General features: G+C 38.9%; 1 protein-coding gene across 1 annotated transcript; it reads right to left on the reverse strand.

Moving 5' to 3' along the window:
- Positions 1 to 29,734: 29,734 nt before the first annotated feature.
- kcnj19a (potassium inwardly rectifying channel subfamily J member 19a) lies at positions 29,735 to 57,621 on the reverse strand. The gene is made up of 3 exons (XM_023278713.3): positions 56,592 to 57,621; positions 36,971 to 37,187; positions 29,735 to 30,779 (listed from the first exon to the last, which is right to left on the reverse strand). The coding sequence occupies exons 1-3, from the start codon at positions 57,255 to 57,257 to the stop codon at positions 30,115 to 30,117; spliced, it is 1,548 nt and encodes a 515-aa protein (XP_023134481.1). The 5' UTR covers positions 57,258 to 57,621; the 3' UTR covers positions 29,735 to 30,114.
- Between the last annotated feature and the right edge of the window lie 3,327 nt (positions 57,622 to 60,948).

A 60,948-nucleotide genomic window follows, 5' to 3' on the forward strand; every position in this document is an offset into this window, starting at 1 on the left:
TTGTGCCACTGCCACAGTTTGACATCAATATTTTCTTTTACCCTTGGAAAATAAGACTTTGTTGTTCCACCTTTCACAGCTACAGTCAGCCTTTGCCAGTCTTACCTGTCAGAGCCACATATACTGTATGGGGCTATTATAGTTATTTTATTTGACTCGGGCAGCTTCAAGTTGGAAAACATTAGCTCATCAGTCATGAATGCATCAGGTTTCTGCCAAACTGTAAAGTTTAAAGTTAGTGCACTGAAGATGATATTGGCTTTTCCATTATCTTGGCTTGAATCTGTTGGAATATTGTTGCAATATATGGGGGAGGGAAACGCATTTTTGTGCACTTTAATAACAAAATTGGGCCTTTTAAATCTGCAATAACAGATTTTTTTGGGAAAGAAGCTGTGCACACAGTACTGATACACCATATCAAGAATCTTTTAAAGTCGTCTATAAAAGACTGAAAACGGTTGCCTGCAGCAGCAGAATACAGCGATATGAGAACTCTGTGCGACTAAAGTTAATTTGTGTGCCGAAAAGCCAAAACAATGAAATGAAAGTCACTATAAAACCCTTAGAGCTGCAGAGTTGTGTAATCAATTTCTGTGGGTTCATCGGTTCACACTACACATAGCATGTAAAGAAGATCTGCAGTTATTATAAAAACAGTGATTGCGGCCTCTTTAATGGTCCCATGCTTTTGATTTTCTCGTGTGCACCCCAAAGTAAAGCACCAATTATCCTGCACTTTGAGATGAGAACCAAAGTGCATCTCATAAAATTTGATCACAGACTTTGGGGCCAGTGCCTTTGATCCTCTAAAAGGATCCTCTAAAGTAGATTAAAGGTGTGTGCTTTAGTTTTGAACAGCTATCTCTGAAGCCACTGTCAGCTTTCGCCACCATCGAAGACAGAGATGGCCTGGATACTAAGATGAAAAGATGACCTTTCTCCTCAACATCCTCCACAAGTGTGGATGATTTAAAGTGAGTGATCTTCAGTCCTCTTGTCATCTGGTTGCGACTGTACAGGATGTGTTTTTGTGTACTCTGAGAAGGCTTTCAATCATGTGCTGGGGTCATCTGATCCATGTACAACCAAAGTTAGAGCTGTGTTCGCATACTCGGGATGTTTCTGGTGGGTGTTTGATGCCGCCAGGATGGCCCCTTGTCTTTGCGTCCGATCCTGTTTGCAATGGCATGGATGGGAGCCAGGGTAAGAAGCGTGTCCAGTTTTAAAACCTCAGAGTTGTGTCTTTACTTTATGGAGATGATGTGGCTTTTTGCTTCAAGCCTCAACCTTCAGTGCGTACTGGGGTAGTTTTGCTTGAGAGTCAGCACCTCTGAGTCTGAGGACATGGTTCTGTGCTGGAAACTGGCCGATTGCTTCCTTTGAGTTGGGGTGATTTGCTGCCCCAAGTGAAGGAGTTTATGTAGCTTAAAACTTGTTCACAAATGGCAGAAAAATGCAGTGTGAAGTGGGAAGATGGATTGGTGCAGTGTCAGCAGTGTTTTCGGGGGTTGTACAGAACAAGAAAACTGGAAAAGATTTCCCAGTTTTCCGGCCTATGTTCCACCCCTCACCTATGAGCTCTGAATACTAACTGAAAGAATGAGATTGCAGATACAAGCAGCCAGAATGCGTTTCCTCTATAGGATGGCTGGGCTGAGCTTTAGAGATATAGTATATAGAGCATAGAAGTCGGATGTATGGAGGGAGCTTGGAGTTGCTGATTTTTTACTCAATAGGAACCAGCTGAGATGGTTCAGGTATGTAATTAAGATGCTTCCTTTGGACATGTCCCACTGGAAGAAGACTCAGGGGTACACCCAGGACTTGTTTTAGGGATTACATAGTTCATCTGAATTAGAAAGGAATTGGGATCATCCAAGAGGAACTGGAAAATAAAAATATCCTATATTTAATAGCTTTTGCCTGCTCAGCTTAAATTCATGCTTAAACTCCTAACTTTCTTCTTCCTTATCACATTCTCTTTATGTGTCCTGAACTGTGAGAAGTGCCTAAGTGCCTTATACACCCTCATTTGTATCTGTCAAACTTTAATGAATGCTTATTCCATGAATGTTGCATGACTTTAAGAGTTAGTGTAGCATCCGGAACTGTATGATTTATTAGATTTCATTGCAACCCTGACCGGTGTATCCTTATGTTCTCTGGTGAATATAGGGTTGTATCACACAAAACCGTGTGATACAACCAGTGCTAAAGAACATTTAAATGCTCTGAGTGGAATAAACAAACAAGCTGATGACAGTATATCTGGCTAATTGGTCTTTACACTGTTGTGTCCAGGCAGCTCCCACATCTGAGGCGATAAACAAATGATGGCTGATACAGTCAGCACCGGGGGAAGGTGTTGACACGCTGTGTACTAACAGTGTTTGACAGGGCTAAATGCAGCAGACCTGCGGTTCAGTCTCTCTCCACATTGACCTGTCAGCATCATTTGGAAACCAACTCCGGTTTGCAGCAGAGGCACCTTGTCAGATACTCAAACGCTGCATTTGGCTGCTGCTCCCAAAGGAAGGATTCTGCCAAATTATGTTTTTTTTAAAAGAAGCAGTAACTGAATAGTTTGTTTACTTTAATCAGACTCTGGCTTGTATACTGAACAGAGTCACACAATGGCAGAGAGGGCTTGTTATCTGAGACAGAGTTGACTTTCACTTCGCTAAATAGATCTGATTAGAACTGGCCTTGTGATGTTTTATAATCTACTTAAAGGGAACAAATTGGACTGGTGCATAGTTCCTTCCCTTTAGACTCCCGTCTATCAGTGCAGAAAGAAGATTTCAGTCTCATTATTCTCTAATGAGACTGAGATATTCACAGTGGTGCCTCCCTGAGATAGAATAGCAAACACATAGTTTCCTGCCCGATGTCAAGACCCTTAGACCCCTTTGAAACATGCTCTCCATTCAGCTCAGAGTATCCTCCAGTGTGCACTCATCAAACCCTGTAAAGACGTTCAGTAAACAGAATATTACTGTGCCATTTCTGTTTTCTTCAGGGCAATTAGAGATTTTCACACATTAATACTTGTTTTTGTTGTTATTTTGGCGTTAAATTGCTTCAAAACCCGTGAACTTGTTGAAACTTAACAGCAGATGTGATGAGATGCCAACAAGACAAGTAATTTCACTTCACCTTTCAGATTACGCTCATGTCTACTTCAAAATAAAGGTTCTCTTATGCGAAACACACCACCAAAGTAAAGTACAGATGCATACACCTTCATAGAAAAACTAACAGAAAGTGTCTCAGTAAGATGTTGGGCTTTGATGTGCCACCAGAACAGCTTTAGTGCTCCTTGTCATTGAATCTCCATGTCTGTGGAACTCTACTGGAAGGACAAAGCCAAATTTTAACAAAATACATTCCCTTATTTGGTGTTTTGATGATGGTGGTGGACAGTGCTGTCTAACGCTTTGGTCCAAAGTCTCGCATAGGTGTTCAGCTAGGTTGAGATGATGGTGAAGGACGAAGACTCGCATAATTTTTATGGTCAACAACTCGGTGATCCCTCATACCCTGTGGAGCATTGTCATCCTGGAAGAGATCACTGACTTTGGAATAAAAATATTTCATCATAGGATAAAGGTAATCACTCTGAACAATTTCATATTTATTTGCTGTGATGTTTCCCCCAGCAAAAAGCCCCAGATAGCGTCATTGTAGGGGTCAAGAGTTCAGGCTTCTCCTGTTCTATTGGTCGACACATCAGGTGGTAGAGAGGGTTGTCCACCAATCAGCTGGGCAAGACACTGAACCTGAAGTTGCTCCGGATTGCAGGAAAGTGTGTTGAGTGAATGGGTGACAGAGTACCACTTTGAGTATCACTAAGGTGGAAAAGTGCTCTATAAGTGCAGACCATTTACATGCACTTATACATACAAACTCACCTGACTTGACTCGCCCACTTGAAAGTAGTGAAGAATAACATCTTTTTTTCCACATCTCAGTGGTTTTTGCACCACTGAACTCTGAAAAGTGCTCTTGAAAATCCTGAAACTCTAAAATACTTCCAACACGCAAAGCCCTGAATGGTCAAGCTCCATTCTTATCGCCTGTTACCACCTCAAAACTTTCAGCTATCAAGCTTCTTTGTTATGGAACCAGCTTTTTAGTTTGGGCTCAGCAGGTTCATTTGTCATAGTTTATAGTTGATGCTGGCTAAATCGACCCTTAACCATTCTTTAGTTTTGTTGCTCTAGATCTAGGCTGCTGGGGGACTTCCCATGATGCACTGAATATCTCTCAACAATTATATGTTATGATAGCATGTCATTGTGAACTGGCGCTATATAAATAAAACTAAATTTCACTGTAAAACTTGCTGAGGAATGCCAAGTTATCCCTCTCTGTGTAGTTTTTGCTTTACTGTTCTTGTTGTCAGTCGGATTACGTCCTGCATTGACATTTACCTGAGGAAGAGTTCTGTTATTTTTTTTTTTTTTTTTTTTTTTTACTATCGACAACAATTTCTGATCCTGCTTACATATTTCTTTCCAATAGGTGTAAATACAGATGTCAGTTTATTCATTGTTCCTATTGAACCCAGTTGGACAGTCTTCGTGACTGAAGGTCTTGCTATCTAGGCCCCAGCAATGAACTGTCTTTTAAAGTCACTTGGATGTTTTCCTCTTGTAGCCTTAAAACAAACTGATATCCAGCTGTGCCTGGTCAACATTTTCAGAAATACCACAGAGCATGATTGGATGTTAATGTCTTAATTGTACCGTGCAGTGCACCTGTGTGAAAGCTTTTGCATTAGTTGTGTTTCTCAACTTATTTACTCTGATTTTCCCCTCAATTTGTCACCTGTCTCTGACATTAAAGCTGCACTCACTTGGGAAACAAGGATGCATTTAAGGGAGCCTTTGAATTCAGCTTTAGGGGGATGCAGCCCATTAATTGGGCATATAGTATGTGTGCAATGCAGAACATTTTTGCACTCAAAATGTTCTACAAACATTTGATTTAGACCTTAGTTTATATGCTTTAATTTTCCAAACATTTCTATTTATCCATCTTGTACTGTAGTGTAAATTTAAAAAAAAAAAAAGAAAAGAAAAGACAAGTTATCAAAATGCAATCTATTTATTTGGAAATGCACCCTAAATGTTCTGCATCTTGGACAGACAACATCTTTCTGCCATTTTCTGCACATTCGAGACAATATAAGACGATTTTTCACAATACATATATACACATACTGATTTCTTTCATTGTTATTCATCTAAATTGGCTGAAGCTTCCATATTTTTGAGTAACAACCAGAACTATGAAATTTAAATTCAGGTCCGTGGTATTGAATTTGACATTTCTCTGACTGCAACTTCAGCAAATTTTACAAATGTAAGAGTCTTTGCTGTGCTGTGAAGTAGAAACCCAGAATTTCAAATGAATCTTTGTTTCAGCTGCAGTTTGCTGCTCAGCTCTGCTCACAGAAGCATCTCTAAAGTGTTCACAAAACGCGCCACAATGAATTAACTTCCACAAATGTGAGCTGACAGCAGTCATATTCGTTCATTATTAATTATTTATCACAAATTAGTCTGTCAACTCATCAGTGGCAAAGATTACCACTAATACACATAAATCGGTTCTGACTGCCCTCCAGCTTCCTGCAGGGAAGTTTATTAACCCTGATGGGACTTTCTTTCCAAACAATGTTCCCATTTACACTGTTCAAGTGGTGACCAAATGGTTTGCTGACATACTAGTCAAACTCGTGTTCTAATTGTCTCCATCACGAAATGGGTATAAAGAAAATTAATCATCTTTAGCCTCAGACACTGAGCATAAAGCAGCAAACTGAGAAAATGAGTCGAGAGCAGAACTTCAATTTCCACATTCAGCTTTTTCCTGCCTTTATTATTATTATTTTTTTTTTTTTTGCACCAGAGTTTCACAAAGGCACGTTTGAAGTTGAGTTTTAAAAGAATATAGAGATCCGGTTACCATCATATCCTCCGGCAGTCCATTACAAAGCCACAAGAGCTCAATCACGCCTCTGCCACATTTTTTTATTTTTTTTGTCACATCGCTTTCTGAACTGTTTCCATTTTCTTAACGGGAACACTCAGTTTTATTTGGGAGGGAGAAAGAAATCAGCTTTCTCAGCACATACTGCAGCTCCACATTAGTTTGTTGCTTCGGTCCGACCGTACTGCAGCAATCTCATCATTTATTTATTAGGATATTTATTTATTTATCAGGATGTTATCTGCAATCAACAGTCTAAGGAAAGTTTGCTTCACTTTTTCATGTTTTTTTCTCTGCATTATTCTTCCAGGGCCTCATTATATACTAAGACAGGTGTGTGTTTGTGCATATCGGTGTGCGCTCCATTAAATGTGTGTTCGTGTCCCTGCTGGTAAACGTCAGTCATGACTGGCAGAGAAAAATTAATCATCTGGAGAGCCATCTGTCCGTCTGTCAGGCAGCAAATGTTTCCTGCCTGTGTAAAATGCCAAAATAATCAAAAGACTACATTTCAGGGCCAAGAGAGGTCAGATCCCACCAGCATGCATCCCAGGTTTCTGCTTCATTTTTCTTTAAAGAAGTACTTTCTAATTTAACGTGGAACCAACAAGTAAGAAGATTAAACTGACTTAGATGTTCTGCTTTTTTGTTCTTTCTTGACGTCTCGCTTCAGGCGTGAGGATTTAATCAAGACGTGTTTCGTCCAACTCCTCAGCATTTTCTCATTTTATCTCAGAGACAATAAACCATGAATCTGAAAGAGAAACATTTCATCTTTGTCTACAAACTGTGTTTATCCTCAAGCGCATTTTTTGAAGTTTCTCCTTTTTGATTAACATGCAAAGATGTTCTATTATGTACTTCGTGAATCAGGCAGCATCTGTGTAAATGGAAAAGTTCCACATTTTAGGAAGCACCGCTTTCATATCTACTAAATGTGAAGCTACAGCCAGGAGTGAATGTGTGCAGTAAAAAGGGGGAAAAACATTCAGTCTGTTTAAAATATGAACCATTTTGCTGATTCGTGTGAAATTTATTTATTTGGAATAACCCCTTGAGGTGTGTCACCTCGTTTTCAAGGGGGTCCGGACAGTCAACAATACAGCAATATAACAACACAATACAATACACCACACAAACACATTCACACACAAACACAAGTACAGAGGGTATTCAACCAAACTACCATAAGACAGTCTTTATCTACAGTGACTCAAATCAAGTGATTCAAATCTGTTTTTTAATGGTGAGGACACTCATGATTTTAGCATGATGACTAAGTTGGAGCCGATTGGTTCCAGTCGGGGTCAGCTGGTGTTCATCACATAGCGTGTAATTTGAAGATTAAAATCTTTACATCCAGTCGCTGCCAGCTTTTAAACATGTTTGATACTTGAAATTGAGGATTTCAGCCAAACTTTTTCTGCCTGTTTTTGATCTCTTTGCATATAACCACTGCAAACTGCTGCTGTTCTCCAGCTTTGTTTTCAAACAACTAGATGCAGTAATTGCTGGGATTTAGTGTGCTTTGCAGTTTGTATTTTCTCAGTTGTGATGTTTAAGCTCTTTACGGACAATCAAAAACTAAAATATTGGTGGAAACATTCCTCATTTGTGGTTTTTCCTGTTTTTGTAGGTTGAAGCAAAGTCTTCAGATGTGTCCCAAGCTAAAGCTGAACATCACCATTTAAAGGCATCTACAACAGTAAGTTAACACATTTCACCCTCTGAGCATTAAAACCCACCAGCAGCTTTGAAAGGCACTCATTGAAATATTTTGAAATTCCAAATTTCAATCCTAGAGTGTTATTGGAAGACATAATAAGACTTCTTTACTTTTGTGACTTTTCAAAATTTTAAATTTTCACGTGAAATTCAAGGTCAATGAAGTTATCATACATGGTTCCTTGCCTGTTAGTGGTAAAAAAAAAAAAAAAAAAAAACATTCCAAGAAATGTGTATGTCATCACTTAGCTCAAGTACTCACTGTAAAATGTGAGTTTCGTCAACTAACCAGGGTTAGTTTTGATGTTTCGACCACAAATATGGAAGAACCGCAAGTCTGTCTTTTTCCAGCTTCGGAGAAAAGAGAAAGTTTGATACGTTCCAGGCCTCTGCTGATTGGTCAAATGCCATGATGTAGTGTGCTGTAACGTAGAGTGATCTTCACTGATTGGCTGGGTGAAAACCACATGCTTCTCAACCTCACTGAGAGGCGGGAGCAATGTAATGTGTGCAGAAGTTACCAAATATGATCACTTGCCTGATGAAGGGTTAAAAAATGTGAAAAAAATTATACAATTTATTAGCGCAAGAAACTGTAAAAACAGATGGAATTGTCAGACTTTCAAACTTTCCAATGTTCTGTGGACAAATGATGTGTTTTTTAATGTGTGGTTATATTTTATCAGAAGGGCTTTTTAAAAAAAATATACTTCTCGTTTAAAAATGTGCTGAAAAATAAATGGTTTGCCCTAAATACATTCAGTAAAAGATGAAAAATTCTGTGCTTCTTGGCGCCACTGAGACGCTATTGGTGAGTCAGCTGAAACCAATAATCAAATGACAACAAAATGGTAGACTTTTTCGCTTGAACTGCAGGTTGTGTTAAAACAGGGAAAATCATTTAATAAAATAGGGAGATCAAACCAAAGTAAAACATGCAGCATGGCTCAAAAAGTGTCTGTAAGTTGTAAGATACATTCAACATGGTGAAATATCTTTCTAGAGTTGGTATCCAGAGTGGAGTGAAAAATGCATGTACATGTCAGTTCCAGGTTTTGTCAGATTTTGTGGTAAATCTTTAATTTCTTGGGTATTTCTAACCAGGGTTGTGCTGTTTTCATAGAGGTGAATGACTTTATATATTCATGGAAAACTGTATGTGAAGCATGTAGTTAATTTAAATTGCTTCCAGTATGAAACCTGCATGTAAAATCAATTTTTAGATGATTAATAATTCAGCAGTCAATCAGTTCGATTTCCCTGGTCTTAAATTACAAGCCTGGGTCCCTGAAGTTTCATTTCATATCAAGTTTTATTATGATCTTGTTGACAGGCAGCTTATTTTGAATGAAGTGCTGCATGAATGTGTTGCACCAGAATCTCCAGGAGGTTATTGGGGTGGATGACGGTTTTACAAAGCACCTGACTCTCAGTCCAAGATTGTTGTTTTAGTTCACTGAAAATAATAGACATGCTGTGTCTGAATTTACTGCAGATTTTGCGAGTGTCTGTGAGCCGACTTCAATCACGTGTTACAATAACATTAAAGATGCATCGTGTGTGATCATCCTGCCAACTGTGTTCAACAAGTTCTCTCATGATGATAATAGAAAATCTGCTCGCAATTCCAAATGCTTCGAAAACATATTTGCTGTTGTGAATTAGCTGTAAATAAACATAATTTTGAAGAGAGTCGGCTCTTAACAAAAAGGTGTGAATCACAGCCGAGCAGACAAAGGAGCTCTCAGCCACCAAGGATGAGCTGCACTGATAACATCTACTTATTCATTCAGTGACAACCGTGATTCATGCAGTTCATGTGAAGAATCAGTGTTGTCTGTGCATAGACTGTTCCTTTCATTGTGTTATCTTTAGAGAGCCAGGCTTGTTGATTCTCCATGGTTTCAGTTTTAGCACAAAAACAAGACTATTTCCTAAAATGTTTAACAATTTTAAGGTGGGGTTTTTACAAGCAAACTTTAAGGCAGCAGTTGGACATTTTGAGAAATAATTTCTTAATCACTCTCTTACTGAGTGAGAATGAATGTGAGTGAATGTAGTAGTTTGAGACGGATCATTGCTTGGGTTAAAATGTACCCTTTCAACGGCAATATCCAGATGTTACAAGTCAAACTTAATATGCGTGAAAAGAAGCAACGGTGACTGATGTTGGCTCATTTTTGTAGATCTGTAGAACTACCCTGCATTTTGAAAGTTTTGATTTGACACCGGGAGGTCCTGCCAAAGTGGCTTTACCTTTTCCTTTAGCATTACCTCAGGACCAACTGTGATTTGTAATAATTGTGGAGGGTGTCTGTGATCTTAATCCAATGCAAATGCGCCATGTCTGTAATTACCCACCAATCTCAGTGATTGGGAGGTATTTCAGTTGTTTTTTTGTTTGTTTTTTTATTGCGCGCCTTTTTCTACCTCTTTCCCGATTGAATTATGGAGGTTGCGCTGGAAATTACTGACAGCATTTTAGGAGCAAATGCAGGGGTCGGCCGATACACAACAGGCCTATGGACCATTTGCAGAAACAGCAAAATCAGGTCAACAAGAAGATGGAAATTTCGGAGGTTATTGAGAAGGATGACATGCGTAGCAGCATGCGGTAAGAAACGTTTTTCTATACTTATCTTTCAACAGGCTTAATACAAACGCACTGACGGCCCGTTATCCCGACAACGCTGCCCACTGTTTTCAAGTCACTTGCTGTTTTGACATATTTACTGTTGCCATGACGATTACATATAACACCACCACCGGATGTTGCGGCATGCACAGATTTGACATCATATCCGGACTGTAATGTCGGTAAATTCGAGTAAAATACAGACTTTGCTTATCCCGAGTGAATGCACTGCAAAAAACACAGATGTTGGGGGGTAATTCACAAATTAGCAGAGATCCCCGGGTAATATGAATCCCATGTGAATAGTACATAAGACTGGGCCCGTATTTGTCTCCTTGCCCAAAAATCTCTATATCGCTTCCATTTTTGACATTTTAGAGTTATAATAACTTCTGTTGTGATGAAACTGAGTATTTGAAACAAACTTAAGATTCAGATCCATGGCAAAAAGTTTTCTATTTTTCATTTGAATCTTTTGTCATGACTTTAAATCAAAGCTATTTAATCATTCCATCTAAAACCATCAAGGGCCTTCTGTTCAACCATGAAATTTTTCATCATGAATATTCTAAATGGTTTCTGTTACAAAACTTAGAGTGATGTCTCTAGTACTTTACAAGATTTTCTCTTAAATAAATGACCCACTTTTAGCCCTTTTTAAAAAAAAATATTTTAAAAGTAGATGAAATAATCTGAGTTTTAAAAAAAAAATTAAGCTGTCATGAAAAGTCTAATTTTTGAACACACATTAACAAAACAACAAAAAGATTTTGAAACTCCTGAATCTGTTCTAGTTGAACTAAGCTATTTTTGTGCTTAATTAGTTATAAAAGTTGAACAAAAATAATAAATATTTCATTTTATTAAGTATTTTATATGCTCTGGTTTGTATTGTGACATTCAGCTACATATGGTTTAGAAAATGGGACTTGCCATTGACAGCTTTAAGTGTTTTTCATATTTCAACTCACCCACATTCAGATACTACTTGTTCTATTTCAGGATTTATTCTGGATCAATGACATGATGAGAAATAACAGCAAAATTTTCAGGCTTTTATCTTGAATAGTTCCTGAAATATTGGTGTTCAAACAGCCTCATGAGTTAATGTGCAAAAAACAGGCTGAAAGTGGGTTGACAGGCAATTTGTTTACCAAAAAATCCTAAAGTGCTTAGTATATCAACAAAACAAATTCCCCGATTACTTTGTAAATATTCCTATTTGTTGTTTTTTTTTCTGGCAAATCAGAGAGAAAAAAATTATATATTATCCACCTTTGATTGTATAAAATAAAACTGTTGCCAAGAGATTTGTATCAGTTTCAGTCCCATTATTTTCATTTGGAATAATCACAGGTTGGAGTGTGGGAAAAATAATTACCATCAGGCCTTGTATTGTCCTGTTCCACTTTGTGTAATCACATCTCATTCATTTTGCTGCCACTAATAAGAAAAAGCAGGAATGTGTGCAGAGACTTTTTGTTTCCACCTCCAAGCTGTGTCTAACATGCTACTGAGATGAAAGCAGAGTAGATAATAAAAAGGTGTGCATATAGAAGGAACAATGCAGAGTATGATGTGCTGCATTTCTTCTGTAGTTTGCAATGATGCCGGTGACGGGAAGCCACAGCGTATAAGAGGAGGATAATTAGAGATTATCTGACATCACGCTGTGTGTCACCGAGCAGGGCGACGTATTTTACTGACATGCTGCTGACATATTTTGTCAGAGGTGTCAAACATACAGAGAAGAAAGATTACAATGCAGACGGATGACGAGAGAAGGCGGTTGAGCTCTTGTATCAGTTGTCCTTCTTTTGTTTTTGTCATGTTTGTGGTTGATCTGACAGGTTTTTTAAAGGCTGAGGCAGCGAGATTACAGGTCTCTGAATCACAGAACTACAATTCTGAAGCCTCTTGAGTGTGATTCTAAATCATGACACTTCACAGCAGTGACTTTTTTTTCATAGAACTTGCATAGCCAATAAATTATATCCTGTTCAGTAATGGCCTCTTGTACAGCCAACCCCCTTTAGATACCATAAAGGCTCCAGCAGTAAATCTGCCATGCATCGCCCCTGGATTATTTTCGTGATAGTGCGGTTTTCTTTAAAAATACGGAAACTGCTAAGCATTATCTACCACTACAGTATGTACATTACAAGTTCACAAGCCCAAAATTGCCCATACAAATAACTAAATATTGATTTAAATAAGATGTATATATCACCAGTAGGTTTCTTCTGCTATAAATGACATTAAACAAGTTACAAAAGGCAATAAAACATTGTGCTAGAGAAGCTGTTTGTAGTTTTTACTAAAAATACCATATTCCACTATTATCCATACCCTTTGAAATTGTCACAAATGTTTGAGCAAATGCAGCGACCGTCACATTCCAAATCCTCCTGGTACTCTCTACCATATTCTAAGGCATTTTAAGACACTTTAAATTGAGAACAACTGATGTAGCTGTTTGCTAGTTAGTAGTCGATTTCAAGTCATGATTAAAGCTAAATGGTGCTCTGAGTTTGCTGAGTCCATCTATGAAAGAAAATTTCGCATTGTGGCTCCTGGCAAGATTCTTAAAAGCTATAAAACAAGAACCAAGTGTTTACAAGTGTCAGTGGCCAAGCTTCATCAAAAAGTACAAGGAGTTCCACCCTGTGAAAGATCTCAAAAAGCTGGTAGGAGGCCTCAAATTTTCGCTCTTATTTCTTATCATGTCTGTGCATGAAAGAGACTAGTGAGGGAGGCCACCAAGACATCGATGATTCCTTCTGAAGGAGCTTGAGCAGCTGAGATGGTAGAGACTGTTCATATAACAACTGCTGCTGCACTGGCAAGAATGGTAGAGACCAAGAAGGATCCTTGGATCAACACCGTCCAGATGAATCTGAGCAGTTCTGGTACCGACGTGTTGGACGCTGACCAAAGAGGATTTTAGTTCTCCATGACGGATGCACAAAAGCTCGACTGGACAATGAAGTGACCAGTTCTGTGGTCAGATGAGATGAAAATGTTTGGATGCAAACATTTGGAGACTCATTCAACCCCAAGAACACCATCCTCACGGGAATGTGATGCTTTGGAGGTGTTTTTTAGTCGATGGACCAGACTGTTATGGAGGAATCGCATAATAGGACCCAAGTGCAGAGACGGCAGGCAGGTTGCACCCAAAAGAAATTTTAATCATGCAAACTTTCTTACAGTAGGTCTGGAGCAAACACAAGATGGATAGAGAATCCAGGGAAAACACAAGGTCCAGGCTCCATAGCTGAGGAAAATAATCCAAAAAAGATGCAAATACACAAAGAACACAAGGAAGAAGTCAGCCAGGAAACACAAGCAGGTGAACATGTGGTATTCAAACGGATGGTAAACAACGTAGGTATAACAGACAAATGGGCAAAGGAGGAAGAGGCAAAACAATGTTATGAACAGAACTAACTGGGGAAACAAGACAGAGGTTAAGCGAGTGAAGGCAAACAAAAGAGGAGGGAAAACAGACAAAAAGAAGACGTAAACAACGAGCGGCGCACACAGACTGGGATATTTTCAAACTAAAACAAGAAATAAACTAAGAACTAAATCAGAGACCATGATACAGACAACCATGGCAAAGTGAACAGCATCACAAGAAAAGATGTTGAGATTGTGGAGGAAAACATCAGGCAGTCCTTGGGAATCACTGGACCTTCCAACATGATAGAGATCTGAAACAAACTGTCAAAAAAATGAAGAAATGTTCACCAGAAAACAAAAACATGCTGAACTCAAGATCTGAATTCCATCGAGAATCTGTGGAACAGAAATAGTTAAAATCTACGATTACCATCTCTAACACAATGTTTTTCTGTCTTTTGTCACCTGTTAATGTCATTTCCAGTCAGAATAAACCTACCAGTCATGTAAAAATTCACTATAAATCAAAATTTAGCATGAATATAAATCGTTTTGGCCTTAACTATTGGTCATTTTTCATGGTGCTACCATTCTGTGACAGCTAAAATGTTTAATAACAAATATGAATCTGCAATGGCTTCCCATTAAAACGTCCTTTCTGCCTGATTTTGAATCTACTAGAGTCTGGCTTCTCTTAATCATCGCAATAAAACTGCAAACTGTGTTAGGTTCTTGCTTAGATTCAAACATTTTGGAAGAAACAATGACATTACCTCAACTAGTTAGGAGTCCTAATTCTTCTTATAATGTTATCTAATTTGTCTAAAAGCTTAAATACAGTCTTTTTAGCAATAGACTCATATTATAATAGAAAAAGCTTATTTGTGCCAATTCCATACATGGAAGTTCAAAGTATTTGTTCGTGAAAAATGTTCATTTTTAGCTCAATGCCAAATTTGTGCTATAAGCTAAAATACTGCCTCTGAGTGTATTTTCAGGAGTATAATGGGGGTTGCAGTTGGAGTCTTTTCTGTTTTTTGCATACTAGTATATTGGAACACAATCCTTCTGTTTCTGAAGTCCCTAATTCCAAACACCACAGTTTATGGCACGAATCCTGTGGAAGCTGCTCCAAAACACACGGTTTTATTTGTTGATTCACTGGAGTCTCACACTGAGGCTGGCAGCAGCACCGAGCGTCGCTGGGATGAGCTGTAAAGATCAACAGATACGTTCAGCCGTCTTTAAAAATGCTCACTGATCATCATGAACACATCTGAGCGAAGTCTGAGGCCAATAAAGAGCCGTCCGTCAGTCTACAGTAAAATAATTTGAAGTTTTCGCCTTTGTCTACACTCAAAGGGAGCCTCTTACTTCTAGCTGACTGGGTTTGATGACATTTTTCACAATCTATATACAGTTTTGAATCCACATAACAAATTCCAGTCTTTTCAAATTGCTTATAGATCTTGTGAGTATCTTGTGAGATCTTGAGTATTGACTTGAGTATCCTGTTATGACTGAGCTATTGAAGTACCATTTTTGTGTGTAAACGTAGTGTTTTAGTCATTTTTTAAAAATAAATTTCCTGTTATTTCCCAGATTTTAACTGTTGTGTTAAACTACAGATAATGTCTAGTAAATTTACAAGAGAAAATGTCATGTCATGTATATATTGTTATGTAATGTATCTATTAATAATCTGTATTTTTAAAAATGGGAATTTGTTCTTTTTTTTCTGTTTGACAGATTTTTTTCATGTCTTTAAATCAACAATATTATTTGAAATATTATTTGAAATGATGTATATTAGAGACTGAAAAATGGTAAATAATTTTTAGTGTTATTCGTTTTCCCTGTCTTGTTCATTTGCAAATAATAAAGTAATAAAATCACCAAAAAAGTATTAATTTATATGCTAACCATAAGAAAAGCGGCTAAAACTGTAAAAACAGCAACATAAGTCAGTATTTATATAAATCATAATTCATTCTTTAACCATAAAAGTTAACTTCATTTACTCTCTTTAAGTCATTCTGTTTTTAAATCATCAAAAATATTATTTTACAGATATTTGCTGTCATTTGAAAGAAAAATTATGTACATTAAGAATTGGAAAAGTGTAAATATTTTTTAAAACAGTTTAAAAAAATGTAATTGTTTTGTTAAATTACAGATAATAAACAGTAAAATCACAAGAAAAAATATTACTTTACATATTAACTATAGGAAAACAAGCCAAAACTATAAAACAAAATTTTCACGTCCAAAATCAGTATTTTATGAATGTTAATTCTTTCTTTTATGTTTGGTAACAAAATTACACATTTTTTTCCTGTATTTAGAGAAGCAAAAAGCACATTTTCCAGACATTTATTATTTGGAAGAAACGTATGCATATTGAGGATTGAAAAATGGCAAAAAAAAAAAAGTTTTAGCCGTTTTTATTACAGATAATAGCATTAAAAGTATTAACTTACATGTTAACTGTAAGAAAACAAGTCAAAACTGTAAATATTTTCCAAAATTGTATTTATATAAATGGTAATTCATTCTGTGACATTTTACCAAAACATGTATTCGTTTACACTGTTTAAGTCATCAGAAAATGTTATGTTGCACATTTTCCGTGTTGCTAAATTACAGATCATTTCCTGTAAAATCACAGAAAAATATATTATTTTACATGTTGACTGTTAAGTAAAAGATTTTCGTACAAGCGCAAATGATTGTTGCACCGCTGCAGAATACAGTTTAAAACTCCTCAGTTCTGCCTGAAACACATGTTCTTTCTTTAACATCCTCCTGTTATCGAGTAAATTCCTACATAGACTGGTTTTTGTTTCTCTTGCTTCACAACTGTTGCTGAATTTTCATGTTCTTTCCTTTCTTTTTAGCGCTGCATGTAATGTCAGAAAGAAGCAAATGAAGGATTAGAATAAAAACCTGAATGGGGGATTTGTCAGAGCTTAACAAATTCAGGTGTTTTACCAGCCAGGAGCAGTGACTCATACAAACGGGGATAACGGCAAACACTTGTATACAGCCTCTTCTTAAAGGTTGCATTCATGATTGCGCCCCCGATCAGAAAGGTTGTTCCAGACGCCGCTGGATGATCTGACAAGCGCATCATCTGAGACGTGCTAAGACCTTTTAGCAGCGATGTTTGTGGAAAAACACAAACGCTCTCAGCAGTCGCATCCCATCGAATCTGTTGCATGTTTACCAGGTGGAGAGCCCACTTCTGAGGGGGCCGGCGTGATTTAATTAAACTGCCGGTGTGAAAATATTGGTGGCTCCTCTAACAGGTGAACATAGAGGCCGGGAGACGAGCAGGTGTTCAAACAGAGTCGTCCTTTTGTGAGGAAGGTGCTGCTGTGTTTGGCTGCTTCTGAAACACTGTGATGGAGATTAGGTGCAAGCTGTGCGGCCGCTGCTTAGTGGGTCGAGCGAACAGGTTTTACATATCAAAGGCGAGGAAACAGAGCGAACATCAGGCGTGGCGATTTGAGATTCAGGAGGTTGACAGAGCCCCGGCGAGGACAGATTTACTGAGCAGGAGTGGTTCGAGCAAAGCGAGCCTCTTTATCACCAAATTATGAGCTGTTCTTTATCTCAGTTTAAACACCTTGCTGACCATACATCCCGACCGCTAATGAAGGAGTTGTGTGAACAGAGATTTAACTCACACGTTATTGTGTTTCCTCACAGTAAAGACAAGGGTGTGTTACTATCCCAGAGTTCCAGGTTCTCTTTATTTAAATTGGTCTGTGGTAATTTGCTTGGTTACCATCTTGTTTGAGCTTCTTATGACATCAGAGTTTGGAAAGGTTACTTTAAAAAAAGGAGTTGGATCATTCCGTCACAAATGCAATTTCCTCTTCATCATTTGTGATTTGATTGAAACTGTTGAAGCACCAAATATTGATATTTATAGAAATATCTGTGAAATTTTAGATTGATATACCAAGTTCTTTTTAAAATTGCTCATCGACCCATTTTGAACACATTTTTTCATAAAATTTGAAGTTTTGTTTGAATGACAGCAGCATCATGATATGAGGCATGGTGGTGGCAGCATCATGATGTGAGGCATGGTGGTGGCAGCATCATGACGTGAGGCATGGTGGTGACGGTATCATGATGTGAGGCATGGTGGTGGCAGCATCATGACATGAGGCATGGTGGTGACAGTATCATGCTGTGAGGCATGGTGGTGACAGTATCATGATGTGAGGCATGGTGGTGACAGTATCATGACGTGAGGCATGGTGGTGACAGTATCATGCTGTGAGGCATGGTGGTGACAGTATCATGATGTGAGGCATGGTGGTGGCAGCATCATGACGTGAGGCATGGTGGTGACGGTATCATGATGTGAGGCATGGTGGTGGCAGCATCATGACATGAGGCATGGTGGTGACAGTATCATGCTGTGAGGCATGGTGGTGACAGTATCATGATGTGAGGCATGGTGGTGACAGTATCATGCTGTGAGGCATGGTGGTGACAGTATCATGATGTGAGGCATGGTGGTGACAGCATCATGACGTGAGGCATGGTGGTGGCAGTATCATGATGTGAGGCATGGTGGTGGCAGCATCATGATGTGAGGCATGGTGGTGGCAGCATCATGACGTGAGGCATGGTGGTGGCAGCATCATGACGTGAGGCATGGTGGTGGCAGCATCATGACGTGAGGCATGGTGGTGGCAGCATCATGACGTGAGGCATGGTGGTGGCAGCATCATGACGTGAGGCATGGTGGTGGCAGCATCATGACGTGAGGCATGGTGGTGGCAGCATCATGCTGTGAGGCATGGTGGCGGCAGCATCATAATGTGAGGCATGGTGGTGTCAACATCACAATGTGAAGCATGGTGGGAGAATCATGTTGTGAAGCATGGTGGTGGCAGCATCATGGAGCAAAGTATAGAGGAATCCTGGAGGACAACTTGACGCAGTCTGCAAGAGAACTGCCACTTGGAGAAGATTGGTTTTACATCAAGACAGTGAGTTGAAACGAACAGCCAAATCTACACAGAAATGGTTTAAAGACAACAAGGCAAATGTTCTGGAGCGACCCAATCAGAGCTCAGGCCTCGATCTAATCGAGAATTTGTTGCTATACATGGCAAGAGCTGTTCACTCACAAAAAAGAAGAATGGGATAAAATTGCATTGTCCAGATGCGCAGACCTTTGTGAGACCTATTCACACTGACTAAATCCTGTAATTGTGACCAAAGGTAGATCTACTAAATAGTTATTTTCCATTTTGTATGCTTTAGAAGTAGAAATTTGCTTTCAGTTTGATAATAGTCTTTTGTTTTTTTTGGTAAACTCTTGTCAAACAAGGCCAAATTGAATTGACTTTAAAAAGCAATTAAACGGGAAAACTTTTATATTCACTGTACATGTCTACAAGCAGCCATAGACATACACATAATTCATAGACAGAACTTAAAATACACAATGCAAATGAAGAAAATTAAATAAATGCAGAGAATGTTATATCTAAATGAGTTTGCAATATATGTCGACATCCCAGCTAAGAGAAGTAAATGTATAAATGATGCACTCCTAATGTGTCAGAGGGTCCACAGCTCATTTTGTTGCAGGGCAATAAAGCAGTTAAACGCAGCCATGCTCACAATTACCTTCCTCTCCATGTGAATAAATCCTTCTATTAATTGAAGTGATTAACCGCACCCATGTGTCAAGTATCACCAGAGGAAAAAAGCAATCAGAAAATCCAAATGACCAATGGCTCCTTCTGCGCTTTTTAATAATTTCACAACTTCATCCGGAGAAATTGGCTTTACGTGTACGTCGACGACACCCATCGCTGCAAGAATTAATGTCGTTTTTCTCCATGCAGCCATGCAGCTATGCAGCAATGACCATTAGTGTGTGACAACAGGGATTATTATTTCCAATGAAGCCCTGGAGGACGGCCAGCTGCAGGGGTGGGCAGTGCTGGGGAAGAGATGGAACAAATGCAATTTAAGTCCGGAGAAATTTCCCCCTGAAAACCCAATTATGTCTGTGTAGGGAAGACAGGGTGATGAGGGTCATTTTGTTCTTTCTAATGGAACGACAGCGTGTAATGATTGGGTCTCTTTTTATTCTCGCGGCTTTCACTCAATGCCCACATCACTGTCACACTTTCTTCCCCCTTAACTCGCACCCAGTATGATTAAAAGTCCTTCCCAAAAAGACTGTGATTAAAAAGTAAAAAGAGTGTCTAAAGATGGATTTCAAATAAGTTCCCTTACTTTTTTTTTCACCAAAAGCTGCAAAGTGAGGAATTGAAGAAAGGGGAAACAAGGAGGGGAATCGAGCCTCTGATGTCGAAATGTGTTGGGCAATCATACTTCATCTGCATGTGACAAGTACAATTTCACAGAGGAGGTAGCGTCAGACAAGCAATTTGTCCGTGGAGGGAGAAAAAAGTGCTTATCAGGCACAATGTTGCACAGAGCAAAAAGAAATAAATATAAATAGGGGAGTGAATAGATGAATGGAGCGGGGAGGAAAGCCATCACTCGTGTTTACAGGTCTGAGGGTGCAGGTTTCTGTTTATGAGCCACGGAGACTTTAATGTAATGATGGTGTAGCAGTGCATGGATTTACTCCTGACGGGGGGCGTTGTGTTCGAAGCCTTGACAAATAGACGGGAAAGTAAATGTGTAGCCGTCGGCATCGAGTCTCTCACCGTTTGTTGTCAAGTATCTCATTATCACTGCTCTGGTCCACTGGGGTTGTTTGTTAATGTGTGTATGAGAGGTTAACAGTGCCATTAGGTTTCATTTATTGTGAGCCACCTAATTGGGGCTTTATGATGGTTTTACGAGGCCGCGGGCTTAAACTTTAATTAATCAACACGCCTCCGAAGTTTGCTTCGGGATCCAAATCCCACACATAATTAAAATCCCAAATAGCATTTGATGAGCTGACCCCGTCTCCCAAAAGTTACAGTCCCACGCAACTCAACTGCATTCTCATTTACGTTTTGAAAGAAACTTGAAGCTAGCATATTTTCTCACCTGAGACAAAGTCTGAAAGACTTCCAGTTTGATGAGTTATTATTCATCAACAGGACTTTAACCTAGGAGGCCGAAGTTTGAGTCTCATGTGGGACCATTACTCTTAAACTCTTTTAGCTTTCACTCTGTTTGGCTAAGATTAAGTAGCAAAAATACTGGCAAAAAGCTGAGTTTGGGTTAAAATATGACCCTCTCACAACATACTTGAAGTCTCTCCTCCATTTTCTGGGTTACCACGGTGACGAGTCCATTTACTATATGATTGGTTGGCTATAAAGTAGCTGTAAAGCAATAAGATATGTTGATTTGAAGCATATCTCTCACAAACATGCATAAAAACAATACGTTTCAGTCAATGGTGCATTATGTTTTATAATTTTTACATTTTTTTGGCTGTTGGCTTGTATTTCATAGACACATTGTGAGTATTGTATAAAACATACGCCTTTGGTTCATCTTAAAACTTAAGTCTTTCCCATTTTTCTTGTTTGCTCATTTTCAGAAGGTAAAGTTAACATTTCCAACTACATATAGATGTGTCATTGCCTCAGTTTCTGCTCCACCTGGGGTAATTTTACATCTTTTTGCATCTACTCAAGTCACTCACATCTGGAAGTAAATCCAGATCTATGGTCAAATTTACGTTAGTCTATATGGCGAATATTGCTTGCTTTTACTTTTATGCAATGTAGTATTTATTTTAAAAAAAAACATGTATTTTTTGACATTATTATTGAAAGCATGCTGACCAGTTTCAAGATATTCTATTCTTTGCCTGATGAATTTGCATAAAGTACTCTTGTATCTTCGTCAACAAAGAACCTCTGACTGAAGTGCATCTTTGCCGTTCAGCCTCCTTCGCATTCCTTCACTCATGCTGTAATAGTTTGACGCGGTGCCATATTAATAAATCATCCTTTTTAGCTGCATAGTATAATTCACCCCGCAGCCATTCGGTAAAAGCTTTTACATCAGATGCTGTAAATATCCAGCGTCCAACACGTCTGATTTAATCAATGGATTAAGCAGTGGATGAGGTGTCTGAACATGACAGTTTGCCCATTCCAATGAAATCAGCAGCAAAAATCACTCACTGTCCTGCAAGGACGTCTAAATGCATGTAGGAAAAGAGAGTTTCTTTGACATTAACATATTCTGATGCAGCTTTAAGTGTATATTTGCAGTAATGATTTATGAGTGTGATTATAGATATTTTTACTGCTTGTTTTTGGTCTGAGGGCATCACATTACCACCACTACTGCTATTGGGGGTTTGGTTTATTTCATTTTAGTCTCAAGAGACGTTGGACAAGATATATGTTTGTGTATGTTTTGGAATACATTTGCCGTTTGCTACAATGATTTGCATGAATGTTGGAAAATTAGTTGTATTGACAGCACTGTATTGATCTCAGCTCGACTGCACAGTACTGCTGCCATGATATTTACATGTGAAGGCTCAGATAGCAGTCAAAACACCATCACTGAAGCTGACGGGTATGAAATTGTAAACAAACTGCTTCCTGAATGCAACTGAATGTCTAAAGAATAATGTTTCGGCTCCACAAAAAAAAAAAAAAATAAAAATACTAACAGTTTAATCAATCTATTTGAGCTAAGACAACTTCTAATGAAATTACATTCAATAAAAAAACTACAATCAGTTGATGTCTTTGACTTTCATTAGGAAGACCTATTTTTTTTTTTTTTTTTTTTCAATTTGCCTTGATCCAATTATATTTTCCTCAGTAGTTTTTTGGAGGCTTTTTCATGTTTTTGTGTATGTAGTAGCTTGTAAGAAATTGCAGACCGCAGCTCATCTGCATTAAGTAGACTAAGACTTCTACTTCATGCAAATTCGATGCAGCGTGCAAAGGTCCAACGCATCACAAAACTTTCATCAATTGTCTAAACTAGCCGTCATTGAACTAAAACGAGGACAGATTCAGCAACTGCACAGATTTCTCACCTCAAATGCTTTCAGAAATACTTTTCGCTGAAGTGTTCTCAAAATAAAAGAGAAAGTTTGCGGGCGAGCCGCCATGTTGGTCCAGTTTGAAATCCAGGAGCAGACAGCTCCCGAGTCAATGCGGCAGGATAGTTTGAGAAGAAGGTCAGCAGGAGTTGAACACTGGCTTCTGGCCTCAACTACACGCTCACCAAGTGGGCAATTTTCAGATGCATCAAGCTGCATTTCACCTCTTGCACTGTTTGTGGCAAATATATCAACCCAGCCCATCAAACCAATATTTGCAACTTTAAAGGTTTATCTAAATCAGTAAAATAGAATTTTTATCGTGCAATTAAGCATTTAATTAAATGATGGGAGTAGGTCAGTTGCTGCCTTCTTTTCTTTGACTAACTCCAAAAAGTATCTACCAACACCCTATTTGGGACGTCACGGTCTTCTTTGAGGGGAAGTTGTGTCTGAGTGTTTCTGGTGTCTTGCTGTGGTGACGAGATGCTAAAACATACTGACTTCTCTCGAGGGGGCATGAGGTCATTGACTGGTTTGCACCAAACCTCCCTCTGATCCGTGGGTGGACCTCCATCTCTCGACACCAGCTGTCTCACTGATTATCCGAGCCTCCGTTGGATCCTGTCGCAGGTCACAGGTCAGGTTGCGGCAACGAGGCAGGTATCGAGCGGACCTGCGATCTTTAGCCCGGCTACGTTAGTCGGAGCATGAGAGCGAGCTCCCCAGAGGATGCTCCCATTCGCTGCTTCTCCAAGATGAACCATTCATTCCTGCACTTCAGTCAAGCCACAGATGCTGCTTTAAAGAACCAATATTTACACATTCCCCACGCTGGGCCCACGGGCCGCTATTATGATAATATATGCAGGCAGAAATCAATGCATCACACATTCATTATTTTCAAAGGAAGTCAGCAGTGGTTGTGTCTATTGTAAAAGCAGACGAGAAGAAATTAAAAGTGCTGCACAGAAAGATGTGCAGTGATGTTACTTGATATCCTTTTCCCTCCTGATTCACACTCTTCACACTCAGTTACTCTCCACGGATCATTTTTAAATACAGTGCTGCGTTTAAAATCTGCACTTTAAATCAGCGGTTCGACTCACAACCACACACTTAGATTTTAAGGGCTGTATTTGAAATTTCACAATGAGAGCACTGAAAAATATGACGATCTCCTTAGATGTGCACAGAATCAAGAAAATTCTATCAAAATTGTAAAACTCTGGCAGCAAAGGTGCCAGAAAAACATGTTAAATAAAGATGGAATACTGTAATGTTCAAAAACTGGAAAGAAACGGCAACTATCTGTAAAATAGGGACATTTTTAGCTGATTTAAATACAGTAAAGCTGAGTAATTTTATGCTCACACGTTGTGGAAAAAAAAACTACTTACTGTTGGTAAAAATGCAGATCTTTAATGTGGATTGTATGTCTAGTTTTAAATACGTTTTGTAGTTGGCATGTGAATTTATATTTTTTTCTGTTTTGTTTTTTACTTGATCTGTAATTTTACAAAACAATATGTACAAAAGCAGTTAAAAAGTGATTTAGCATTTTTCAGTTATTAAAATTCAAACATTTTCTTTTAAAGGATGGCAAAGATGTGTAAAAGAACTATTTTTAGCTGATTAAAATGCAGAAAAGTAGTGTACAGCTAATTTCAGTCCAGTTTTAGAATTTTTTTGCATGTAACAGTAACATGTAAATTACATTTTTTATGTGCTTTTTTCTTACTTGATATCTGTAATTTAACAAAACATGGAAAGTCTGTACAATAGTTAAAAAATTCTTTACTATTTTTCACTTAATATACAGTACATACATTTTCTTTAAAGCAATGGCAAATATCTGTAAAATAAAGACATGCTTTTGCTGATTTAAATGCAGTAAAGCTGTAATTTTCTGGCTTTTGGTGCCTCAATTTTATGTCCAATTTTATTATTTTTTTGTAGTTAACATGCAAATTAATGATTTTTTAAAATTATTTTTTAAAACTTAATCACCTGTGATTTAACAACATATCTGCAATCTTTACAATAGCTGTTCAAGATAATATTTTACATTTTTCATATATTAATATACATGCATTTTCTTTCAAGTAACGGCAAATATCTGTATTTTTAATAAATTTAATAATTTATTTTGCTGATTTTAACACCACTAACTGTCACAAACTGTAAAATAACAAATTACTATTTCCGTTTGTGACATTATTTACAGTTTTGGCCTGTTTTGTGTAGTTAACATGTTAATTAATACTTATATTACATGATTTCTCAGAGGATAAAGGGGAATAAATCACAGTGCTGCACTTAATATCTGCACTTTAGGACTCACACAAACACACTCTTAGAATTTAAATCCTCTATTTGTAATTGCTCAATGAGAGCACTGAAGAATACAATGATGTGCACACATATATACACTTTATCTGTAGCCCCCATCGCTGCAGGGCAAAGAGGCTCCCATGTTGCCGTGGCGACTGCAGTGGAAAGAAGTGGCTTTGCTTTTGATTGACGGCTGCTGCATGTGTTTGTTGTGTGTCTTCAGATGTGTGTGTGTGTGTGTGTGTGTGTGTGTGTGTGGGTGTGTGTGTGTGTGTGTGTGTGTGTGTGTGAGTGTGTGAGTGTGTGAGTCCCGGTGTGGTGGTTCAGTCAGGCACATTTCCCTTTTAGACACCACAAGTGGCCTAATTATCCATTCATTCACAGTTGGTGCCACACAGCACAAAGAAACGGCTCACTGTGGATTAGAAACGGATCAGCTTTACGTCAGAACATCCCCACACCAAATCTATCTGATGTCAAAGAAATTCATTTACCTTTAAAAAAAAAAAAAAAAAAAAAAATTTCCCCACAAGGATGAGATTGATGCTTTTTGGTGTGCTGACGGTGAGGCAGATTTTGGGAAAGTCGGCGAGACGAGTTCCTAATGAGCCTCTGCATGCCGTGTCTTATTATTAAGTATTCATGTCCGGTTATTTTTAACCCATGGAGACATTAGTGTCGAGGTCATTACAGCTCTGAACACCTCAGACAGGAGCCGACTCTCTAAAAGTGATGATAACGGTGTCAGCGAGGTCCGATCGTAGTTAGTTTGAATAAGCTGAGGAGGCGACAGCAGAGTCTCGGATACTGTGGGAAGATTCCTAACATGTAATGGTGGCAGGAAGTCTGTAAGGTGGCATCAGGAAGGTAGCCTTTTCTCACTGAGTAAGGTAAATAACTGTAAAATGCGGTGGTCAGGTCTGTACAGATGGCACAGAATACTGAAAAACCAATCGAACCAATTTTGTAAAAAATGGCAGCAACAAAATCTAGCAAAAAAAAAAAAAACCTACCAAAAAAATCAACCAGTGGAATCCTGTAGCATTGAATGTCAAAGAACACCAAAATGCCAATCATACATCATTCTAATGCTGGAAAAAGAAACGTCAAAAAAAAAAAAAAAGTGAAAATCTGATGTTCGAAAAATAGATTTTCTAGAAACATTAAAATACTGTAATGTTTGCAAACTTTGAAAATACTGTCATATATCTGTAAAATAACGATAATTTAGCTGATTTTAATTCAGTAAAACAGTTGATTTTTAGGGTCACACATTGTAAAATAACGGCAGACAGTGGTGATGCTCAGCTCTCCACCAACTCTTCACAAAATACAAACCTCTTCATCTCGTCAACTGTTGAAAGTTTTACGATTTATATCCCTTGTGTAAACCTGGAATTGAACAATAAAAGCTGTTAAAGATGCTGCAACTAGATATGCTACCAGTTTTACAAACCAGGCAGGACTTTGTCCAGTTACTAATAGCTGACAAGTAAAGCAAAAAAAAAAAACTGCACACTCCTTCAGGTTAACTGTTCGGCAGATACAGAGAGAGTCTTCTTCCTGAAGGGGGCGTGAACAGCAGCAGCTCAACTACATTTAAAGCTACAGAACTGGGATAAAATCTGGGGTTATACTGTCATCGTTAACCATTTTTGCAATCATTTCAGCTGAAAATTGGAAGGTACATTCTACAGACGTGAGAGGTTTGATAATTTGCTAAAAGAAAACGATGCATAAAATGAGAACTTTAAATGAACAGGCCAAGTTGTTTTGCAAATTCTGGCATCCAATGTTGGTGATTTTGCTGCAAGGTAAAAAACTGTGGGCTGTTGTAGGTGTATTAACTGGTAATCCAGCAGGAGAAGCACTGATGCTAATGTGCTCCAGTTTTTATAGGACTATTTTCCCATGTTAACCAACAAACAACAGTAATTTTTAATCATTTACATGAACTTTAAACTGGAACTTGTATACAAAAATGTCAGTCTGAGGTCTGAGCTGACATTCGTAGACATCTGCTCCAACTGGTAGTTCCTTGAACACATACATATTTCTACATGTTTTCTTGGTTCTGCAGCAAAGTGGGAGGAACTGACAATTTCTAGCCATTATGCCACTGAAAAAGAGAGGACAGCGGGTTGGCTTTTGTTCATATAACATAAAAAATAAAGCGCTGATTCCAACTACGACTTTCCCAGCTTCAGTAATAACTGCACGATGGGTGGTTGTCAGTTTTCAGTGAATAAACAATAGCCAGAGAATGAATGTTACCATGAGATAGCCTAATTCATAAAACACACTTTTGTATTTCAACTCAATTAATTAAGGAAACAGTAGGTCATTTAATGAAAATAGTAATTAACTTGAAGCGACGGGTCAGTTACTGTGAGACTTTCTGCTAAATGATCACCATCAGTTTTGTTACTAGCTGTTTCATGTGAAGTACTGCGTCTTGTAATTGTTTTTTTTTCTGCTTCCTTTCTTCCGTGTAATCTTACGCAGCATGTTAAGGACGGCACAGCGTGTGTGTGGTGAATAAGTGGACAAACACGAGGCTTTGTGCGCAGCTGAATCAGAAGAATAGACTGTACAAAGCGGTATAAGCTCTGTGTAAACTGAGTGGGTGATCGAAGCTGTGGATTCGAGGAGGGGGAGGTTTCTGGGAGTCGAAGCAAAGGGGGGAAATCTCCATCCTTCATTGATTTCTGTGTCTGTGCTGCTGTAGTGGTCACATTAAAGTTTGTAGGTACTTGAGATTCACTGACCTTGTAACTTGAGTTTTTCGTGGAGCTACATGTGGACAGTGTGGTGTCGTTTGTATTCTAGTCTCGGTTTCACATTGTTGTGCTGCTTTACAGATCAGAAAACCTCCCGTTTCGCTGGTTTCTGCTGTTAGCGTGCATACAAGCGAATGCTGCAATCATTTCCTCTGACATAAATTGGAGTGAAGGCTACGTAATGCTTTGTTTGGGTGTGTTAGTTAGACATGACGCCTCAGTGACCACGTTCCTCCTCTTCCTGGAACAGTGGGTTGACTATAATCAGCCTCCATTCTCCAATAAACACTGCTCATATCTCTGACTTCTACATCTCATTATCCTCTGCCTCTCTTATATATATGTACTTTATGCACTAAGGAGTGATGGAATTGGTCCTGCACGGTGTTGGTTACTCAAGAGATAACATTAGAGCATTAACTTCCGCCTACTAAAGCTACTTTGCGTTACACTGTTGGTTTACTAAATAAAATCTGGAAAAGCTGCTGCAGTGTACAACAGAAGTGAGTGCATCCTGTGCATTATTACTTAAATGCCAGTTGTTTGAAGACCATCACCTTCCAGTGATTGTGTTACTTCTAAGTTGGACAGTAGATATTTACATTTATGTAAAATTAACAGTTTAGATTTACTATTTTAAAAATAAAGGTCCCACAGTAGGAACTAAATATACAAACATCTTTGTATGCTTGAGATTCTAATTTTTCACTTCTTCATATTTCCACCTTTTGTTTTTAAAGACCAACTCAAATCACCTCAGCATACATGATACTGGATATCCAGAGAGATGTTCTTCCATTCTTTAGGAACCATTTCTTCTATCTACTCTCTGCTGCAGGGTTTGTGATGCTCTTGAGTTTAAAACATCCCAGAGGTGTTCTATTGGATTCCAGCCAGGCAACATACTAGGCCAAGTCACAGTTTTCACATTTTTATTTAGAAACTCTTGTGTGATCTTGTGTTTTGGATCAATATCATGTAGGAATATTTTTTCTTCTGCAAAGCTTCAGCAGACGGGGAGTCATCTTGTCAACCAGTATTTTAGTGTATCCACAGGCATTCATGGGGCCATTTATAAATGCACTCTTCCCAACACCTTTTGCCCTCCGTATCGTCACATTTCCACCTCTGTGCTTCACTGTCAGGACTATACATTCACTATGGTAGTCCTGGTCAGGTTCACACCGAACATGCTGGACTCCATCTTAGCCAAACAAATTTATCTTCATCTGATTAAAGAATGCGCTCCCAACATTCATCAAGCTTCTTTTCATGTTCTTTAGCAGGATTTAATCTCCCCTTGAATATTTTTTGAGAGGAGTTGAGAAGGAGGACCACTGTAGCTCTGATTAGTGGTACTATCGCTTATTCTGTACCTCCTGATTACTGCTGCAACTGTGTTTCTACTAGTTCTTAGTTGGTCACTGATCTTCCTGGATCATTATCATCTCTGTCAAATCTCACAATGACTTTTTTTTAACATCTCTCTTGCAATTTATTTGGAGCCAAGATGAAGGCATGCAGACAGACAGACAATAGATCTGAAATTGATAATTTTTTTAACCATACTGATACCGTTGGAACTCATAGGTGATCACAGGTGTATTCACTTTTGTTGCATTGAGTTTCTATTTGGCAGCCTGTTATTTCAGTGTAGAGATCCAGACGTATTTGTTTCTAATTGTTTATCACTTTGCAGTAATGGAGTTATTGAGACATGATGCAATCCTTTTGAATCGTCTGACATTTAAATGATATTTCACAGGGGTGCACTCACTCAGTTCATAATTAATTCAATTTTTTGCTGTAGCAACAATAAAAACACAAGAAAGAGAAAGATCAAACAGCATTTATTATAATGTTAATATAATTTATATTTAGATAAAACTAAGATTGACTATTAAGTGTAGTGGCGCATACTTTAAACAATGGATTTAGTGTATACATGCACACCTCTTGCAGAATGATCAAGTTTGCTTTAAGCATGAAGTTTTCTCGTTGTTTTTGTGTGTAACAAAGCCTGCATGAGTGCCTCTGCTATGAAACACAAAAAAAATCACAGTAATTCCAGTAAAGTCTCGAGGAAAAAAAAAATCAATAAATTGCCAGTGAACCGTCTGTTTTAGCTTCCCAAGGTAAAGTCCACCTCCATGCATGTCTCTTCCTGTGTGTCTCTGGTTGGAGGGAAGTTTTTAGTTTTGTGGTTCTGTGCTTCAGCGGTCAGCGTTCATCTTTCGTAGCTTTGCTGGCAGATTGTCCTCTGGCCTCCTTCCGGTTGAAAGAAGAGGGCTGTGCATGGGGACCGGGGCCGAGGACAGCGTTGGCGGCAGGCTCTGCTGGTACAGGTTCCCGGTGGACTGAGTCATGGGGTCGAAGCCCACCTTGAAGGACTTGAGTTGCAGCCGGGTCTCCGTCTCCGGGCCCGGCGAGGACGTGAGGCGCTGCAGCTTCAGCGGTAGATCTCCGGTGCTGCAGGCCTTCTCCGAGTGCTGCGAGCTGAGCAGCAGCACCTTCCTCTGCAGGTCCTCCTTCCCCGACGAGCTCATCCTCTGCAGTTTGCTCGGCAGCCGACCCCCGACCCCTCCTTGGCGACCCCGTTCCTCTGTAGTGTTGATGCAGTCCACGGAAAACACCCGGTTGCGTCGGGCGCCGTGGCTGTCAGTCAGTGCTGGTGTTGGAGTGGATAACGGCGACGGGAGTGAATTCTTCTCTTCGTGCTCCTTGACGCTGTACGGTGGCGTCGGTACCTCGAATGTACTGTGGAACTGAGAGTAATCCACCCTGAAGAAGCCTTCCTCCAGGGACATCACCGGCAGGAAGCGGTGACCCCACAAGACCTCGTCCTCGGTGTAAGACGTCCGTGCCTGGCATGTCATCCCTACAAGAGAGTGACAGGGGAGTAATAAATTTAATAGCTGCTATTAAATGGGGTTGCAGCAAAACAATTATTGACTGATAAGGCGGAATGGGAAAGGGCAGCGCTCCCTGCTATTATCTCCATTTCCTCTCTGCCGTATTACTTATGAAGACGGCTTCACGCTACCTTCTGTGCAATCATCTTGTTCAATTTAGTCACGTACAAGGGATTTAAATACCTACCGTTGTCATGAAAGCAACGACAAAGACATTACAGCCTGCTATTACTACTACTTCACGTCTTTCTATTTATACATTAGACGCTGCCTCTAATATACTAATGGAATAAACATTACATGAGCTGAAGGGCATCTTTAACAAAAAGAAAATAACAGTGGAATCTTTTGTAGTTTTTCCTTCCCGTGCAGTTTGTTTCCTCACCTTTTGTGCCATTAATGCAGGTGAGAGGTCAGCGACGCTTGCTATCAGTGCAGCTTGTGATGGTCGGTTGTGATAACTACCAGTTTAAATCTGATCAACATAATTAGCAATCACCCAGCGCCATGTTCTCGCATCAATACGTCAATGTCAGGAGCAAAATGTCCTGTCATGTCTTAATTGGAACTTGTGGTTGTAAAGGCATGCTGTCTTTAAAAAATAAACAAAAATACACTGTCAAGTTAGAAACTGTGAAAACAGAAAGAATTAGATTTGGAACTTTTTGCATCTGTAATGAGCTGTTTGTTTGGGAATACTAATCACATCTAAACTTGGGATATTTCATCAAAGTCACATTATTTTACATTTCTTTTTTTTTAAACGAAATGTTTGTGCAAATTGGCTTCTGTGGAAAAACAAAAAATGCAAACGAAGAGCCATTAGTGCTTTGATCATGTGACAAAAATTCAGGGATTTTTGGTTCAATTGGGCTGAACTGCAGGCAGTGTTTATGCAGAGCACATCAAAGTACAGTATTAACACAAATTAAAAATATAAGTTCTAAAATATTTTTTTAAATAAAAAATTCTGTAGTTGTTGGCACAACTAAGACAGTCACATGACAAAAAAATAGACTTTTGGCTGAACTGCAAGCTGTGTAAAGCAGATAAGAGACAAGCATGGAAACAAATCAGGGAGATCAAAACAAAAATAAAACATACTTGAGCATTAATGCAACATGACCCAAAAACGGCATACAAAGACGCACGCGTCTGCATATTGGAAAATACATTCCACATGGTGGAATATCTTTCGAGATTTGATGTACAGAGTAGCATGAAAAATGCATGAACATATTGGTTCTAGGTTTTTCAATTTTTGTAGTCATTTTCTGAGTTCTCTTTTCTTCTAGCCATGGTTGTGCAGTTTCTATAGAGGTGCAGGACTTTATATTGCAGGGAAAAAGTGAGTAAAAATGAGACAGGAGAAAAAAAACGCCCAAAAATTGCTTCAGGTTAGTGAGTTAATGACGTATTCAAAAGAAATGCAGCAATTTTCAAGAAATGCTTGTGTCTGTTCAAATTATCCCAGCGATGTGAACACATCTTTTTTTCCATTTGACCTCAGCTCTTGTAAAATAATTTTCTTGACATTTGGGTTTTCGTCGGAGGTCCTCTGCGATCAATAAGCACTTAGGCCATATTTGTTCTGATCCAGTGGCTCTGCTACAACCTGAGTTTCTGTTAAATGCTAGTTATCTGAGGAGTAGGAGTCTGATCCCGTCCCTCTGAGGGATGATACGAGCAGTGTTATGTCATTGCTCGCTGCTATTCCAGGCTCACTACTCATCTTCATCCACAGAGAACCTTCAACAGTCCTACATCTACTCAAAGGTCATTTTTATTCCCAATTAGCCCAAAGGCTTAGCTTTAATTACAATACTGGGTCCAGGATAATTTCCAGCTGTATTTTCTTGCCTTAGCAGGAGGATGACTGTTTTCCTGTGGATGCACACGAAGGCAGTAAGTACCAGTGCAGAGGGAAGCTTGTGGGTTTAGAGCCTGACAGGCATGCCAGTTTAGTTTCATCATTCAGACATCATATGGGTATTCAACCAGCTGGTTAATGTTGACTGCATCTTGCATAAAAAAATAAAAGCCCTCAGCACAACTATGCAAATACTTGGCAGACAGCGAACGGGGTGTCCCTGAAGAAGACTTTATGTAAAAATTCTGGCAGTAGCCTTTACTGGCAGTGTTTACTGAGTGCATAATGATGATTTTCCATTTCTATTTGACTCTCATTTGAATCTGCGCTCTGTTACTTAGCGAGAATCTGAATAAAACACTTAAAGAGAAGTGTACATCCTCTGCGCATTACCAAAAGTGTAACCTATAGACTTAAAGAATCCATATACCAAGGCAAAAAAACAAAAAAAACGAGAGCAAAGGGACTTGTTATGAAATGTGGTTTACTAAGATTTGTGCAGTGGTACTCTCTTTACTTGGTTGGTTTTATACTAAGAAACTGAGACCCAGGACTCGAGTTTTGGGGTCGACCTGATTATCCGATCTGATATTGAGCATTTTCATGAAAAAAATATCTCTGGAGGTTATCTGGAGATGTATAGTGCCTATTGCTTTTCAACATTGAATCGTGGTCAATATAATTAACAAGAATTTTTGAAAAAAGACTCTTTCATGTCACAGTGAAAACAAATTTCTCCAAAGTAATGCTAATAAGGTTGGGGGTTTGATTCTCACCGGAGTATTTTACCCATTCAAAGTGAATAATTTGGGGATACATTTATGATTCTTACTATATAGAGTATTTTCTGACTTCATATGTGTTATTGAAAATTGTCATTCAGTAGAAAGGTGTTTTGGATTTCAGGCTGTCTTGTCATAAACTTATTTGCATCAATGTTTTTGGGCTACATCAACACAAATTATGCTCAATTAACAGACCACGCTGAGATAGGGGAAATAGCTTTATTTTTAATTACCAGCTTTAACTGTCTGAAATTGTCCTGGCATGTTAAGATAGAGGAGAGGACCTGATATCCTGAACTCAAAAACGGAAGAATAATTAGGATATCAAGCCAATTTTATGACATTATTTTTAAGTTACACAAAATATAAGGTCAATGCATTGATCAACATTATTATGTCAACTCAAACCGTCAGAATGTTTATATAACTAAAAGTGTTTTCTAAATCATTAAAATAGATCTTTCATCTTGCAACCATGCATTTAATTAAGGTGGTGTGATAGCTCACTTTAATCATTTTTTTTTAGAATGTATGTGGTTGGTTGCAGCCATTCTCTATTTGGGATGGTTTCTTTTCATAATAAACCATTTAGTCCAACACCAAAACATCATAAAAAAGTGCATTTTTACAAGTTAGTGTGTAGTGAAGTTTAGTGTTGCAGTGTGTATTATTTTCAATTTTGTTGCTAAGTTTTCCATTGTTACTGAAAATGTATATCAGTTCCTAATATCATTTATTTGTCTCCTTGGAATAAACCATATTGATTGACCCCATCTTGAGTTGGATCGGATTCCACCGATAATCAATCTGATCAAGTCCTGTTAGCGTCCTGTTTTGCTGCTACACATCTCTGATTTGTGCAATGATTTTTGAGTTTGCTGGTGTTGACCACAGTTTTGATTACGTCTAATTGTCCTCAGGTTCGGGCAGGACGGTGGTGCAGTAGTTAGTGCTGCCACCTCATATCTCAAAGGTTCAATCTGGGCTCGTTCCTGCTGTCCGGCTTGCATGCATGTTCTCACTGTGCCCGTGTGATCTTCAGCTTCTTTCCATAGTCCAAAGGCGTTAATGGAAGGTCAATTAGTGATGCTCAATTGTCTGTAGGTGTCAGTGTCAGCTGAGACAGACTTCAACCCCCCACCACTCTATACATAAAGCAGGCAAAACTAATGGATGGATGGATGCCCTTGGATCTATACAGGGACCTTTTATGGATTAGGTCTTTTTTTAAACAACAAATAAATGTATGTATGCTTTTTTTGGATTGGTTTATCATCAGCAAATGTTGGATCACATGAGAATCTTTGATTATTGGGTTGAGAAAACCAATTAGAATTTTCACCTTTTCCTCAACAAGAAAGTTACATTTAAAGCCAATTGATGATTTGTGCTGTTTTCATGTAGTCTTGTCACAGTATTGACAGTAGTTTTGTTGTAGGGCTCAATGTCACATTGGGTAGAACTGAATCCTCCGAGACTCTCTACAGGATTCAGTGGGTATAGCTAATGGATGGATGTCTGTTATATGAATAGAGGGTTTTTGGATTGGAGAAAATCAATTTTCTTCATCCAATAACTGAACAAACTGAACTATTCAATTCAGGGCTAAACTGATTCAGTCAATAAACTGATGGTCTGTTTCTTTGTTTTTAATGTAGTGTTGTCACAGTATTGAAAACATTATTGTCTGTTACCATCAATGTCGGTTGTGACACACTCTAGCACCTGCAAATCTATACAAGATAAAGCAGTCATAACGGATGAATAGATGGATGTCCTTTGGTCTATACTGGGCTCTTATGGATTTGGTCTTTTTTCTGTTTTTGTTGTTTTGTTTTGGGGGTTTTTTTGTACATAAAGGTTTTAGTCCCAGTAGTTTTTGCATTTGTTCATTCTGGACCATATGAGAATTTTTTTTTTTTTTAATAGAGAAAATCAATTTTGCCCTTTCAAAAACCAAAGATACTCATATGATCCAAACTGGTCTTGTCAAATCAGGGCTAAATTGATTAGTTGATAGCTTGGAATAGGTTTTTTTAACTTGTCAGCTTTTTCCTCAACAGAGAAGTTTCATTCAAAATCGATAAAGCTGATGACCTGTAGCTGTTTTTCATGTACTTTTGTCACAGTGTTGGGATAGGCTCTAGTCCCACGCTGTTCTCAACAGGATAAAGTGGCTATAGGTAATGGATGGATGATGTCCTTTGGTCTCTACTGAGATCCCTATTGATTTGGTCATTTTGATGAGAAAAAAAGTAGGTCATATGAGTATCTTTGCTTTATGATGGAGAAGGATGGTTTCCTCTACAGGATTTTCTAAACATAATAAAGAAAATGGAGAAAATCAACTTTGTCCGTCCAAAATTCAAAGATACTCATACAATCCAAACCGAACTTGTCAAACGAGTGTTAAATTGATAAGATGATGGCTTGAAAATTAGTTTTTTAAGTTGTCAGATTCTTTCTCAACAAAGAAGTTCCATTCAAAGTCGACAAACTGGCGATCTGCTGCTGTTTTTTTTTTCATGTAGTTCTCTCGCGGTATTGAAAACAGAAAACAATGCTTTTCAGACATGAACTAAAACTGACAAGTACTAGAGCGGCTGCGTGGTGATGTGTCAAGTCTGGTTGAGAAAAAATTGAAATGAGACAGGGAGACAATCGACAAGCCGAGCAGCTGTGTCAGCAGCAGCTGGATGTGTTGCTCATGTGTTTGCTTTAATGGACTGAGTGTTAATGTGAGGTTGACAGAATACTGTGGACCATTGAAGGTGACACCGGCAGGGCTTCCCTCCTCAGCACTGCGACACTAAACTTCTGGCTGCACCCTGATTTAATAGTATTATCACCAGAGCACAGACCGTGTTGCTGCCTGCCTCCCTGCTGATCCTCCCTCCTGCTTTAAGCCTATTCAGCTCCCTGCTTTCTCCTACAGCGGTGGCAGATGAAGGGTTATGAGGGATGGATGGAGGCAGAGCTGGAAAGAAAAGAGGGAGATGGATTTGTTTGATTCTTCCCTGAAGTCCAATACGTTGTGCTGAATATGCAGCAGAGAGAGCGCTGATGTCACTGAGGCCTCCAAGTTTACAGCAGCGCCTCAGAGTTTTCGTGCTCTCAGCTGTCATCTGAAAAATGGAGTGGAACTTCTACTAAAACCCACTTCATTCATCAAAATGACACACGCATCCATGACCACAGGCTTTTATTATGCATAGAGTGGGCATAAACCGATTCTGCAGTAATAAAATATCCTTCATAATTCAATCATGTGTTGTTCTTATTCCCATTTTTGTTTTCCAGCCCTCCAGTTCTTCAAATAAGCAGGACTGGGAAGGTGGGGAAATGAGATTTCACACAGTCCAGATTATCTATTGGACAGATGTGCTATGTGGGTCGGTATTGATATAGGAATTTACATTTAGATTGGGAGTGAAGAAGAGTAGCAATGAGAGTGGGAAGAGATACAAGGAGCTTAGAGAGATGATGGGAAGAAATTCCTCACCTGTAGTCTCCACGATGCCCTCGAGGATGACGACAATCTCAAACTGCTCGTTCATGAGGGAGCGCTGGGAGAGGTCGAAGAAGGGGCTCTTGGGATTAATTTCGTGGCAGATGGTGAGAGGGGAAACCAGGAAGAGCTGGTCGGCTCCCGTCCCAAAACCAACATCCAGCTCACACTGGTCCAGAGGCAGGAATTCGCCTTCAGGTGTCTGACGAGACTAGAAGATAACAGAAACAAGAGGTGGACGGACAGTGAGGGAAGAGCCAGGAAAGTGAAATAAAAGGCAGAAAAGGAGTAGGAAAGGGACAGGAAATTAGACGGATGTTTTCATTTCGCCTCATGAAAGTCAATTCTTCAGTCCAGCAGCAGAAAAAGTATTCAGATCTTTTACTTCAGTAAGAATTAAGCAAGTATTTCTAATTCTAAATATGTCATTAAGTAGACTGCCTGACAAATCTTGCATTCAAAATGTTGCCCAAGTAAAAATCTGTAATTATGAGCAACAAAATGCACTTTAAGTGTCAGATGTGATGGTAATATTTAAAAAATGGTCCCTGTGAGCAACATTATTAGGTTGTTATTACAAATACATCAGCAGTTAAACTGTCAAGTGAATTTGAAGCAAACCTTTGAAAGGCTGTAGTGAACATAGTGTGTAAAAGGTGGATTTAGCCACCGGTAAGTTACTCATTGATTTGTGGGCAATTATGAAGTTTGGGTTTGGCTGTTGCCTTATTGTTCTGTTGAAACTGAACATAATGAGCAGAGGTGGATCTGACTAAGAACTCCAGGACACTACGCACAGTGATGCAGTAGCAACCTGTCAATCCCAAGGATCGACATCAACTGCTTTATCATCTATTTGGCTCCATAATTTACAAAATAAACAAAATGCTGTATTCAAAAAGTCCCGAAACTGCAGATTAAGACCATAAACTAATTAGGAAAATAAAGCACATGAGAAGTCGGCTAGACTTTTATACACCTGGGTTTCTATTTGCAACCAGAGGAGTCGCCCCCTGCTGGTTATTAGCAGGAATACAAGTGTTGGACACAACAATGTTGGAATAGCACATGTAAAAAATCTGGCTTCAATTTCAGGACTACAGTTGTAGGACCGCATTTCTAGGACCCTTGTTTTTTTTTTTTTTTTTTTTGCAACAGTGCCACCCACTAACACTCCCAGAGTTAACCTGTTTCCTCATACGTCCTCCTGGAAATGCACTCCTAGAACTCCAGCCCTGGAACTTTTCAGACCCAAAGGCTAATTCTGTCCTTTATACACAGTCTACATAGTGTTGTCAAAAGGTAGCAGTATATAGCCTGGCTGTAATAAAATTAGTTGTTTGCTTAATACTAAAAAAAAAAAAAAAAAAAAAAAACCTCAAAAAAGTAAAGGAAACAAACAACACTTTAGCCACCTATGAGAGAAAAATAGATGTCTACCAGTGTGTCTACTGGTATCTGCCCTGTTTCACACTTTCCATAGACCAAGACAACAAAGCAAGCAGAAACACCTGTTTAGTCATTAAAAGTTTGTTACAAAAAGAGTGTATTCAGAAAAGGTGTTTCTGTCTCCACATTAACTCTTAAAAACCACCTCAAGTGACCGTAAAAGCCTCTTTTCTTTTTATTGCAAAATAGATTGCATTTTTTTTAAATTTGCTACTTTATTTTTTGAGGCAATACTTCAAAATGTGCATAAACAGCTAGTTTGTAAGATGAATTTTCTTGTTGCGACTGGACAAGATGGAGCTAATTTTAAGAATGTGTTCAATTAATACAATGTTTGTTAAACTTTGGATGCGTTCTAAATTTTTTGATTATAGATTGATTATAGATCTGGGACACTTATTTAAATAAAACCACTGGAGAAGTTTTGCTTGATGAATAACTAACACCTCATAGACAAAACCTGGAATTTTGTTGCTCATTTATTAAAAAAATGTGTTTTATACATGGTGCAAGAGTAAAGAATAGTAGAAAATAGAAATATTATTGCTTCAGGTAAATATACATTCCACTACTGTCAGTCTACACTTCTAAAGATAAATACATGTATTAGCTCTCCTGAAAAGGTTATAGAAGATGTTTTCTCTCTCCATCTAGTCCCTCCTGATTATCCATTGTTGTCTTGTTCACAGACTTGGCGCTTCACATTGATTTCAAGGCCAACATATAAGACAGCCGTGTTTGGACAGGACTTGCCCACAGAGTGTTAACTGGTGCGGAAGCATTTAATTGCCCAGATGACGTGAGACTTTAACATCAAGGTCCTGAGTGTATTTTCTCCTTTGCTGTTTTATTATCTCCGATCAATCTGTTCACCTTTTCTCTTCCTGTTTTCTCAGTTAGCAGTCCGTTGCTGTCCTTTACGTATCGTCTTTATACGTTGCTGTCAGCAAAGAGGCTGAATTATGCAAACTATGTCAGTGTATAAACTTGAACAGGCTCATGTTGCAAGTTCGTTCGGATTAAATAGTTTATTTCAGTGCCATTTGAGGGCAAAACCTTTCAAAGGTTATCTCTGCAGAGCGTCTAATTTACAGTCATTAGCAACAGAGAAGATTTAATTTGTGACAATGCTGAGATCAGACCTTTTATCTGGTGTTAACGAACTGTATTGTTCTCTTTTACATGAAATTGCATCACAAAGGAGCTCACGGCTCGAGAAACTTTGTTTATAAGCCACCAACTAACATCATATTAACTTAAAATCTGTAAGGACTTGATTTTACAAGATAATATTTAATTTAAAGCAAATTTTTCATCCCTTTTATCAGTTTTTGCATTGTTTTATTTGGATGCGTCACACACCAGCCACCCACCTACACACACAAACACACACACACCTACACACACACACACACACACACAGTATTCCTCCACCACACACAGCTTCATAATGATCTCCCACACAGTCTCACCCCCTTCTCTACAATGCTTTCTGCTGTTTCTGGAGCTTTTGTTCTTGTTGTAAATCCTAAAATAATCAACACATCATCTGCACAGAGACAGTTTCCTCTTCCAGCCTTTCACCGCGGCCCAGAATCTGATAATGAAACTAAGCAGCAGCTGATCTTTGGCTCACACCAACAGTTTATTACCTAGCTAGTGCTGAACCAGAGTTCATTACTGTCGCTTTAATCTCTTGCTCAACAAATACTGTTTACAGTAGTTGCATGATTTTTTTGTGTTGGAAACTGTGTTCAGACAAAACCAGTTTATTTTCAAAGTTTCCAGTCAATCAGATACAAGGAAGAATCCACGAAAGAAACGGCACTGCAGCCACTTAATCCTAGTGTCATAATTATAGCAGGGATCATAATATGGTAAAAATCCAACTTTTTTTTTCTAATTGTGTGTGCCTGCGTAGCTTCCATAAGTTTTCAGCTTCAGTGTTAAACAAGAAAAAGCCATAGAAGGATGAGAATGAGCTGATGTGGTTGGCAAACGCAATGCTTTTTTATGTAACGTCAGCTGGAGCTGCTGGAGTGGAAACTTAAACCCTAAATCCAATAAGAGCAGACAGAGCTGCTAACGTTAACCCAAACTCTGATAGCATCCAGCAGTGGCTTGTACACAGTGGATGATCTGGTAATGAGAAGGATTTTTAAAATTATTTCCAGTGTAACAGAAGTGAGGACACCGCTGTGAAATATCACCTAAATTTCAGTGGTTGTCTATACGGCTAAGGTTCGGCAGCATGTTTTTCTCAGGTAGTAGTGTTCACTTTTCCTTCTGTAGAAAGTTTTGTGTGATTATCTGGTGGATTAATATCATGCAGGAATGTTTCTCTTCTTCAAGCTTCTGCAGACTGGGAGTTATCTTGTCATCTAGTATTTTGTTATATTCACAAACATTCATAGGTATCTATAAATATCATCTCCCAGCAACCTTTTGCACTCATGCAGCCACATATCATAACACTCCCACCTCCGTTCTTCACTGTCAGGACTATGCATTAACTGTGTTAGTTCTGGTCAGATTCACACCAACATGCTGGACTCCATCTGAGCCGAACAAATTTGTCTTGGTCTCATCTGACCAAATAATGTGCTCCCAAAATTCATAAGGTTCTTTTTATGTTCTTTAGCAAAGTTTCATCTAATAATTTTCTACTGAAGCACAAGTAAGGGTTTTCTTTTTTTCCATCCATAGAGATGGACTTTATACACTGTCCATCATACTGAGCTGCCACAGAAACTCAGGCTTTTTGTCAGAGCCCCTGTTTCAAGTTCGAAGCACCTGCATGTCTGTGTTTCAAAGCTACCTTGTGGCATCGACCACTGCAGCTCTCATTAGTGGTATTGTCTTTCTTTCTATAGCTCCTGATTACTGCTGGAACTGTGTTCCCGCTGATCTTTTGTCAGTTACAGATCTCTCTGTATCCTTTTTTCACCACTGTGAAGTTTCACAATCAAATTTTTTTTAGTTCCTCTGGCACTTCTTTTCCACATGAAGCCATGATGAAAACATGCAGACAGACACGGTCCATAGGTCCAAAACTGAGATGATTCTGGTGTTCACAGCTCATTTCTAACTATGTTCATGTAGTTAGGCTGATTGGAAACCAAAGGTGTACTGAATTTTGCTTCAACAATCACAGGTTTTCTAAATTGTGTACCAGTGATCATAGGTGCAGTCACTTTTGTTGCATTGCGTCTTTATTTTTTGTTCTGTTTTTATAGTCTTTCTTAAATATTGTGTAATGACAGGGTTGTACATAAACACCCACTAAAGTACTCAAACCTACCTTTTGTGGTAGTTTCTGCTACTTTAGACCACGTTTTACCATGATGACACACACACACAGGCTGACTCACAAGGTGAAAGAAAACCAGCTCGGCTACCCTGGCTTGTAATAAATTAGGTTTCAGTTTACATCTTTGGATCCGCTTTCTACCTCATTCTCCCACTCAGGCCTTTCCTGTACTGCAGCTACTAGTGAGAGCCCAATTTCATCGTGACCTCTCAGTGATATTGCCCTGTAGTCCCTCCGAGATGCAAACTGTGAATGAAGTGTGAGTAAACAGACTTTGCATTGCCAGAAAACACTGCATTTCTATTTCTATCTCCTGTGAATATCAATGAGATGCTCCTCTGGATTTGTGCTGGAGAGTGACTTTAATGTCTGGGAGGAGGGAGGGCATTGTTCACTTGTCAGGTGCTTACAGGCTGCTGAATACTGTTTGGCGACATTTCATCCATGAGGGTTATCGCATGCTAGCTTAGGGAAATTCTACTTTTCACTTTCTGTCTTTGTCGCTTAAGATTAAAAAGATGGATGGCTGTATGCAAACACTGACAGGCAAAGCTCCTTACACAGGCCTGCTGGCAGTCTCCTGCACTCACTTCATGCACAAAGATTCAGAGATAGCCCAGCTTGTCTACTGTGTTTTTCTTCTGTAAATCTGACATGCCGTTCCAACAAATAAACAGATTTTCCTCCCCGAGCTCTCACGTATGCAGAGCAGGACTCTCTTTATTCATTTTCTGCGATGTTTTGGCGGCAGCAGAAGATGCACAAATTTTACCCGTCACGTCTGATCGCCGACGTCTGAGCTGTTCATTATCATTAGAAGGGCAACAAAAGGAGTGTTTCGGCGGTGTGAATGATGCTCATGGATGAAGACAGGTGATAAATAAAATTGATTAGACCTAAAGTATCCTGATCTTTCTACTCAACTCCACTCCATGCACTGCCAGAGCCTCATCAATCAGAGCAGAGAGGGGGGTGGAGGAGCTTGAAGGCAATCAGATCGGCTGACAAGCTCCCGGAATCATGCAGCTCCACACTGAGATAGCCTTAGCCTGGTCAGTGCATGTAGGGAGGGTGGGCCGCTCCAACATTTCACCCAGTCCAGGCAGGATGAGTGAGATGAATCGGTCAAATCAGGAGTTAATGAATCGGGTAAACCAACTTGGAATGGATTGCACGTTTTTTTTTTTTCTGCTCCTCTACACTTGAAAAATAGATTTATCTACTGTGGGAAGCAGTTTGGACATGTATTGAAGATTTGTGTCATTCAGTTTGTCCTAGTTGAAAACAACATTTCAGATATCCACGTTATTCATCCCAGGAAAAATGACTTCCCTTTTACCATTTATGTGAGGCCTCTCATTGCCCAGATCTACAGTTCAGCTGCAGATATCTACAGTGTGAACTGCAGATAGCTTTTGTAACTCCAGTTACTGATATCTACAGTTTTGTTTTGACTAGTCCTAATTTTAGTTAAATACATCTTTAATTTCCCCCAATTCAGTATGTCTACGTTGTCCCTTTTCGATACCTTAAGTTTTTACTAGTCAGAATGACGCTTTAGATTTCTAAAACTGGAATTCAGACCAGTCAAAATGTAAGTAAACATATCTTGAATTAGAGTTTTGAATCGGTGAAATGACATTGCAGATATGTGTAGTTATGTCAGAAGCTACTAAAGGAACTAAAGACAGGAATTTTTTTTTTTTCAAACATACTGTGGCACTACAACTGTAATCGTATATGACAAGCTGTTTTCCTGCAATGCCAGAAGGAGCCTGAAGCCAAAGTTCTACTGAAGTTCAACCACAAGTCCCTAATCAACGAAGATCTTATACCCTGCAAACTCTTCATTGATGACATCTTTCTATTTCACGTAATTTTATTCACCAAAGTAGTCACTATTTGGTCTGCTAACCCCGTTCAAATGCTTTGCTAGACAGATGGCCAATGGAATGATTTACATGAGCAACATCGTAATGATGCTTGAGATATCTGCAGTTATTATTCTGACCAGTCTAAACTGAATTATTGATCTTTCTGACTGTTATTGTCACTGGTCAGAATGACAGAACAAATACCTGGAATAACACTTGTCAAAATGACATTGTTGATAACAGACTCTTGTTTTACTAAACATCTCCCATACATCAGAGCTCAGTACTGACAACAACTGCTGTATTGAGCATCGTAGACCAGTCTGCATCAACAATACGTCAAAACATTCTGTCATTTTGCTAATTCTGTACATATGGAGATATTTGTGTGCTGGTGAAGCAGTGCAGCAATGCCAAGTTAAGTTTTGGTATTGTAACTGCAACTGCTAACCAAATATATAGAACCAATTGTATTTATCTGCCATTGTTGTTGTCGTTTTAGGTGTATTCTCATTACAAAAAGCAGCAAGTGAGCTGTTGTTTCCCAAACTTTCCATTTTGCTTGTCAACATAAATACACAAAAAACAGTTTTTAAAAGTCCTCACTTGACTTTTTAACATGTCTAACTGGAGTTTCAAACAAGTGGAAAATAATTTAGCAAAATATCCATATTAGCATGGACAATGCCTAAGACTACAACTGCATTTAGAGGTTTAAATTTGAAAATACTGTTTTGTTTAAATATGCCACATCCTGTGCACTTGCTTATTTGGACCCATTTTCGTAAATTCTCAGCACATAACTGTTTCTTTATTGCGGAACTCTATTATGTTCTCTATTTTGCACCATAGTCCTGTACAAAGAGCTTTAATAAAACCACTCATAGTTAAATATTTGTCACGTATTAAGTTTTTCTCTTGTCAGACAACTGAACAGCAAATAAATAGAGACTAATTCTGCAGCTGTCAACAAGTCAAACCACAATTTCTGCTTTGCTGCAATTCACTAGTTTGGGTTAAATACAGTTTAATGAAAACACCTATGCTGTGCTGTGCTGCCAGCTATTCAAACACTGCAAATGAGAGATCACAAAGAGGCTCGGAGGTGAAACAAAGTTGAGCTGAGCACCGTTTTATCAGTGAGTCACGCATTTTGTAGCTTTATCCACTCGAGGGAGTGTGCGTCAGAAAACCTCCTTTTGTAGGTGTGAAAATGTCAACAGAACAGAAGGCCACAATGAAAAGATTGATTTTCAGATTTAACTTAGACCTTGTTGCAGTCACTTTTAATTTTGTTGTACTTGTGAATAATGGCACTGAAGCAGATGTGGATAAACACAGTAAAAAGTCTGTTGGGTGGTTTTATTCAATTTTATGACTATCTTAGAGACACACTCTGTTGAAAATCAAGGTTTTTTTTTTACCTTGTTAACATGTCCACATGGTGGTTTTAATATACTGGAAGACACATGAGCAAGACAAGCTGTGAACTTCATGACTGAACACTGAAACCCTGAAACTGCACTTTATCGACTGCCAGGGTTTCATACGAAATAAACTGAAGGAACAAATCTTCTGTTACCTTGTGGGGTTAGACTTTCTGTGTCATTATTCTTCAGATTCAGCTTCTGATTCAAAGAGTTGTAGTTCGACTGAGGAGCGTTGAATGGAACATCTTGTAGATGATGCAATGTTGTAGTTACATCTCAGCAATTTTTAAGGCAGAAAGGGATTATTTTATTTGAAAAATCCTCTAAATATTTCACTTTGATACACAGGAATGAATTTTAGGGATTAAATTGATAACCAGAGAGGGATTTAAATGGTACATTTGCATAAGAAAGCAAATCCGGGTCCAGTTTGGCTGGACGAGCTATTGTTGACAGGTTAACTTCTTAGGTTACAAAAATGAAAACACGGAGCCCATTAAGAACTTCCGGAGCCTTTTCATCCAAATTCAGTGCCAGTGGTATTTAAATGATATTTTTACATAGGTCAGCTGGCTGAGCGGGAGACCCGTAAATAGGGGGTATAGTCTGTAGTCCCCGATCATGGGTTTGAATCCAGCCCATAGCCATTTACTGCATGTCATTCCCCGACTCTTCTACCCACGTTTCCTGTCCCTTTCTCCACTGTCCTATATAATAAAGACAAAAAGGCCAAAAAAATAACTTTAAAAAAAGATTAGAAAACAGGCTTTAACACCTAATTGTTATCTTTTATGGGATTCAGACTCAAAACCTCAAGCAGTAACGTCACCAAACTACAACCCATTTACCACGTTGACTACACACTCTATCGCTTTGTTTTCTTCTGTGGTTGCTAGTGTGTTTGCAAGACTCCCTTTCGTAGTTTCATGGTTTTTAATTTGCCTTGACTACGGTGAAAAATTTCAACTTTTACAATGGACTTAATCAAGACGCATGCACTCTTTGGCCTTATGTATGCAAATCTGTCCATGTGGACTCTTATGAACTTGTGGAGTCAATGAAATTTAGGTCTAATGAACGTGTTCAGGAACATGGAAAGTCTAACACAGACCTACGAGAGCATCTCCATCTCCACTATAGCTTCCTGTCCTGTAACAGGTACAAACAGGTGCTGCCTGTTGATCAATAGCCTTAAGATATTTAACTCGTTAGCATATCAGAAAGCGAAAACCTGCCAGATTTTGCTGGGTGCAAAGTCCTACAATTAGATCATTCTGGAGGCTTTTGCTCCACCAAATTCCAGAACTAGACAGTATTCGGTGTTGCTTGAAATGCTAAGTCCACTAATGATGTTTTTCTGTGTGCTCTGGTTTAGTTTCCTTCCTTGAAAAGCGCTTTAATTCTCTCTGTGGCGCTTCATGACTTTGGCAGAAATGTGCAGAAATGGTGTCACAGTGTTCTTGGCCAAAACTGTATTTTGTCGTCACTGTGCTGCCTCTGATTTCTACTTGTGTGGAAAATACTATAACAAGGCTCATACATTATTAGTGTCAGCAGCATGGAGATGTAATGTTTATTTAGGAATAATAATGTTGTGCTTTAGTACTTGTGAGTGCAGAAATAATGCACACTTCACCTCACACATGCCTTTTTGGATGCCTCATAAAGAAACCGCAGCAAGGAAAATTGTCTGGAAATGGGCTTGTGAATTTTCCAGCCTGTGCACTCCGGTCACTGGTCCTCGACTAACTGTTTAAGCCAAAGGGGATCCAAAAACAACAGTTTTTCTTCAGAAACTGTGCAGGGTGCTTTGGATGGAATATTTCTCTTCTGCTCAGCTTCTGCAGACTGGGAGTCATCTTGTCAGACAGCTTTTAGTAAATCCTCAGCCAGCCATGGTGCGTCTGTAAACGTCATCACCTTCTGTACTCATGCAGCCCAGTATCATCACACTCCTCCTTTGCACTGTCTGAACTGACACAGGAAGTCTGACTTCCATTGATAACCCCTGTGACAAGTCTGAAGAGTTAGATTGTGATAATAGTGCGATCATTTGAAGAAGACAACCACTGCAGCCCTGATTAGTGGTGCTATGGCTCTTTCTATACCTCCTGATTGCTACTGCGTCTGTGATTTTTTTTTTTCAGTAGGTCACAGATCTTACTGTGTCCTTTTACAAATTTGTGAAGCCTCACAATCAGATTATTTTTATATTAATTCCTCTGGAAGTTCTTTTCCATGTGGAGCCATGATGCAGACATGCTGATAGATACAGCCCATAGGTCCAAAACTGAGGAAGTTCTGCTGTTCACATTACTTTTTTGTAACCATGTTCATGCAGTTGGTCTGAAATCACACCGTGGTACTCAATTATATCACAAGTGTATTTACTTTTGTTGTTCTGAGACTCTACTTTGGTGCTTGTATTTTTAATATAGCCTTTGTAAAGTACTTATTATTATTATTTATTAAAGTATTTTTGCACAGGGGTGCAGAAATAAACACAGGGTTATACTCACTTCTCTTGTATTTTGTATGTGATTTTATTTCACTAGTTGCTTGCACACTGCTTTTTATGTTGCTCTGACTAATTCACTTATTTCCTTTTTTTATGTGTTTTATCCGATCAGTCTTGTGTTGCAGATCTCTCCAGTACTATTTAAAGGTGCATTACATATAAACCAACTTGACTTAGTTACAACAGGACCTTCTATATGCCTATTTAGACTTATTCAATAACAAAATACAAAGAAAAGGGGAGCATGAGCAGCTCAGACTCATGAGGTTTTCTGGCTCTGGGGCTCTAATCAATGACTGCAGGGCTTCAGGTTCTTTCTCCAGCCATCCACAACCTGATAGCATAATTGAATCTCTTCTTATTAGAAAAAAAATGGAAATCAATTCTACTCCAAGTGACTGTGTAGCCCACCGTGCAATCCTGTGGGAAGACTTACAACCGAGAGGGTTTCACTCCCTTGTATATGTCTCAAATAGAATGCAGCACTCGTGCAATGAAAATATTAGGGAAAAATCTGCTGGTAATTCTTACTACGAGCCTCTCTGCAGACCTTTCACCATTTCCAATCAATTCCCCTGCTCTCTCTCGCCCTCCTTCCACCCTCAGAGTCATATTTTCAACTAGGATGCTTCAGCAGGATGCCCTCTGAGGCTGTAATGGATGCGCTGCAAAGCTGTATTTCAGCTGCTTATGGTGGGACTCTGGATGACAGCTTCCATTGCTCGGTGTCTCCCTTCTTTCTGCTGCCTCCTGTCATCCAGTAATCATCCACAACAGAGCAGCAGAGCTCTGGCACACCGACACCATGTCCAAACACGGCATCGCAAACAAGTGGGTGCAGCTCAGAGTGGATAAAAACAGGTTATTCTCATTATCGCTCTTTCTGATGAATATATTTTTGAATTATTAAATTTATATCAGACTGAGTTCACATCTTCATCTGCCTTCTTTTGTTTTGCCAACAGTCTAAAACCCAAAGAGATTCCATTTTTCTGTCATATGTGAGGGGAAAAAAGCTTCAAATTGTTATATTTAAAAGTCAGAAACTGCACATATTTGATGTCTTTCCTTAGAAAGTGAGTATTTAATTACATAATACATTGGTCTAACAACTGCCAAGCTTCACTCTGAGCTTCTCTGGACAATTTACAGCAGACTACAATAATGTAATCACCCTTACAGCCAGTGACGGAGCTAGACCGTTTTTATGGGGGTGGCCAGGCTGAGAGCATTACTCACACTGGGGTGGTGTAGATATCTCTGTAGTTTTTTATTTATTTTTCTGTGTGGCAAATCACTGGAGGCCAAATAGTCAATTTGTTTGGTCATTTTTTATCCTTCGTTTATGGAGGTATTACTGCCACAATGAAGCACACCGTGAGCAGACTTAGTTTAATTGTTGATATTACAATTTAAATTACATCTGGGTTAAAAAATGACACCTGTATTGTGAGTATGTGACCCTCTAATTGGCTTCACTACGGCTTGTTTTGAAGTGGTCAGACTTTCATAACAAAGACACTGGTTGGTCTTATGTGTTCTATATTGTTCCCCTTTTAAGTAAATTACTGAAAGTCTAACATGTTCCCAGAATGTGACTTTTTATTTTTCAGCTCAAAATACTGCAAAGATGATTCATTTCACCTTGACTGTTTAACTCCTGGTTTTACCCCGTTCTATTTGAGTTCATTTCAGTGTCTGTAGCTTTGAATGGAACTAAGCCGCTGTTGTCAATGCCCCCTTCAGGAAGAAGACTCTCTATGGATTTGACATTTACAGATCATAAATGTCTGAGTTTTCATTTTACATAGAAATATTGCAGAATCCACAGCATAGTAGTTGCCTTTGATGTAGAGTGCTTGTTGAGTTTGTCAGATGTCATTGTGGTTCTAAAATTAGCATTTTAGCTTCAGTTTGGAAGTGACTACTGGTGAATATTTTGTTTTAATTGGCTGCATTTCAGTCACTATTTCATGTTTATTCTATTGTCTGACAACAGAAACAGACAAAAGTGAGAAAAACTTTATTGGGTGTTAAAATGCAGTTTATGTGAGCACAGAGAGCCCAAGAGAAGCTAACAGATGTGCACGCCTGTTGAGTTTATGTTGCACTGAACAAGTGACATGAAATCACAGTAAACAACTCAGTCCTTGTTTAATGGTTTCAAATTAAATATTCCACCATCTCTGAATGTCCTTAAGTGTTACAGTTTCTACAGAGTAGCATCGAAGCTAATGGTAACATTACCCACATTAGCTGCACAACATGGTAACACTAAGAATTTTTTGATTATTGCAAAAACATTGATATCAGTACTAAAGGGAGTCCACTGTACCTTTAGTTCCTCAGATTCTGGGAGTGCATGAAGATTCTTGTGTTCACTCCTGCATCCGACAGCAGAACATTTGGTGAGTTTTGCTTGTAGCTGAGACATTTTAGCATTAGCAGAAGCACCTTTAGAAAGTAAATAAACCTGGTGAACTGAGAGGCAGTGGCTCATTCTGAATGGTTCACCTGGAAGCAGTGAGGGGGCAGTAAAATACAACGTTTGAGATCGACTATTGATTCCTTAGTTGGAACGTAGGAGTTCAGTGAAATTCTCACCGGCTTGTAAAGCTGAAAGGCTGCCTCCACGTTTATACCAACCACAAAGCACAATATAAATGTTTTTCACCATGGTTAACCAGAGGCAGCTTTCTCTTTGTAAAACTACACCTTGTAAAATGTTAATTTTTGGCATTAACTGACAAAGATGTGGTGAACAGATCTTCTTGTTTCACTTTGTGTTGACTCTAGCTGTCTCCTTTAGTGAAGTATGTGAGCAGATTTAAGAACTAAACTGCCCAAAATCCGTCTTTGACTTCCTGGGCATCACCAAAGACAGTAAAAACCAAAACTGTGCACCAACATGACCAGAGGCACACCTACATCTGTCTTACACAACATAATACGTTTGACTGTAGTATCTCCACATTAGAAGTGTGGTATGGTGGTTATTTTATCTGACATACAGAGTAACGACAGGCTTGTGCTTCCTCCAACAAACAAGAGGCTACATATTACAACCCTTGCTCTACAAAAATTAATCTTGATGCCATCTTTGCCCCGGCACTAAAAGTTGACAGATTCCCTCTGCGGTGCTACTTTCAACTGAGAAACACTGCCAAATCGAAATCCATCCTCTGTCTAAATGATAAGAAGGCTGATTTACTGCAACTCTCTGCATCGGAGTATTGCTTGAAGACTTCTGACTGGTACCAAAAGAAAAATATTGCATCTGTACAATCATTGCTGCACTGGCCACCTGTTAAATACAGAACTTATTCTAACCCTCTGAAACCCAAAAGCTATTCTGAAAGACATGCTGTCTTTTCAAAAGTCACCAAAATTACACCATTTATCAAAATAAGAGACTGTAAAATCAGAAAAAAATGTTAGATTTTCAACTTTCTGAGAGTAATTAAAGCAGTTGTGTGACATGCAGATTCATTGGGAGAGTTAACTAAATCTAAGCTTAATATTGTTTTAATCTCTGCAAACAATTCTCCAAAAATTAACAGTATGCACTATCTAGATTCTGTAAGAAACTAAAAAATTCTTCCCTCCTTCCTGCAACCCAAAAGCCATAATTAGCTCAACTGCGACCAACAGTCACATAATAAAAATTCAGTGATTTTTCAGGGGAACTGCAGGCTGTTCAGTTACACAGAACAAAGTGGAGACCAATAAGGAAACAAATTGGAAAGACTAAGTGCAAAATGCAACATATATTCTCAAGAAAATATAATCAGATTGTCAGAAAGTTGTTGGGAAATACATTCAGCATGGTGAAACTTCTTTCTAGAATGGGTGTGCAGAGAGTAGTTTAAAGAACGTCTGATCTGAACAAGTGGAAAAAATAGGAACTTGAAGAATGAGGAACATGTTAATTCCAAGGTTGTTTTTCAATTTCTGTCAAATAATAAGAATTTAATTAGAAATTCAGCTTCAGTTTTTTTCTTTTTCATGATTTGCAACATTAAAAGTTTGTTATATTGCACAGAATATCCGCCTTCATGGTTGTTCTGTTTCCATAGAGGTGCAGGACTTTGTATTGCAGTAAAAAATACTTCACAGTGAGTCAAAATGTACCCAGAAATATCTTGGGATTCAGAGGTTTAAGGTTCCTTTTAAGGCCTCTTACATAATCAGAACAGCTGATTTTAACTGATCCACAATCAAGACTGGTGGATCTTTCAATCAAATGTTCCTTCACCTTTGATATTTTGGAGGAAAATCTCAAGACTGCATGTTTTCAGTTACTTTTGGTTGTTCTTAGCGGTCTTCATATTTTATGTTTTATACTTGCTTTAGTTTAGAAATTTATTTTACAAGTTTTGTCCTGCTTTCTGTCTTGCTTTTTGCACGTTTTTGACATTGCCTGTCTTTTAACATGTGCAGAACTTTAGTTTACTCCAGTTATTTAAAAACATTCTATAAGAAAAAACTGGATTGATTTAAAAACAAGCAGATTCTGCCTCTCTAACTCCCTTTTTACACATCTGGGTTAAATCCAACCCCCACAATCACATCCATGTTTGCCTCAGTTATGTCACAAGACAAGAGAAAAGAAGATTTGCAGAGAAATGAGACGTCTTTCCTCTGAACATCACTTTATTTGAAGTGACGTCCATGTTTATGACGACGGTGGCACAGCTGGATGAGCTGTCAGTCGCATTTCAGATCTCTGTGGCCACTTTTGTCGGTTTACAGTTTGGATTTACCCAAACGCTCACTGCTCAAACACTATTTATGTTGCTCAGATACCAGCATCCTCGTGACTGTATGTTTGGGTGTATTTATACAGCGCGACAAACATCTGAATCCACATGAACTGCATACTGGAAGGCTTTTAAAATTGTCTTAAATACTTGTATCTGCATTTGCTGATATTCTATTTATTCCTTTATTTAATCATCTCAGTTGCAGACAGAACGTTTTGTAGTAATAATTGATTCGGCCAGATGTTTTAAATACTAATTAAAACGGGAAAGAAAGAGATCATGAAGGGAAATCTTTCTAATTAAAATTTCTTTTCTCAGGCAGACTGCAGCGATGTTTTGGTTCCTCCTTCATGACTCCACAGAGATCCCAAAAATAAGAGCTTTTGGACGGAGGGCTGGAATGATTTCTGGGTCAATCAAGGATCTAATAAGGTAACTGGGATGTTCATAGATTCAAATACTGGAGACGTAAGAAGACGCCATTCATTAAAAAAATGAACTTTGAGAAACAAGCCAGGGCAACCCAAGACTGTTTACACACTAAAACTTTTCCCAGTTTTCTTCTTTAACTTGACCAAAGTAAAGTGATTCATACAAAGCAGATGGAACGCTGATTGTTGTGTTTAACAGTGTCCTGATTCCTTAAAACTGAACTTTAATAAGCTGAGTAGGAAAGAAGATGCACAAAACCATATAACTCAAGAAATGCACCACTTTGAAGACCCCCTCTGGTGAAACGGTCTTGTTAAAATGTCCATATGGTGTCTTTTTTTTTAATAAGCTAGAAGACGCATCATGAGCAAAATAACAGCCAATACCATGGCTGAGCATTAGATAGATAACTGGGATGTCAAAATGATTGCGATTAGGAAGAGATTTTTGGTAAACTTTAATATTTTGTACACTTGAAGACACCTAAATCTGCAACAACAGATTTTTTGGCCACTTGGAGGCAGTGGAAGCAAGTTGTTGACGTAACACTTACAATGCTCAACTTTTAGAGACCTCCTCCAGTGAAAACCAAATTTTTTTAAAGTTGTGAACATGCCCATGTGGTGTTTTTTACATGCTGGAAGACACATCATGAGCAAAATAATCAGTGAATGCCATTTCTGGTCATTTCTACCTTGAAACTGCTGTGTACCAATGACAGTCTCAGAAATACAGATTCAGACTTTCAGGATTTCATACGTAACAAACCTAATGAACTAATCCTGCTAACTTATGGTTGGACTTTGAGTTCATGTTACACCAGAGAATTTGCTCTCGGCTCCAAAATCGCAGCTACAGACCATGCTTTGTCTTCAGTTTTTACAACGAGTAAAAATACATCAGAAATAAATACAGACTAACAATCTGAGCTGCGTCTACTTTGGTTTGACCCAATCGCAAGATATCTAATGTTTGTAGTTGATGCTAATCATGAATTCAGGGGTGACTGATGCAATGGACTGCAAGAAAACTGTGCTGCTTCTCCCACTTGACTTGAACATGTTTTAATTATCTTGACCCTCATGAATTGGTGTGTCTTGAAGATCTTTGAGATGAAAATTAAGTTTTGTTACCTTGTTAATCTGTCTATCTGGTGTTAGAAGATGCATAATGAGCGTGGCTGGTTGGGCTTTCTGTATTCTTCAGAATCAGTTTCCTGTTTGAACATGTGTGGCAATATATATCACAGCTTGGCATTGTGGATTGTAGAGCAGTATTGGAGTGTCTGAGCAGAGTTGTAGGTGAGCTGGTGTGCTCGAGTGGTAGACAGAAGGGAGGGCTTCAAGGAAATAACAGTAGAGTTGCATCTAAGACATTCTAAGGCAGGAATTTTCATGCAAAAACCTTCTAAGTATCTAAGTTTCATACACAGATGGGTTTTAGGGGTAAAATCAATCACCAAAGTGTAGTTTAGTTAAATTCCTGCCCAATCAGAGTTGCATATGAAGGTTTCAGGTTTGTTGAAAGCAAGAGATTTCCTAAGTTAGAAAGATTTACGAGTCTTTTTCTAAATATGTAACTCACAAAGTTGACTCAACCAGTCTTTATTTATGCAGTCAAAGCTTTTGCACTCATGTCAGCAAAGTTCATGCTCTCTGGAGTCCCATTAGAAGAACTGGACCATACAAAACATCATATTCTGACTTTAACTGCAGTCAGCGAATCATAAACAGCTTAACTTTCACAGGAAACATTTTCATATTCTGAGCTGATGTCAGACAAATCGTCTCAGTTTGATTTATAGAAAACTCTGAGAGATTCATTCTGTTTTAGATGCAGTTTGATGAACAAGCCAGTTTCTCTCTCTCTCTCTCTTTCTTATACACTGTTTTAAAATGATTCCTCTACCAGTAATGTGACTATTTTTTGATGAGCTGTGACTTAAAGAGGGCTGCAGTTCAACAGCACCACCAACATCTCCATACAGGGACTGCAGCGAGAGAAATCCAGCTTCAAATAGAACTTCTTTTTTTTATTAAAGCATTGCATGTGTAGTGCAATATTTAAAAGGTATGCACATCCTATACAATGCCTCTGTTTGTGCAGTGACTCGCATGATTTTAGGATTTTTTATGTGTGTGTTTTCTGCACTCTGGCAGAGCTGCTGCAAATATTCTGTCTCAGTAAGAGACTCTTTGAAGCGAAAGAATAAGGTTAGACCACAAAGCCCTGGAGCGAAAATATTGAAAAAAAAAAAAAATAGCAAGGAACACACAGTGGATGCTGTATTTATTGTATTTCACACAGAGAGGGAGTGTAAAAACGATGTGGGGTTGGCAGAGAGAGTGGTCTTGGAATTTATACTGATTGTATTTCTTGCAGCCCACAAGGGGAAGGTAAAAGGATTGTGACTCCACAGTACAAAAAACCCCAAAAAGCTCCCAAGCTTCAATTATTTTGTGATGCCACATCTGTTCTTGTCTCCTTTGCAATATAGCTGCATTGAAAGGAGCGGAAATTCTGATTTTTGCATTCAAAAATAGCCTTTTTGCTACTTAAAAATGGCAATTCATCCGTGAGGCTCTTGTGGGAAAATCACAGGTGTTTTACCCATATGCAGAGAGTCTAATTGAGATGCTGAGAGCTTACAGGAGGGAGATTTTCGTGCACACGTGTGATTGTATTTGGTGCCTATGGGGCTCTTCATATCCTCCATGCCTTTAACTGTGGAAGAGCTGTCTACCTCTCTGGCTGCATGCATCATTAAGCTGACCGACGCTGTGCTGGATGTGGCTGTGCGCAGGAGAACACAGACATAAACAAGCTCCAAGCACCTCTGCTAATGCTGTTTGTCTTCTTCATGGCCCATTTTGCACGTTGAACATGGACGAGGCTGAGAGAAGCTCTATTATGATAATTAAAAGAGTAGCCGGTCGACCTTTTGCACCGTTTGTGGTCATTTTGGAGTTCATTAGCGATTTTCCCTCCCAAAAAATCTTTACTAATGGATATTTTTGGTGGTTTTCCTGTCTTTTGCAGCCACACTCAAGCATTGCAATGCTTCATAAGACCTCAGGCAGGAAGAAATGTAACCAAAAACACCCTAAAGAGCAGAAGAAAATGAACGCACTGCTTTACAATGGCCATAAATAGCGTTTTATGTCTCCACACTTTCTCCCAGGAGTGCAGTTTCACTGACTCTAGTGATCTGTGGTAGTGTGAAGCTGCCTCTCACCACTGAGCCTAACTTTCCACCTCAGGGGGGTCGTCACTCTGTCACATCCACTTACTTGACACACACCTATGTGTCCACGTGTCACCGGCAGCTGGAGAAGAAGCTGAAGCTGGCTGGGACTTCAGCCTCTTTCTTATCTCACTGGGCTGAGAAGCTCCAGCCTGGCTGCCACTCAGCCTCTCTATCCTGCAGCTGGAGGATTATGGTAATGCTACCTTAAGCCCGGTTTGTTTAACAAGGAGAATATGTGTAGTGGGACCCGCTTACAATGAAGCGTTGAATAATAAAGAAAAACATGGTAATTTTAACTTTTGATATGCAATTTGCAGCTGTTTCTTCCACTCGGGGGCTCGAATGAGTAAGTAATGAGAATAAAGACGGAAGCTGTCAGTCAGGAGTGCAGCCATTGAAGTGGTTCCTTAAGTTGCAATTTGCACAAAGTGTGCAAAGAAAGTGCTCTAGTTTCCACTGCAGATTCAATACAGCAGCAGGTGGTCTGATGAGTTACAATCATGTTTTAGTGCATCGCTTTATTGGTTCTATTTACGCACAGCATGCGCACCTGCTCCTGCACTTTTGTCACCACCAGAGAGGTTCAGCTTACCTTTATGAGCTTGCACCTGATCTGTGCGGACACCATGTGGCTGTTCCGCAGGTTTCCCACCCGGAACATGAGGCACAGTTTGCCGTCTCGCTGAGAAATCACCGCGTCCTGGCTGAACATGAGCGTCTCTGCGCGCTTCTTGGGTTGGGACATTTTAATGAACATGCAGCCGATGAGAAACGCGTCCACGATGGAGCCCAGCAGCGACTGGAACAAGAAGAGGATGATGCCTTCCGGACACTTCTCCGTGATGTACCGGTAGCCGTAGCCGATGGTGGCCTCGGTCTCGATGAAGAAGAGGAAAGCTGAGGGGAAGTTGTAAACATTGGCCACGCAAGGGGTGTAGGACGAGTCGTGGCCGTGATTTAGGTCCCCCCTGATGTACGCGATGATCCACCACATAGATGCCATGACCAGCCATGCGATGGTGTAGGTGAGGATGAAGATGAGCAGATTCCATCTCCACTTCAGGTCCACCAGAGTGGTGAAGAGGTCAGAGAGGTACCTGCTGGTCTCCCCGCCGAGGTTTCCGTGCTGCACGTTGCAGCGGCCGTTCTTCTCCACGAAGCGTTGCCGTTTCTTCTTCACCGGAGCGGTGAAAGTGGTGGCCCGGTTCGTGTTAACCACCTGGTAGTCCTCGCCAAATTTTCTACGAAGTGCCGCCATTTCAGCTCCACTGAAGTAAAAGGAGAAATACGCGCAGTTTAATCCATGTTTCTGTCACTTTTAAGCTCCAGAACACTGGTTACCTGCAGTGCGTAAAATGCGCCATGGAGACGTTAGTGCGCGCAGTAAATCCCGTGGATTAAACTAAAATATCAGGGGTGTTCCAACGCTTTTAAAGCTCAGTTGGTATCCCTTTATTCAAAAATGTCCACAGTTCGTCCAGTTTTTTGACATGACAGCAGGAGAGCTCTGGTTGCAGCTCTGCGCTCCGCTCAGCCTCCACTCGCTCTGACTCTGATGCTCACCAGTGGAGCGAAATACGAGGATGTGTGTGCCATTCACAGCTACTGGTGGGCTGGAGAGGATAAAGAGGGAAGAGTGAGAGGAAGAGATGTGAGGAGAGGGAGGGAAGGGGGAGGGAGAGAGGAGGAGAGAGTTACACAAGACGATGTTTGAGTGTAAAAGAGAGAGAGAGAGAGATGTGGGCAGTTTGACTCTTCATTTGTGTGTTCAATTAAATCAACCATTTAAAGCTCAATTCATTTATTTATCAGTGAGTTCATCAATTTATTCACTCTTTCCTGATTTGTCCTCACATTGTTTTCATCCTCCTGAAAGATCAACAGTAGCAGGAATCTTACCAGGTGAGGCGGTTGGAGGATCTTTGTACTGTTAAGTTAAACTGTGCCATCTACTGGAGGGACAACGGATGTGCAAATTTGATCTAATAGTTGCTGTAATGAGGGAGCATGGTCTCTTAAAACTCCGAGGAACTCTGGGGATGTTCAAAAGACCCTGCTTGCTTGTTTAGGGGTTTCTAGAGGAACCTTTAGCAGCTCAGCACAGCATTTATATTTAGTTTTATTGATTTTATTCTTATAACTTAATTTTGTTCAAACTGGAGCTGCAATATTTCAGTATGTATATAATATCATGAGTGTGATTTATCTTGTGAAAAAGGAATCAAAAGGTTTCAGGTTTTATAAGGATTTATTTAAGTCCAATACAAAATTCTTTTAAAAATTTACTTTTATTATGATGAGACTCAGGGTAAAAATTTGGCTTTTCTTTGTTTATGGCTTTTTATCATTTCCAAAATAACGCTGCCAACTTATTTGACAAAGATTCTTTTTTTTTTTTTTTTTTTTACATTTTTTGTACAATTTAGTGTAATTTTGCATATTTTCGCCATTTTGTTAAATTGTGGATATCTTGTAACATCACAGAAAAAATAAAGTGTAAATTTACGTTTTGGCTGTAAAAAAAAGGCTGGACATAATATTCACATCAAAAATAATCATTTGATCTTTCAAAACCATTGGCCGTGCATTTAAATAAACAAAGTATTGATATTTAAAAGACATTTACAATTATTTGAAAGAAAAAAAAATGTATATTAAGAGTTGAAAAATGGGAAAAAAAATGAAATGTAATTTTAAAGATGTTAATTACAGGTAATATCTGGTAAAATCACAAAAACAGGAAAAATGGAAATAATGTGTAAATAATATAATACAATGTGTGATCACAAAATTGCCAAATATCCCAGTTTTTCTGGGATATTTGTTTACAGTGGACGATGTTGTTCATTTTTATTTTTTAAACTTATGTTTGATGGTCTAAAAAAAAAAAATCCATTGTAATAATAACCCCAAACTCTACAAATTGATTCTGAGGGGTTCCTCCAGTAATCTCTGTCGCATTGATTTCTTAAGGAACACCTTTGAGACCAAAGGTTCCTCCTCAGTAGCAAAGATGAAGAATCCTAGAGTCTGTTCCACCGTATTTACTGACTGGATGCAGATAATCTCTGGGCTCCTGTTAACCTGAACCAAACTGAAGCTTATTAAACTGAGGTAACAATGTTAAGTAAGTCAACAATGCCCTAAAATAGACGAAGAATGCATTTGAATGCAAAGTATTTTGTTGAAATTGTATTATCTGAATTTTGTTGCCTCAGATTAAATTTTACCGCTCGCTGCACAAACCATTTGCTTTGCTTTGTCCCTTTTAAGTCTGACATTAAATCAGTGCTCCTGCTCTTTGCACTGAAGCCTCTGTATTGATTTGACGGCTGCTGTAGTGGAGGATTTCCTGGACACAATCCTCCCGAAGGATGATCGTAAAAGGGATGAGTCGCCCTTGGTTTTCTGCTGCCTGGTTTTAATCAGACTGCACATAAAGGTCTGTGCTGCATGTCGGTGCTATTATGATGCCTGATTATGGTTTCGACCACACAGGTAGCATGAAGACTCTCCTCACTGATCTCATTCCACCACCAACCCTCTGCTCGAGTGTTTTTTTTTATTCAGTGCTTTTTATGCGAGGGATTTGTGTTATGAAAGTCGGTTTGCTCTTAAAAAAACAAGATCCAAAATCAGCTCATGGCATCATTTATTGATGAGGGGCTCAGAAGATCCTCTTTCAAGGTATTTTCAGCAGCTCATCAATAAATGATGTAATGTCTCATTTTGGTTTTAATGATTGTTGGCTTATGTGTACTTTTTTGAGTTTGCTGCTTTGGGGAGGCATCAAACTGGAAAAAGATGAAATAAAATGTCAGATATTAATTAGAATTTCGAAGTAGTCAGAGCTAATGCAACACTTCTGCAAGATGTCTGGACCTCATGAACGTTGTAATGATCAGTTTTTCTAAAACTAGATTAGTTGTAGAAGACTTTCGGTGCAGTTAAGTTGTTCTGAATTATGCAGAGAGATGTTTCTGTTCTCTTATTTAGAAAAATGGGATAGAAAAAAAATAGAAACACCCCTTAAGCACATCATTGCTTTCAAAAGTTAGTAATATCTAATAAGTTAAAACGAGTGAGATTAAAACAGTGCAACTTTGATCACCTCAGACTCTTGAATACTAAGAAACAGACATAAAGTACTGAATTTAATGTTATATTTTTGTTTCTTCTAAAATCCCATTGTTGTGTCATATGAGCACTTTTTTTATCCTGCATATATACAATATCTTCTGTTCGTAGTCTTTGTATGCAGCCTTTATTTTGTTATCTTTCTATGATTTGTTCTTTTGTACTGCATGTTTGTTTGCCGGTTTTTGTTGTATGTCATGAGTAGCTTTTGTCCCTTTAAAGACAATGAAGGTTATTATATCTTCAAAACAAAGGTATAAAAGCATGAGGGTTTTTAATGCAACGCTTAGACAAAACATCAGCCAGATAATAGGTAAAGTTGACAGTTGTTAGACCAGCTGTTTGTTTCATTTTAGAGTATCATAGTAGATGACAACTGGTGCCGCCTGACAACAAAAACCATACAATTTTAATTTTACTTTTATTTTGCTTTTTACAGCTTCTACAATGCATGATTGATGCTGACCAACAGGAAAAAAAGCAAAACATTAGCTAAAGAGTGTTGTCTTTATGCGAGCCAAGAGTCTTCAGTCATGTTTTCTTACTTTTTACAGGCTTTTTTAAATGCAAATCTGTAGTCAGGGAGGAAACATTAGCTCTTTCTAAGGCAGCATGGAGGCCTTATTGTGTAAAATGTGGACATTAATCGTACACTGTTTTTTATTTACTTTATTTAATTTTGTAATTCCTTTCCCGAAACACAGAGTTGTACTTTGCCTTGAAGGCAAGCTTCTTTGAGTAGAAAAAGCAGCACATGAAAAGGAGTTAAAAGCCATCATCTGTCAGAGTGAAATAATTAAGATAAATACTTC

This window comes from Amphiprion ocellaris, chromosome 19 (genome assembly GCF_022539595.1).
Source record: "Amphiprion ocellaris isolate individual 3 ecotype Okinawa chromosome 19, ASM2253959v1, whole genome shotgun sequence".
Taxonomy (NCBI): domain Eukaryota; kingdom Metazoa; phylum Chordata; class Actinopteri; family Pomacentridae; genus Amphiprion; species Amphiprion ocellaris.

Bases quoted from the DNA above. Each gene is read 5' to 3' on its own strand.
- kcnj19a (XM_023278713.3), bottom strand. From the start codon at position 57,257: ATGGCGGCACTTCGTAGAAAATTTGGCGAGGACTACCAGGTGGTTAAC. The intron at 37,188-56,591 runs GTAAGCTGAACC...GTTATCTTCTAG, and splicing joins TCAGGTGCAAGCTCATAAAG to TCTCGTCAGACACCTGAAGG. The intron at 30,780-36,970 runs GTGAGGAATTTC...ACTCTCTTGTAG, and splicing joins GGGCATCGTGGAGACTACAG to GGATGACATGCCAGGCACGG.